Here is a 59924-nt window from a genome sequence, read left to right as displayed (position 1 = left end):
TGCTTGATATGACTAGAGACCTTTCCAACGTTCTTCAGGCGTCGAGTTAAATGACATTTGTACATCTCAGGCGTGCCCGCCTAACTTTAGCTAGCAGTCCAGATGTGGGATTGTCAGTCCCGAATAGATCTATTCACAAATCTCACACTCTCCCTCCAGGAGACTCTGGTTATACAATGATAGGATTTATCCCTGTACACCTAAGGGTACAGTAGTGAAGTAGCGCCTCACAGTATCGTACAATCTAGTTTACATGTAGTGTAGTAGCGTTCTACCATAGTGAAAATACGTATGTATACCGTATGTAGTGATAATTACCGTTATGAAAACCATGATAAAATAGTGATGTAACTGTAAACTGTTTCTGTCTTAGCACATAGGTTTAGTAGTGAAAGTTTCTGTACTTGTTATGTTTAGAAAAGCCCGAACTATACCGATTATAGTTCGCATGTATAATGTAGTGAATATCGTGTCCGGAAAAACTATGCAATTTTTAGTGAAAACGTCCCTTATGCTCAACACAGTACAAAAGGGTTAAAGTATGAGATTTGCATAAGTTTTTGAAAAAATTAATGTTTAGCTTGTATTCCCTCCCTGAAAACATTAAAAATGCGGAAAATGTAGGGGTATGAACTCCCAGTTGTTGCGTGAAAACGTTGACTGAAATGGAGATCCTCGAGTTGTTGCACGTGACACTTAACGAAATCCTATTATCAAATCAATACATATATGTATCTAAATTAGCGATTTCGTTAGATAACGTGTTAGAGGAACACTTGTATTCGGTTGAGGAATGTTACCGGGACTTGATCGAATCGATGAAAGTGGGTTTTCAGCCAAATGCACCACTTAAAAGGTGTTTACGGCCATGAACAAGAGTTTACGATCGACTGATAGTTTACGGTTTCTGAAGGCTTGGTGAGTTTACGACCGTAAACTCAAGAACAGGGTTTACGGTCTTTGAAGATGGACCGTAAACTCAAGAACAACGGTGCTGATTTCGAAGAGATAAGTGCTCCAGATGTTCCGAAGTGACTCCAAACGGTGTTTCTCGATGTTTCCTGAAGTTTGAAGGTGTTTTTAGGTGTTTACGGTCAAGGTTCTTAGAGAGAGAAGGAGAGAGTTTTCGGCCAGAAGTGTTCAAATGAAGGTGGAGGTCTCGTATTTATAGGGGTTTTGTGGTCGGTGGTGGGGTCCACTCTTTACTGGCCGTAAACGGGTTTACGGTCGTAACCCTACTTAGGCCGGAATTGTTTGGTTTTCAAGATATTCGGGTTTCCGCGCGACTTTGGTTCCGACTCATAAATAATTTAATTATATATAATCATTTTATAAACCAAGAAGTTTGACGGAAAATTTAATGAATTCAAAATTTTATTAACGAAAATCACGTAACGGAAACGGACAAAGTTTTGGGTTGTCACACTTATTGACCATCTGACTCATTGCAGGTTGAACTTTTAGGTTGGTGCATAGGCATCTTCCCATCAATTTCACAATTTATGTAGCCAAAAAATATTAAACATTGTAGAAAGATTGTGTCACAGTTGAAGCACAATGAAAATTCGTCCTAATCATTCTTCTTTATTCCTATATGTTCCTGGGCATCTTACCAACAGCTCAAATCTACTAAAGATTACAAATTTCTAAAAAAAAAGGACTCCAACACCCAAGATTAAAACAATAGCAACAACACCAAGCCAACAACCAAACGTGAGACAAGCAAACAAACCAGGGGCAAGAAAGTCAACATAACCAAAACAACCAGGGACAACAAAAACATACTCCCCAAACGTTCTAGAGGCAAAATAAAAATGCCATGAACATAACACTCAAAAACCCCAATGCATCCAGGGGTAAATTGGTCAAATAACCATAGAAGAAACATTTTTACAATAAATAGCTAGTTAGGTATAGCAGCATACATGCCTCCCACACAAGGAAATCCACCTACTTAAGAACTTGAGAGGGGGAAGAAAATGAGATCAATGATGACAACAGCCGAGCAAAAAAATATACAGTGAAAACACTCATTCCAAACACAAATTAAAGTATCCTAACCAATATAAAACTTCAAGAAAGATCAAAAGAAAAGATAAAACATCCACCCATTAGCAAATAACCAAAGAAAGCATCACCCAAGGGGGAGGAACACGCGAATATTGAGCAACGAAACAACGCCACATCAGAAGCAACCAAGCAGGGGTAAAAAGGTCTAACACATCTTCATGAACTTCCGACGTCCACAAGCTCCATTCAAACGAACTAAGAAATGGAAACAAATAGATGAATACAAAGAGTAACCAATGGAATTTAAACCTGAATGAAGGCCTTCGTGATAACCACTCTGAATCCTTTTTAAACTGAAACAGATTCCGACTGCCAAACAAATGAATAACACAATTAATTACGAGCGATTTCTAGTTCCCAACTCGATCGTTTTCGAAAGATATAAATAAGGAGAGATAACTTAGACGTACAATGTGGAAGGTGGACAAGGGCTGGAGGAGGAGGAAGCGATCAAATAAAAACTTTAGGTGAAGGAAACATACATGCGAATATCAAGGGTGTCATTTCTATGAGTGCTGATAAATCGACTTCAATTTGCAAGTGATGGTTCGTATCATTGGAATGAGAACGAAATTACATGATCATGGCATAATATATCTAAATTCATATAACATTTCCTATAATATACACTGTGGAATTTATATTAGCATATATCATATGATTTTCTGAATTCTTTTTTCACAGCGTAAAGTATGCATATATATGGTAATAGAAACTGAATTAATTTGAAATTTGAATGTAATTCATTATTATTGGTGCGTGATTACAGGTTCCAAAAATATACACATAGTTTTCCTATAATTATGAACTCAAACGTATCTTTTGGTTTATATATGGACTAAAATTTAGGAAATCAAGAAAATGCCATTATATTCTGATTTGCATATATTTAGGAAACAAACATTGTATATACATGTGTTTGTCAAGAATATGCATCTTCTTCATTATATATTGATGATTAGGTGGCATTATAACAAATTGACAAGTGGAATATTAGATAAATCAAAAAATCAAGAAAATGACATATGTCCAATTGTATAAGAATTTGACAAGTGGCAAAAAGTTCTTTATTTATTAGGGAGGATTGCTAGGTTCTTACATGTGGAAAATCTTGATAACCTTGCTCGAAAGTCGAAACTTACACCATTTCGATTGGGAAACACAATATTTATGCATCTTTGACTAGATTTGATCGGAATGATCGTTTTCAATATTTAGCATAAGTTAGGGTTGAGAGCCAAAACGATATATTTATAGTTGCTGAATTTCGCTTCCCACACAGTGGAAAATAGGCTCCATGACATGACGATCACTTAAAAACGCGTATTCTCTAAGGCATTTGTTGATTGTGAAAAACCATCTCACCACGGTGTGGCTACAGATCTCCACGTTGTGGGCTTCAGAATCCATGGAATTTTTGACTTCGGTTGACTTGGTCCAATTTTCCTGCTTCTAGCTCCGCATTTGCTTCCTTTTAATCCCGAGCATGGCTTTGCTGCTACAAACCATATTCTAAACATATTAAGTATCTTTCCCCCCCCTAAAATAAGCACAATTGTAGCTAAAATATTAAGATAATGCACAAAATATATGAATAAATATGCAAATAACAAAATACCGTACACTTGACTTTTGCCTGCCCCTAAGCAAAATTGATTTTCATTATCATGATATCATCACATCGAACCCCTAGCTACCAACATCGAACAAGACAATCCATTTTGATCTCATCCATTACATCGAGACCGCAACACATGTGTGTGTGTCTAATGATTCCTAAATACTTTCCCAATCATAAATACTCACAATCCTCATAAACACTTCCCACTTATTTTAAAAAAAATTCATTTTATGCATCCCTTTGAATATATACTCATAAATCTTTCTTAACCTCAAGGTAATTTTTGATTAAGCTCCCAAGCATACATATGGAAAAATAACCTAGAAAGAAAATTACAATAAATAACTACTTGGTAATCTGCCTTATTCTTCACTTTCTTCAACTCGAGTCTTCAATTTTTGGAACTTTTGAACTTTTCTTCTTAATTCTTGATCTTCATACTTTGTAAGCTCTTATTCACTCATACTTTGCAACTTTTTTTTTCTATTTTTTCTATTTTTTTTCTTTTTTTCATACTCATTTTTCTCTCAAAACTAAAAATCATAAAAAGAAAAATATATTCTTAAGCAAGGGAGCTTAAATTCAACCCTTATTGGTTAAAGACATTAGTCTAAGGTATAATGACTATATAAGCTTTTCTGGATACGTTTCTGGTACACGATGATAAACTTATTATGTCCCTCAAACTAAACAAGGTTATGTTTTTGTCTCATGATTTAACTAGGAAAGGAAAGCCACCAAAACACTAGAACATATGTTGGTTCAATTAAACATCGAAGCTCGCATCGGATCGCCTACACAACACTAACAACCTAAGTCTCAACATAACAATATAACAATTTTTTAACTAGATTTCAAAATTAGACCATTATTTCAACTCTTTATTCAAAACTAGAACATATGTTGGTTCAATTAAACATCGAAGCTCGCATCGGATCGCCTACACAACACTAACAACCTAAGTCTCAACATAACACTATAACAATTTTTTAACTAGATTTCAAAATTAGACCATTATTTCAACTCTTTATACTCTAAACTAGGCGAATGCCCGTGCGTTGCGCAAAAACACTTATATAGTTGAAATCTTTACAAATATTTTTTTTAAATATAAAAATAATGTTGTTGTTAAATTTGATATCATAATTCGTATACTAAATTGATATAATATATTGATTATTTTGAATTATATGATAATATATACATCTATTATAACTGCATAATCTCAACCGTTTGAATGACTTCTACCCGCGAGTTACTCATGAAAAAAATTAAATATAATATATGGTTTAATGTTATTTATAGTTGTTGTTATTGTTAATTAATTTTTAAAATTTATTTGCTTAACGTTTTAATTTCTATCATTATAATTATTTAAAACATCAAACATTGTTTTTAAATTTTAAAGGTAACAATATAATCATTTATATAAAATTATTTTTAAATACTGTTATTGTAAGTTATTTTAAGCTACTTATTTGAAACTTTTAACGATTATACAAATATCTTTAGGAAATATTTTAGTTAAATTGAGATTATAATTTAGTTTTTGCATTTAACACTACAATTTGTCACTTTTAACTATTCACAAAATATTCATTAGGTTTTTTAAGTGGAACTGAAATGTATATTTAAGTTGACACTGTAATGTTATATTTAAATTAACAATTTAAGTATTTTTTCCAAACTATTCAAAAGTTGTAGCTTTAAATTGATAATGGTTACATACAACAACATAATAAATCTAATAAATTAAGTATAATATGTTAAAAGTTAAAGACATAACTTTATAAGTAGAAGTAAATATATTATTTTAATATTGAAATTTAGTTTATTTATGATTACACTTTAGATTTGATATTTATTTAACCTTATTAACCAACTTAATCATTATTAGAAAGACACTACAATTTATCACTTTTAACTATTTACCAAATATTCTTTGGGTTGTTTAAGTTAAACCAAAATTTAGTTTAAGTTGATCATATAATTTTATATTTAAATTTATAATTTAAGTATTTTATACAAATTGTTCAAAAGTTGTAGCTTTAAAATGATAATGGTTTACATCCAACAATATATTAAAACTAATAAACTAAATATAATATGTTAAAAGTTAAAAAACATAACTTTATATGTAGAAGTAAAAATATTCTTTTAATATTGAAATTTAGTTTATATATGATTATACTTTAGGTTTGATATTTATTTAATCTTATTAACCAACTTATAATCATTATTAGAAAGAAATTGAAAAGTCATGGGAGTTTCAAATGAATGTGGTGAAAGGAAAAATACATGGGAGTTTCAAATGAATGTGGTGAAAGGAAAAATGCTTCCTTTATATTCTTTGGGTTGTTTAAGTTAAACCAAAATTTAGTTTAAGTTGATCCTATAATGTTATATTTAAATTTATAATTTAAGTATTTTATACAAATTGTTCAAAAGTTGTAGCTTTAAAATGATAATGGTTTACATCTAACAATATATTAAAACTAATAAACTAAATATAACATGTTAAAAGTTAAAAAACATAAGTTTATATGTAGAAGTAAATATATTCTTTTAATATTGAAATTTAGTTTATATATGATTATACTTTAGGTTTGATATTTATTTAATCTTATTAACCAACTTATAATCATTATTAGAAAGAAATTGAAAAGTCATGGGAGTTTCAAATGAATGTGGTGAAAGGAAAAATGCATGGGAGTTTCAAATGAATGTGGTGAAAGGAAAAATGCTTCCTTTATAAGTATACTAGGCGAATGCCCGCGCGTTGCGCAGTGGGATAATTATGTAGTTTAATATGGTTATATATGGTTTAATGTAGTGTGAATAAGTCATACATAAAACTTGTATGCGATTAAATAGCATGTATATATTTTGATTTACAGATTTTTTATCATAATAGATAATGAAATTTTTTTACTATTAGTTTAAAATTTTAAATGTAATTTTTATGTACACATTAGTATCTAATGTAATTAATTGATAATTGATTAGATATGGATTCTCATTTGTGGTCGTCTATTTATGTTGAACCTCATAAAATACATATTTAACGACTTTTGTTAGTTTTACTATTGAATAGAAAATGGTGCCGTATTTTAAGTAAATATAAAAAATCTCATTCTCAATCTATTTTAAGATAGTGACATATTTTAAGTTAATATAAAAAATCATATTCTAGAACTAATGAAAAAGAAAAAACGGAGCCAAATTTTTTAACTATAATAAAGTTGATTCCAATTATCAAGTGCTCAATCGAAGATAATATCATTCAATAAACATCATAAGATATTACGTTATATTCGAATTACATACATCATTTTTGTAAGAGTAATTCAAAATATATGAGACTATAGTGCCTAATACAACAATGTAATAACCAAATGACCTAACATATTTTAAATGAAATATAATTATAATATATTATCTATGCAACTAAATTTATGCACAACATGTGGGATTCGTCTACTATATGGTATTCTTCTAATATATTATATTATAGTATAAACATTATATTTGGAAAACCACTTTGAGTTATATTGTAGTTTATAACATTAAATTTGTGATGGGCTGTATTTGACACACATTTGTGTATTTATATCTATATTATATATTTAAAACAAATCTTATATAAACATCCAACCTAAATATTCATCTTCAAGTTTTCTTTCTTCGCCACGTAAACAAACTTTTGTTATAAAGCCAAAAATGGAATAAAAGACACACTTAATTGTATGATCATGATATATTGTATTTTGATTGGGGCTTGTACAAAACATGCATGAGCATATATTATTAATTTATCTCTTGTTTTGGGTAATTCGAATAAGATAGCTTCAAATCCAACGTATCAAACGGATTACCCATTTACTAAAGTCTAAAACCAAAAAACTCAAACATGTTCTAATACCATACAAATGCATGAGGTTTTAGCAAATTATTATCTCATATGAATTACCATTGATTATGTGTGATTAATTATTAAGAAGGTGAAAAGGTTTGGGGGTTTCAAATGCATGAGGTTTTAGCAAATTATTGTGGGGGGTTTCAAATGCATGACATTCAAGGGAAAATGCAAGCTTTATAAGTATGTAAGACTAGGTGAATCCCCGCGCGTTGCGCGAGAATAAAATTATATAGTTAAAATAAGAATTTTTACCAAATTATTATTTAATATTTCTACTTTGAAACAAAATGTTAGTAGTAAAGCAAATCAATATAGTTAACATATTAGTTTTATTAAACATCATAGTTTAATTTTTAAGTCATTGTGATATATACAATTATTTGATAATTTTATAAACCGTTTAAAATTGTGTAAATTATATATCAAATGAATGATATGTAACACCGTAATTTTTTTTAAACAATTTTTCACTTTTAAAAATATAATTTCATTCACAAATATTCTCAAATCTCAATGTATCACATCTCAAATCCATAAATACACGTCCCAAGATCAAAATGTATAAAACTCCAATAGTGTGTACTGATCATGCTGGCGCCTTCCCGTGATCCTCACTAGTACCTGTAACACATAACACAAAACACTGTAAGCATAAATGATTAGTGAGTTCCCCAAAATACCACATAAAACACATATTAGCCACTCGAGATTATAACTCTGTGGGCCCTCTGGCCCTAACTATGTGGACCCTCTGGTCCTAACTCTGTGGACCTTCCGGTCCTAACTCTGGAATACACACAGCATAAATCACATAGAAATAATGCAGTGCAACACATCACATACATAGCATACAAGATACTCTGTCACATAACTCTAATTGCCACTCAAGGTAAAGTATAGTGAGAAGACTCACCTCGGGTAACTCGGTAAATCTCGAACTCGGTAAAATCTGGTCTAGCTCCCGCCTAATCACATGGAATAAGCACTCTAATCAATACAACCCTCAAGGCTACACTAATCCCTCTCTTAGTACTCTCAGAAGGGTAAAAGACCATTTTACCCCTCTCATGGCCCAAAGACCCTAACATTGACCAAACCCTAAAAGTCAATAAAAGTCAACGGTCAACTTTGACCAGACTCGCCGAGTGTACTCGTGTGACTCGGCGAGTACATGCCTGTCCTCTTCGCCCCTGGTCCTCACTCGACTCGCTGAGTCAACCCTACACTCAACGGGTTATCACAGGTCGCGAATCGCGGGGCAACCCGACTCGACTCGTCGAGTCCCTTATGGGCTCGGCGAGTTCCTCCCATGAAAACATTCAAACGATCTTATGAGGTCAGATCTGCTTCACCAAACAGTAGATCCAACCTTCTAACACTTAAAAGTCACGTAAAGGTTCAAACTTTACTTCATGCAATGCTTATAAGACCAAAAATGGAGAAATAACCTTCTAAATGGGGTTTTACTCTCAAGGCTCACATGAAACCCCATAAAGCTGAAAGCTTGGGACCTTTTGGACCTCTCAAGGTCCAGATCTATCACCAATACCCAAAGGGACCTCATATGCCTCACAATCCATCTCAAAATTGTGCAAAGGAAACCCTAGATCATAGATCTTAACCCAAAACAGAAAAGAAATTCGATTTGATACCTCAACAGTGTAGATCTGAACTTGAAAACTCTGGATCCACAGCTCCCTTGACCTCCTCTTGCTGGAAACAACTTCTCTTTTGCTAAATCACACCAAAATCGATCAATATGACCTTATCTCTCTCTCAACTCGCTCAAGCTCTCAAAGGGAATTCTCTCTGGACAGGTAGCCGCACAAGAGGGCTATAAGGTCCTTTAAATAGGGCTCAGGCCCGGGGATTTAGGGTTTCAACCCACAGCGTGGACTCGTCGAGTCCGCTCATTAATCCAGTCAGCAAACGCGATCCTACTCGACGAGTCCAGGCGTTCAACTCGTCGAGTCCCTCTCTTAAAATTCAAGATAAATGCTTAAAATAAGATACCTGGGAATCCGGATGTTACATGATAATATAACGGGTAACAAAACGTATGAACAAAAATATGAACTGCAACTTTTAGTAACATAAAAATAGAAAAACATCTATTATAACATTTGTATTAAAAAAGATATATATACAACGAATAATAAAAAATATGAAAAATAAACACTATAACTTTTAATAACATAAAAACACTAAAATATCTATTATAACATTTATATTAACTCTTCATAATTAAATCACAAATCTCTTCAAATACATTAATGTTTTTAATGAGCAAAACTTTACAACCTTATAAAAGAAAGGAAAATAAAAAGTTATTAGTGATTACTAATTAATAATCATAAGTTAAAAACTTTTGAGTTGTAACTAATAAATATACATAAATTAGAAAACTCTTGAGTTGTAGTGTGAGTTTCAAATGAATGCGGTACTTGGAAATGTATGTTTTATATTATTATTATTATTATTATTATTATTATTATTATTATTATTATTATATTCGTCTAAATAATTGGTTTTGATGCATCATTTTAATCCCTTCAATTATTAAACATAAAGATATTTAATTATAAATTTATAACATACATAGGTGCATATACATGTTAAACAAATCACATATAATATATATATTTTCGTAAATGTCATATGTAATTTTTGTCGTAGTAATATGGATAAATTACTTTCATATGAAAAACATATCATGATAAGTCTATCATAATTACATATCAAATGTTCAAAATTATGTTATCTTTTAAATATTGTCTTTTAAATATGTTGTGTAGGATAACCCAACAAAAAAATAATAGAAAATAAACATAATCAAAATAGAAAAACTACAATCAAATAAATAAGAGCATTGAGTGGTTGAATATATAAATAAAGATGTTACATAAACATACATTTAAATCAAAAGAAAAAACTAACATTCGTCAACATTTGCTCAAACAAAAAAAACCTATATCCATTTTATGAATATTCTTTCTTCATTTAACACCATTCAACTATAGAAACTTGATGACAGTTCTTCACTAACCTGCAACCAAAATATTTTTCTTGAAAAAGAAGAATCAGAAAGATATTCCAAGCAAAACATTGATGTTTGGAGAGTCACATTCAAGATTGAGTAATACACACAAATCACATATAAAGATTAAATGAGAAACTGAATATAAAGAAAGAATAAAAAAAGCTTCATTTGTTTTGGTTGAAAGAAAAAATCATATTACAATTACCATCGATGCGACATAACCCATTTCTTCAAATCATCATATTTGGATTGTGAATGCTTCAACTATATGAAAACTTTTGAATCACAATATCTTCAAATCCTTCTTACATGTAAGATTTTATATAACATAAAAGACACAAAAGATTGGCCTTTTTATAGTAAACTTTTCACTAAATGCTAATTAAACATAATATAAGTTATAAAACTTTTAAGTGTTAAATCATAATTAAGAAAACTTTTGAGTTGCATTAGTTAAAAAAGGGGGTTTCAAATGAATGTGGTTTGAGGAAGTTAAAAAAGGGGGTTTCAAATGCATTAGATTCAAGAAAAAATGCTAGCTTTATAAGTATGTATGATAATGATGATTTTGTTTTAATACTAGTTATTTTTATTTTTCAAATCAACATGCTTGTATTCCTAAATTCGACCCCTACACCACACTTAATTCATTCAATGTCCCTATTGCATGCTTAAAACAAGTAAAACACATAAAAGCAATAAAAAGGAGAAAAAGGAACAGACTCCCCTGAAGTAGTAGTGACGAGATCGAATTTGATTGTTGTGGCAAAGCTTGAACATCTCGTATAAATTGTTGGAATTGGACTCCTACTGCTTCTCGTGAATGTGCCGGTAAAAATAAACCAAAGACTTGGACTTCGAAAAATGTGGTGCGAAAATCTTCAAAATAATGCATTGTACTTCAGTCACGACGCGGGAAAACATACGCCACGTCGTAATATCGAATCTGAGAAAGTCTGATCGCGATCATAAGGAACGCCACGATGTGAAAGTAAGGGCACCACGTCGTGGTCACTGTGATTCTTCAAAATCAACTTTGTGATGGAGTAAAACATCACGACTTGGGAAAGCATACCCCACGTTGTGAATACTCACATATTTCTTTTCTAGCCAAAATGCAATGTATGGATTTTGTAACTCTTTTCACTTCTTAATGGCTTAAGACCCATTATAGACCTCTCTTTTATGTGAAACTCTCTCTTAGACTCTCCCTTACTCGAATGACACCCCACACTTATCAAAAGTTGTGGTCTTCGATTGTAAACTTTAAATTCTCACGTTTTTTCTCGACAATCAACTAATTTATGTGATAATAAAAAATAACAAGAAATCCTAGAGGTGAAACAAGGAAACAAACACAATCATTCGGTTATAAAAACAAAAAAATAAACTAAAATATAAAAAAATAAAAAGGATAAAAATATCGGGTTGCCTCGAGATAGGCGCATCTTTTTGTGCGAGTCTTGAGTTAGACTTCCAACTTAATAAACTATCGATCTGCTCGTTATCAGTCCATCCATTTCATTGAATACTTTTTTCAGACCAACACGTAAGATTTGACTTTTTATTTCCATATTCGGCCAAACGAGCGAGTATCTATAAAATCCTAAAAAGTTGACAAGGGTTGGAACCGTTTGAACACTCATCATAAATGGATCATACGTCAGAACTCTCTCCAAAGACGAAATCGTCATCCCATGCTTCGAAACACAATATGGAAAAACAGGGGGCCACGTCGTGGTAATAGTCACACCACGTCGTGAATCCTGCAATTCAGCTTGTTCTTCTTCTTCATCCGAGCAATCTGCTAGCAATCTTTTCAGCTCATCCAAATCTCTCTCAAAATTAAATTCCTCCTCCTCTAGCTCATGTACTTCTACTTGTTCTTGGTCATCTGGTAAGATGTAGTCAAATCATCTTCCCAGCTTCTTTAGGTCTTTTTCTGAATCATATCCCTCGTCTTCAGACTCTAATTCCCGTTCCACTTCCTCAAGAAAAGCATCAAGAGCATCGAGATTTGGAAAATACATAATAAACGAAATAAAATAAAAAACCAAAATCATCAGCTCCCACATCGTGGCAAGGAGATCGCTACGTCGTGGAACCGGATTAAACAAAAAAATAACAAAAAGTAACTTTTTGCGGAATTTACCCCACACAAATGATCATTAAACTAATAGCAATTAAATTAAAACTAAAATAAGTCGTTCCTCGGCAACGACGCCAAAAACTTGATACGTAAAATTATACTAGTTTAAAAACCAACTAATCTAGACTAGGTAATACGCGATAGGTAGTGTACCTAATCGATTAATAGGACAGTTCAGGTAAGTCGAGTATCGAACACAGGGAACGATAATAACAACTAATATACCTACTAAAGTTATCTAAGTAAAGTAATCAATTAAAGGGGGGGGGGGGGTTGTTTTCTAGTTTTGTAAGTCTAGAAACTTTAAAGCAATTAACAAAAAAAGTAATTTAAACTTAAGAAGAAACAAGAAAACGGTTTTGAATCAAGATATTAAAGAGAGTTTCATTTAGATATGACTCACTTGCTCCTATGGTTGATTTCGTGGAAAGTGCAATGGATTAAAGTGTTGTTGCTTACCGATTCCTAAATTGATTAGAATTATGATCAAAAGACTAATCCTTTAGCAAAACAAGTTCACTCATTCAGTGATGCGTCTGGTCTTCAAAAGTCGACAATAGCTTCCAAAATAAGTTAGGATTGAGAGCCAAAACAATATATTTATAGTTGCCAAATTTCGCTTCCAAGCCAAATTTCGCTTCCAAACAAATAGGATCCACGGCGTGGCGATCACTTATAAACACGTATTCTCTAAGGCATCTGTTGATCAAGAAAAACCCATCTCACCATGGCATGGCTACAGATCTCAACGTTGTGGGCATCAGAATCAATGCAATTTTTGAGTTTGGTTGACCTGGTCCAATTTTCCTGCTTCCAGCTCCGCATTTGCTTTCTTTTAATCCTGAGCATGTCTTTGCCGCTACAAAACAGCTTTTTATGCATCCTTAAACATATCAAACACCTTTTTGTCATAAAATAAACACAATTATAGCTAAAAATATTAAGATAATGCACAACATATATGAATAAATATGAAAATATCAATGAGTCACTACCTCCATGCATAAAAAGTAATGACATAGTAATTAGTGACATTCTACACCCATTGACACATTTACCCACAAATCAAAACAGGAAGCCCTAAAAAGTGCCACCTATACCGGGGTAGGGTATAACCTAGCTATGATTTCCCGACCCAATTCAGGTTTGTAGCTTGTAGCGACAACCGCTTACTAATATCATCATGCTACAAAACAAAAGTTAAAATTAGTGTACTATTCCGAACTACAATGGCCTTTGTTATGGACTATTCTACATATTCCAAACAAGTTCTACGGATTCCAAATTAGATCTTCGCATTTCAAAGTGTAGAGTGTTCCAGAACATATTTTTTTTAGGGTTTTACTTGTAGTAATTGTTGCTAAGAGTAATGTTAATTATACAAAAAACCTTATACCATCAAAGTCTAGTTCACACAAATTATTTCTCATTAAAACTACTAACAACACTAACAATTTTTGAACATACCCACATATGCCACATATGTTAACCAAATAACAATCTCTAAAGGAAACGACACATACCCACATATGCTCGAGCTCTTCACTGTCAAGCGACATCCTTCAACAAAGTGTAAGTCCAAAATCCGGTTTCCTGCAACTTCGAAGCGCAGGCCGGAGAAGGTGTAGTCCGAAATGCCTGTGTTCTGACTGAGTGATTGTCCGAAATGATATATATAGGGGGACCATAGTAATAGGTAGGATTAATGATGTGGGTGACCCGATTAAAAGCAGGTCCAAAATGTATCACTACGTACTCTGGTTATTTTATGAAAATTCCAAAAAATTGGTTACGCTGTTAAAAAGTGATTTCAAAGTTGGTTAGTTTACTCGGCTTCCAATTACAAATCGCGCTTTTTGGTTCTTAAACCATAATTTTGCTAATTGCTTCTATTTGTGCTTGATCACGATGGACATTTATATTATATCATATATTTATGTTTATAAAATGAGGGTATTACATTGTACATAAATAAATACATAGCGAACAAGTATACACTACAAAGAGACATCAAAGGTAAGACGATCCAATCCATTTAAATAAATTACTAGAGGGTGCCCCATTCCTACTTTGATTGAACACACTTTAGGATTAAACGTTGAAGTAAACTGTGTAGTGTTCATCTCTCAAACTAAACAACGGCTGCAGAAGAAAATTCATTTTCAACCCTTTTGCCACGAAGCTAATCGGATGGTAATTGCTGATTCCCCCGTTCGCCTTAAAACTAGTTGCTCCCATAAAGTCGGAATCCTGTTCACCAGAATCACAGCTGAGCTTCACGGTTCCATCCGAATTATACACAAAGCAACCTTTCTGGCTATCAGACTCTAATCTAACCGTTCCATCATTTCCCTCCACTAACCGGAATAATGAATTCCGGGGTTCGGAGGAATGACTAATTCCGAGACTTTGTTCTTTTCCTTGTTGCACAATTAACATCCCGGGGAGGTTGTATGGCTCTAGCATGATAGTTTTACCAATAGCATCCTTATATGATGAAAACTGACTTGAAGTTGAGTTTGCTAAGATGATTCTAAATGTTGAGAAGACGGAATCGCTAGTTCCGGGGTTGGGGAACTTCACCATTGTGATGTCGGCGTTTGTGTGTGAAAGGGCGAGGGTTGAATTTGCGGTTTCTTGAGAAAGTGTAATGAGATGGGAATTGTATTCCGCTGGAATTGGAGTGATCCATTTGGAAAGAGAACCCGATTCCGGTTTTAGATCGGAATCACCAGTGGTCAAGCCAACCAGCAAATAGGGACCATATAATATTGCTTGAAGAGAAGCGTAATCAGATCGCTCATCTGGCATGTTATGAGACAGTCAATTAGTGATGAAAAATGCAAAAAATGATATAGCACAGGGACCAAAATTGTAATATACTAAAACTTATATTTCAAAACGTAACTATATGAAGACTCAAAATTAGTACCTCGAATAGCCTCCATTCTAAGGGTTATTGGAATTTCAAGGGTAATAACGTCAGATGAGCTCCACTTTTTCGTGACTGATAAGAAATTACCTACACCAAAAGAATTTTATATAAAGTTTTATAACATTGAATAATGAATATTTATTTTTTTATATTAAAAATTCATACCTGCAGATGTTAGAGGAATTCCATGATCATTAAGTGATGCTTTTGCATTTGATGTTGTCCAAGATGGTATTCTAATATTCATGCTAGATGATGATCCTTCCTACAAAACAAAATGGTTGGTTTATATAAACAAGCAAAAAAATAAAAATAAATAGCGTTTATAAATGAAAAAAATAACAAAGTTTTATTCTATTATACGACATTGTACTTACAATACTTTGAAAAATATACCCAATTATAACAGTGAAAATTGTTTTGTATTTGGATGATGTTTCTATACTAGGTAAATTATTAAAAAGTATGTTGATTAATAAAAATTTGACCATTTTTCTCCAATAATAAAGCTAAAATGTTTTGCATACCTTCTTTGAGGAGATTGTGATTGTTGCGCGAAGGTAAGGATCCCATGAAACAACAGGCGTTACTTTTTGATTAATAAATATTTGACCATTTTTCCAATTAAATGAGCTTGATATAAACTGAATGATATAAATCCCAGGATTGTTTCCTGCTTCTTCAAAGTATATCGAATCACCTAATTTCGAGAACGATTCGACCCCTACAAAAAGTAACCCAAACAGCTGTCAAATGGGGGTATTTTGGTCTTTTAACAAATAAGAGAAGGAATGGTATTGAATTCCTTCCAAACTTGAAAAACTTGAAAGGAACGTAAAGTCCATATATGATGAATTCAATTCCGTCCATTTGCAACCAAACAATCGTTGGAATTGAATTCCAAAAAGGTAGGAAATGAATGAACCTGTTCCATAACAGCACCAAAAATCATTAAACTTGGATCCCCATTTATGGTATCCTGTAGCTTTCGATACACCGGTGCCTAATGGTAACATATATATCATGATTCCGGGTTCTTTCCCTCTTTGAATGCTAAGAACACCATTAGTCAATGCTCGCTCATAATAATCCGCATACGCCATTTCTTTTGTCCATCTAAACAAATTACGAGACACCTATAAACACACACACACACACCATCGTAAATTTATCAATAAATTAGACATAAAGATTGTTAGATATGTGGAACTGATATAGGACCCAACTCTAATATCATGTTAGATATGTGGAGTTTTGATTTAATCTCAAAATAGTATTTGAGGAGAGAGAAGGATACTGTAATATGTATAAAGTCAGTCGGAACTGTGTCTAGCTGATGAGGGACCCACATTAGATGCATACCTTCAACATATTATAGGTGGTACATGATTCCTCATTCTCTGTCTGTAAGGTCGAAGCTAGTCTTTTAGGTTCCGACCTAAAAAAACCAACCCCCAATTTGTTACATGAAAATTAAAATGGTCATGCGTAAATAGTCACCCATAAACAAACTTAAAATAGTACAAAAATAATTTTAGTATATATTTCAATTTAGGGATATTCATGAAAATGACCTATGATGTGACATTTAACAAATTGACCATTTTTTACAAACTGACCATTTTTTACACAGCACAAAATGATGGGATTACTAAATTGGTTAGTTGCGAAATTCCAACAAATGGTGAAATTACTTTTTATTGACAAAAGACAAAAAAATAATGCAAAAAAACGTTTTCTTGGGATATTCCAAACAATTGCTAAATTGCTCATGTTTCCCCTTTTTAAACAATTTTCAGAATACAATTGCAAGATTTGGTTTCTTTTGTGGTGGGAACATTCTAAAAGCAATTTCTCAATTTGCAACCAATTGCAATATCGATGGCCATTATATGCAATTGGTAAAAAAAAATGTTCAAAACATAAAAAAAAAACTGTTAAGCACACTAAACACATACCAGAATTCACTAACCGATGTCCCTCCTGTAGCATACATGTGAGAAGAGTTCACAGCATCCATGAAAAACATTCCAATTTCCTAAAAACAAAATAATATTTGTATAAAATTTGTCCTTTTAAAAATAAAAATAAAAATAAAAATACCCGGATATAGAAAACAAGTATAAATGAAATACCTTGTAGAGAGGATCACCGGTAACTTCATATCGCATTTGTGATCCAATAACAATTGGAATATGCGTATTCGCATGAAAACCAGATAAATCATCAGCCTACAAGAAATAAATATTAACCATATTAATCCATAAAAATCTTTAAAACAACATATTATATATATATATATATATATATATATATATATATATATATATATATATATATATACAATTGAAATTGAATTTACCTTTATAGCCAAGAGTCCAAGAAAGCAGGGTTTGTCAAAAAGATGAGCCAACAATAAATGGTTGCTCTCTCCCTAACAATAACAAATTAACAACCCCATTAACATCAAATTAAATTAATATTAAAAAAATAAAAAATAGAATTACACATCATGATTCTTTAACATACTGTTATGGTGTACAGTCTGTACATAACGTCATTCATCCCACCAGTTTCTTCATTTAAAGATCGCCAGTGTCTCTCAATCGTATACTGATAAATCACATTTTGTACACGTTGGTAGAAATAGTCCGCCATTTTTGTCACCATTTTTAGAGCTTGATTGTTGCCAGCTAAAACATACTGATCGACTAAACCCGCCATTATCTGCCATTTTTACAGGAGATTATGAATTAAACTTGATAAAAATAAATCAAATTGATGAAATTGATGAAGATTTACCTTGTGAATGGTGTAATACGGAGCCCAAACTGGTTGTACAGCTTCAAATCGATCAAAAAACTCAGATGGAAAAGCAGAAAGGTAACCGGTGTTCATCTTTTCCTGACATTCACCGAGTGCAGATACGACTGCAGTCATCTTGTTTTTCAGAGTTTCATCACCAGTGCTAGCCCACATTTGAGCTGTGGCACTCATGTAATGCCCTTCAAAAATTATATCAAATTAGTGAAATGCTCATCGTAATCATGAATATATAGTTTTACAAGGAAATTAGAGAAATTGAATCGGGTTGTGGATCAGAAAAAGGGTTGGAGAAACGTTAAACGTATACAAGTATACCAACCTACGAAATGACCGCGAAGTTCTTGATTGGGGGATTCCCAACCGCCGTAGGCGGTGCCCGGAGTGGGTAAATCGGCGTTTTTTCTAAAGCTCCAAACTAGACTATCGACATCGAGCATTAACAAGTATTTCAAATTGGTTTGTTGAGCTTGACCATGGATTGAATCAGGGTCTAGTCTGACATCACCTAAGGGAACTTCATTTAAGAAATTCCCATTAAAATCAGACTTCTTACCTCCTTGATTTTGATTTTTCATCTGTCTATAAGTCATCATCCACGCGAATTCATCTTCCTGTTTCAGGACTTTCCTAGGGAGTAAACTTGCCCAAGCGGATTCATCAGTCGGGGTTAAATGGTTGTGATTGTGAGACGATAACACTTCTTGTTTCCATGTTTTGTTTTTGGAATTCAGGAATTGGTATCGGAAAGTATGGGATGAGAGCTCGGTTGGAGTGTTAGTACATTCCTTACTAAGAACAGAATCAGAAAACAAAACGAAAACGAAAAAGAAAACAGATAGCATCTTCAACAACGTGAATGATTTCATTTTGTTGAAGAAATATCAGCAGATGCGATAAGTTATCATCAGAAATCGGAAGACCCCATATATCGAATTCAATTGAAATACCTAACCTGTAACTACTTAAAAGACAATCAATAACGAATGGGACAGGCGATTAAGTCTCGTGAAAGGCAATAACTGTTAATGGAAATTCTAACAATGAGTGAATAAGCATCAACAACCGAATCATACATAGACAATCGAAAACGAAAGCGAAAGCGAAATGGAATACAGTTGTGAAAATAGTAATGATTGAAGTAGAAAAACGAGATACACAAGAATTTACAGAAGCTTGATTACTTTGTGGGAAGTAAAAGTAATGATAAAGGGAAATAATGTCGTGTAAGATAAGAAAAAAGGGAAATTCCCCAAGAAGATTGAAAGTAACTACAAGACAGAAAGAACTCACGGATTAGGTGTCGTTATCTATGGAGGATTGATCATCAAAGTGTGTGAAACTGAGTGTTAACATTATCAAATTAAGTGTGAGTGACAGATAGAGAGATGGAGACAAATGGGTTTTCGGATTTGAATTTAAAATTAGGAATTTGGGATCCGTAAAAAGGCAAACAGTTTTAGGGTTGGCCTGATAAATTTCTCGTGTTCTTGCGTTCTTGCTCCCCGCCTTTTTGTTTGGTTTGTTAGGAAATACCCACTGACTGCTCAGAAAAAGCCGCTTTTACAGTGCTCTGATTGGATACACATTCGAATTGATCTTGAATTAAATGAATTGTTGGGATTTATTTTATATTATTTTTTATAATTACTTTAAATAATGTTCTTCTAACATTTAATTTTAGAAAGTGACTTCTCTATGATATCATTTTCTAAATATGGAATATAATTAAAGTGGCTGTTTTGAAAAACCTGAATATATATATATATATATATATATATATATATATATATATATATATATATATATATATATATATATATATATATATATATATATATCATCTTGTAAACAATATTATATTGTATATAATGCTAGTTAGGTATCTGGGTTAGAGTACTTGTCCTTTAGCATGTGGGTTAGGATCCATAATCACAAGACACAAGATTCTTGTAAACTATTATGACATCACAACTTTAAATAAAATCGTTTTCTTATCGAAGATTATTGCACATACGTGATTACATAATTTTTCGCATATCTAACCCTCTTGTGATCCTTTGTTGGAAATTTATAAGGAGTAAATTGCAGGTTATCAATTTCCTTTGTACCATATTGGTGAGAAGAATAAACTTTTGTGGGTTTATAAGACTTGCATTACCCTAATCCTACAAAGGTTTTAGCGAAGTATAATGGATGAGCCAAGTCCACATGTGTGTTTAGTCGGGCCGAGTATGCGAGGTTCGTGAAATGGGCAATTTTTGAGTATTCGTTTTGAGTTTATTGGTTCTTCCATTGTTGGAATGGATGATAACTACATTAAATGATGTGGTTCTACGTTGAACAGATGATAACTACATTAAACATTGGGGTTCTATGTTGTAGCTTACATCCACTAGAGTGCGTAAAAGAATACGAGTCATTTTGTGAAGTTACCAATTAAAGATCTGCAATCTTGTAAGTTGTTTTTTATTTTATGTCTTGAATTTTAATTAAAGTTCTGGTTGTTTGTTTGTTTTTTTTTTCTGAGTATTTGCTTTGAGTTTATTGGTTCTTCTATTGCTATTGGAACACATGATAACTACATTAAATCTCGGGGTTCTATGTTGCAACTTACAACCATTGAAGTGCATAAAACCTTTAAGAATATGAGTCATTCCATGCACTTACCAATCAAGATCTGCGATTTTCTAAGTAGTTTTTCTTTTTTTAAAATTTTTGTATCGTATTTAGTTCATTTGACAACGTGTCAATCTCCTTCTATAAATTTTATAATAAAATATAACCGTGAATGATCAAACTCATTTCAGTTGTTTCAAAAAAAGGATCAAACTCAATTATATATGAAATTTAGTAACTAATTAATAATAATTTAATTTATTATTCGTAACTAATCGACATATAATTTTTAATATTATTTATTAGTTTGTTCGCTTTGGATTTCATACATATTATGAAATACAACATCATTTGGTTCGATTTAGTGATTTGGTTTCCATTTTTTTATCACATCCCTAATTGTGCTAAATCCATGGCAGATCTATCCTTATTACTTTATTAGAGTGGGGCGAACTTTTAGCAACTTGATTTCTATTAATAACAGTTGGGCTTAAACTAAAAGATAACAAATGATGCCCTCAATGGTGGCTGACCAAAGAAACTAAACAACATAAATTAGATTAGAGATCGATAGATAAAAGGTTCTAGTTTTAGGCATTAGATTAGTATACCTTTTGATGATAAGATGCGACGTAACTTTTATGATTTAAGATTATTTTAAGGCTTTACGACATTTAATTGACCTATTAATAACATAGAATCTTTCTTCTACTATAATAAATGAAGATAATTTTGCCACTAATCTCTAATGAGTTTTGACACTTGTCATTTTGTGATATTTTTTAAATAAATAATATCCACATGTCAACTTATGGTTTTTTTTCAATTTTTAAAATTAAAAAGTCATATAATCTTATACTTATAAATGTAAAGTATCAAATGTAATAAATATTATAATAAATTGCAATTAATATGTTTCATTTCTTATTTCAAAATTTTATTTTAAAAAATACTTATTATTTACATTTTAATATTTTAATTTCTTTAATCAACCCGTATAATATACGAGTTTTACATCTAGTTTGTAATAATTTTCAAGTAAGAATTTTTAGGCGTATTTTATAAAAGCTTAATTACAAATGTAAAGTTTATTTTTAATGTATCGAGTTCATGTATCATATTTATTTATAAATGTGTTATAAATATAATTTTATTTATTTAATATTACCGTAATGAAAAAAATAGATTATATATTTATTAAAAGGTAATTAATACGAATGTTTTAAAAAAATAGATTATATATTTATTAAAAGGTAAATAATACGAATGTTTTTTATAATTTATGTAAGTTGCAAAATGATATATATATATATATATATATATATATATATATATATATATATATATATATATATATATATATATATATATATATATATATATATATGGAACCATGTATTGATTTTGTTGTATATAGATTACTTGTGTAGTTTCATAAAGGACGTACCAAAAAATTCTAACCAAAATTTGCATCTAACTGAATGATATTCCTTAAAACAAACCACAAAGCCCATGAATAAATAGATTTGTTTTACCAACAAAAAGATTATACAAATACAATCTCCAACACGTTATCCTTTCACATTTCATGTAATTTTTTTCTTTGTTAGGATATGGTACCTCATGGGGCCAAGTGGCCACAGTAGGCTAGTGCCTTGTATCATGTGACGAAGTTAGGGAGTGGTTAGGTGTTGCGGTCACATCCAATTTATTTTAATAATTAATCAACTTGTTCAAAAACATTTAATAGTCTTTGGTCCCCTAAAATAAGAACATAACCCAATTGTACATTTTATCCGCCTTTTTACATAACTTTTAGTTTTGCCAATATTTCTAGTTGGAGGAAAGGAGCCTAAAACTCCAACAAGAGAAGGCTAGCTTTAAGCTTTCTATAAATCATGCACGCATAAATGTGAATGTTTGGTAAAAAAAATAGAACTTATATATTATAGAGAAATAGGGTTGCATAGAAAGAATAGGCTTCATAACAAATAAACAAAATAACATTAAACTGTATATCATAAATAGACATAAACGTAGACCATATGAATCAAATAACACCGAGGATCGAAGTACACTGACCTACAAAATGACCACGAAGCTCTTGATCCGAAGACTCCCATCCTCCGTAGGGGACACCCAGAGTTGGCAAATTGGCTGTCTTCCTAAAGCTCCAAACCAAACTATCAACTTCTAACATCATCAAGTATTTCAAATTGGTTTGTTGAGCTTGACCATGAATCGAACGAGGGTCCAATCTCACATCACCCATGGGAACTTCCTTTAAGAAGTTTCCAGACACTAGATTTTTCATATGTTTGTACATCATCATCCAAGCAACTTCATCTGCTTGTTTCAATGGTTTTCTAGGAAGCAGATTGGCCCAAACATGATCATCGGTTGGAGTCAAATGGTTATGAGATAACATCTCCTCCTTCCAAGTCATGTTATCCGAATTCAATAATTGGTAACGAAAGGTATGTGATGAGAGCTCCGTTGGAATGTTGGTACATTCCCTGCTAACAACACAATCAAAAAACAAAACCAAAAGCACAACAAATAGCATATTCAATAACGTTAAGGATTTCATATTGTAGAAGAAATATGAAAATTTGGGCATAACTTAGTATCGAAAACGAGTGAGATGAAATTCAATGTGGGAAAGGATCATAAGATATCAATTTCTTTATAGATGATTTGAGAGAAAGAGAAAACGAGTAAAGAGAATTTATAGAGGTTGTAACAAGAAATAATGTTCTAGGAAAGATACAAAGAAAATGCATGCTCATAAAGGTTATTTGTAAATGACATGGAGAATGCCGGTGGGTGCTGTGATACCATCTTTTTAGTTTTTATATTAGGAGTTACATATGATGTAAGTTTCATTTTTCAAAAACAAATCTTATAGAACTGATTCCATGATAGTAAATTCCTCCATTGATCATGCTTTCAAGTTTTTCAACGACAATCTTCAAAGTGTGACTTATTTTGCAAAGTTATTTTTTATAAAATAACTTTTTTTATCTAACAACAACTTTAAAACATATTTTGTTTTTTTTATGAAACCTAACTGTTTTCTTGTAAACATAGTTGTTAAAACATGAAATGTCTTTAATTTTAATTGTTTTTTCAATATGAGGCGGTTTGATAAATTATAACCTCTAATTGAAACCATTCGTATGACACTTCTAAACCAGTAAATATTTAACACGTTTGATATAATTTTTGAACGATATATGTGTTAATTTTGGTATGAACATGAACGTGAAATGTAGAGAGAGAAAGAAGAAATAGAGAGAAGGAATCTGTTTTATTATTCGTCTGTTACTAACTTATTACATCTTACCAGTAAAACAAAATATTAATACAAGTTAATCACTAACTAACTTGATATGGAAGCTTAACCAACTAACAGTCACGTGATAAACACGTGAAGTTATTAACAAATAGTTGTGAAGACTAACTAATATACCCCCCCCCCCCCCCTTCAAATTGGAGAGTGTTGCGCTCCCAATTTGTTTAATAGAAAATGATGTTGCTTGCTTTTGTGAATAAATCAGCAGGTTGAAGATCAATATCACCAATTGTGCTCTCTATTGAGCAAGCTTAAAGATAACAATGTTGGACAAGAATCTTCACAAGTCTCTGCAAATTTGGCTGGTAATGCTTTATTCTCCCAAGATATTTCTGATTATCCAATTAAATGTCATTGTCTTGAAACTAATACAATGACATGGATAATAGATTCAGGGCCAGTGATCATATGTGTTTCAATAAATCCGCTCTTATTAATATTCAAAAGCTCAAAAATCCTTATCGTATCACTTTACCAAATGGTCAACAAACTGATGCTCATGAGTTTGGGAGTGTTGTCTTAGCCGAATCTGTTATACTTCATCATGTTCTTTATTTCCCTTTATTCAAATTCAATCTTCTTTCCATAGCCAAATTGTGCAAACAATTAAGATCTTTAGTTGTTTTTTCAGAAAATTCTTGTTTCTTGTTATAGGGCCCTTCTCAGAAGAGGCCTCCGGTTCTTGGTAGACATCGTGTTGGGTTTTATTTTCTTCAATCAACTTCCAGTATAAATGAAGGAGTAGTACTTTTTGTTACTTCAACACCAAAATTTCATTCATTTGTTTTGTTTCCATCTTGTAATGCTGTTTCTAAAATAATTTCTGTATCTGTTTGGCATAAAAGACTTGGACATCTTCCTATGTACAAGTTAAAAACTCTTAATTTGCTTAATAAATCACATTTCATTGACACTTCTTGTGATTCTTGTGAAGTTTGTTCTAAAGCTAGACAACACAAACTCCCATTTTCCATTCGTTCTATTCATACTTCAACAATTTTTTAAATGATTCATGTTGATACATGGGGCCCCTATCACACTAAAACTTATGGTAATCATTCATACTTTTTGACCATTGTGGATGATTACTCAAGAGCTACATGGACTCATTTACTTAGTACAAAGAGCAATGCATTTAGGGTAATTAAAGGATTTATTGAAATGATTGAGACCAAATTTGGGAGAAAATTAAAGGTCTTAAGAACAGACAATGCTTATAAATTGGGGTCAAGTAATGAAGGGATTTATTTTCTACAACAAAAAGGTATCATTCTGATGGGTTTTGAGCAAAAGAATATCCTATGTGCACATGCAAAACCCTAAAGCTTTGGATCTAGGTTTCTTTATTGTACATGCAAATTTATCCAAAACTTGAAACCCTAATCTATCATACTATTAAAATTAAGATCTATAATATAACAAGTTTAGATGATACCTTTCAATAGTTGCAAGAATCTTCGATCTTCAAAAGCTTAGTATCACAAGTGTAATACCTCTAATGGCTTACAAACACCAAGACAAGAAGATAATTGAGAAGAGAGGAGGAGGAGGCACAATTTCGGCTATAGTAACTCTAGGGTTTCTTCTGGTAGCCGAAAACTGTAGCCCTGGGGTCCCTTAAATAGCTGGGCAGCTAGGGTTTCAGTCAAAACCCTAACTGGATGACTTAGGCCCTAAGTAGCTCCAATAATCTTCTGGAATAAGCCCATTGGACCAAATTAAAGGGGGCTTCCACTCTAAATTTCGTCCCCCTTATTTCCATAAGAATTCACAGCCCAAAATCAATTATCTTATAATTGACAGTTTCAGTCCCCCTTATTTAATTAATCTCTTTTAGCCACATAATTAATTCTTAATTAATTCTTGACCAATATTAATTAAACTATATGATTTCTCTTTGAATATATTATTCATATAATATATTAATAAACCATAATAACCTCTCTCTCTCTCTCTCTCCATAAATCATCCTGTCTAATTGCTTTGGTGAAGGCAACCCAAAAGGACCATGCACAACCGGGTCAAGTACATATCAAATATAGTTACAGACTTAGACACTAATCCAACAGTCTCCCACTTGGATAAGTTTAGTAACTATAAATGCAAGTACGACTTCAAGATCCGATTAGCAATCGTAGCTCTCAAAGATGTTGTCGAACTCTGATCTTATCAACAACCTGTCCTGTAGATAAGGGATCGTACAGTCCTTCGTTCTAGATACCGTGCAGACAATTACATGGAACATAGTCATACTTATTGTCCAACAATTTATTTCTCGATCTCTGATTCGTCTGACATAGAACTTAATTGAACACATCAATTCAGTCCTGACCGGGCCCGTCACATAAGTCAAACTAAATCATCGAGGGTCCCAGCTATCACTTTTACCCTCTTAGGATAAAAGGAACAGATAAACTTCGACTTATATGCATTTACTATTCACTCATCGAATCATGCACAACAATGCGTTTTATAACATCAAGTTACTAATGCGTTTACGCATTATCAATGCACAACCAACTTGCAAACAATAAACCATATATCTAGGTTTCAAGACCATATGATATTATCGTCTTGCGATCACTCGTGATAAATTCCATGAAGTGATACCAGCAAGCGTGGGTTTAATCAAATGCTCAAATCTTATTCATAAACACTCATGAATGTTGCAACAAACTTTTGCTATGTCTAATACACTTTAGACAGTCTACAAACCAATTCATGACAGGCTTCTTTCATACCTACTTCCAAAGTATAAGCAACTGTGGACTGTTCGAATAATCTTATTATTCAGGAAGTCAAGACATGCAAAATGAAACAACAGGTAAACAATTAACATAAGACAGTAACTTTACTCATAAATAATACTCCTTTATTTAATCATCAAATGTTAATTACAATTTATCTATTACACGTTTCGAAACTATCTAATCTAAACTAATATCGTCCTTCAGCCCAATGCTCCTAGCGTGCTGCAAGTGCTTAACCCTACTCAGTCCCTTCGTAAGGGGATCTACTGGGTTATCTTCTGACGATACCCTCTTCACTATGAGGAGTCCCTCTTCCACCCGATGTCTAATAAAGTGATATTTCCTGTCGATATGTCGGGATCTGCCATGATCCCGAGGTTCCTTGGTCAAGGCAACCGCACCTTCGTTATCACAGAAAATTTCCATAAGCTCCTTTAAGGCTGGAACAACTCCAAGGTCTCCGATGAAGTTTTTCAACCATATAGCCTCCTTTGATGCTTCGCTCGCTGCAATGTAATCTGATTCACATGTTGAACCAGCTATAGTCTCCTGCTTGGAACTTTTCCAAGTTATTGCTCCTCCATTTAGGGTAAAGACCCAGCCCGACTGAGATCGATAATTATCGTGGTCTGTCTGAAAACTGGCGTCACTATACCCTCGTACCCTTAAGTCATCACTCCCACCGAGGACTAGAAACCATTCCTTGGTCCTCCGAAGGTACTTAAGAATGTTCTTGACTGCGCTCCAATGTGCTCTACCAGGGTTCCCTTGATATCTGCTGACCATGCTCAAAGCGAAGGCCACATCAGGGCGAGTACAAGTTATAGCATACATGATCGAGCCAACTGCGGAAGCGTAAGGTACTCGACTCATTTCTGCTATCTCGGCCTCGGTACTCGGACTTTGAGTCTTACTCAACTTGGTATTTCTTTGGATCGGTAACTCCCCTTTCTTGGAATTCTCCATACTAAAACGCTTTAGTACCTTATCCAAATAAGTATTCTGACTAAGTCCTATTAGTCTTTTACTCCTGTTTCTCACTATCCTTATTCGCAAAATATAGCCAGCCTCTCCGAGGTCCTTCATAGCGAAACACTTCCTAAGACAGGACTTAACCTCCTGCAGGGTCGGGATGTCGGTTCCTATGAGTAGTATGTCATCGACATACAATACGAGGAAGCTAACTATACTCCCACTGGCTTTGACATATACACATGACTCATCCTCGCTTCGCAGGAAGCCAAACTCTTTGACTTTCTCGTCGAAACAAAGATTCCATCTGCGAGATGCTTGTTTCAATCCATAAATGGATTTCTCAAGCTTACACACTCTATTGGGATGCTTCGCATCGACAAAACCCTCTGGCTGACTCATGTAAACATCCTCAGCCAACTTCCCATTAAGGAAAGCGTTTTTTACATCCATTTGCCATATTTCATAGTCATGAAATGCAGCAATTTCTAGCATCACCCTAATAGACTTTATCTTCGCAACCGGGAAGAAGGTCTCATCACAGTCAACTCCGGGAGTTTAAGTAAATCCCTTCGCAACCAATCGCGCCTTATAAGTGTGTACTTTCCCATCCATGTCGGTCTTCTTCTTGAAGGTCCACTTGCACCCGACCGTCTTACGACCTGACACATTGTCAACCAAATTCCAAACTTGGTTGTCATACATGGACTGAATCTTGCTGTCCATAGCCTCTTTCCATTTCGCAGACTCCGGGCCTGCCATGGCTTCCTTATAGCTGTTAGGTTCGTCCAAATTTACTAGTGTACTATCACTAGTAAACGTATCCCCTTCAGTAGTAATATGGAAACCATAAAACTGGGGTGAAACACTAACCCTTTCGGAACGTCTAAGAGGTAATGACTCGTCAATCGGTTCAACAAGAATTTCCTCCTCAAGTTGAGTGCCAGTGTTAGAGGTTCCTTCATCGTTCGACTCTTGAAGCTCTTCAAGATCGATTTGCCTCCCACTGTCCCCTTGGCTTATGAGTTCTCACTCTTGGAAAACCCCTCTCCTCGCAACGAAGACAACATTGTCACTCGGTCTATAGAAGAGATATCCAAAGGACTTCTGCAGGTAGCCGATGAAAATACACCACTCACTAAGAGGTTCGAGCTTGTCGTGAGTCTCTCGTCTTACGAAATCCTCGCAACCCCAAACCTTGATATGTGCCAACGAGGGAGCTTTCCCCGTCCACATCTCGTGAGGTGTTTTGACAACCTTCTTTGTAGGGACTAGGTTAAGGATATGGGCGGAAGTATCTAAGGCATACCCCAGAATGACATAGGTAGCGAAGCACGACTCATCATGGAACAAACCATGTCGAGCAAGGTTCGATTAGGCCTCTCAGCCACACCATTCAACTGCGGTGTCCTAGGTGGCGTCAATTGCGAAACGATCCCGCATTCCTTGAGGTAGTTATGGAATTCAAGACTAAGGTACTCTCCACCTCGATCGGATCGAAGCATCTTGATTTTCCTGCCCAATTGATTCTCCACTTCTTGCTTAAACTCTTTGAACTTTTCAAAGGTTTCTGACTTGTGCTTGATTAAGTAGATATACCCATATCTACTATAATCATCGGTGAAAGTCACATAGAAGCGACTCACATCCCTTGTGGTGGATCTAAAGGGCCCACACACATCGGTATGTATGAGATCCAATAAACCCTCACCCCTTTCATAAGTACCAGTGAAGGGTGACTTGGTCATCTTTCCAAGTAAACAAGACTCGCACAAGCATGCTTTGTTCAAACTATTGGAAGAATCGATACACAACACATCATTTCCTAAATTGCCTACAACCATCACAGTTTCATATATTCCATTACAAGTCAATGCTTCAAAATAGAAAACATCATTAAGAAAAGCATTAATAGAACCTTTTTCATTATCAAACGAAAATCTAAATCCTTGTTTATATAAACCATGAAAAGAAATGATGTTTCTTGCCATATCTGGCGAATAGCAATAATTATTCAACTCTAGTCCTAACCCACTACTAAGCACTAAAGAGTAAACTCCAATCTTGGTGACAGGCGACGATCTTCTGTTCCCCATGATCAAGTTTATCTTCCCATGCTCCACATCCCTATTTCTTCTTAGGCCCTGCAAATCAGAACAAATGTGAAAACCACATCCTGTATCAAGTACCCAAGAAATAGCATGCGATGAGTTGTTAGATTGAATAGTGTAAATACCTGCGAAGGACGGCTTGATCTTCCCATCCTTGATATCTTACAAGTACTTCGGGCAGCTTCGTTTCCAATGCCCCTTCTCATGGCAGTAGTAGCACTCTGCATCCTTCGGGTTGGAGGTGGGTGCAGCGGGACCAACCTTGGTTCCACTAGAAGAGGAGCCATCATGGGACTTTCCCCTATGGTGGCTCTTGGAAGGAGCCTTCTTCTTCTTACCCTTCCCCTGCCCAATAGCCAAGACGGGGGTAGCAGTAGGAGTTGATGCAACAGATTTATCCTTGAGGTTGCTCTCAGCAGTCCTCAACAACCCTTGAAGCTTGCTCAACGTGACATCCTCTTTGTTCATGTGGTAGGTCATGCGGAACTGGTTGTAGCAAGGAGGTAAGGAGTGAAGAATTATGTCAATCGCCAGCTCCTCATTGAATACCACATTTAACTTCTGCAGGTGGTCAACATATCTTTGCATCTTCTGGAGATGAGCAGTGATAGACTCTCCGTCTTTCATCTTGTTCGTGATCATCGAAGTGATGATCTCGTACCTCTCCCGCCTCGCACTTTGATGGTACCTATCCATCAAATCTTGATGCATCTCGTATGTGTAGAAGTCCTTGTAGTAATTTTGGAGTTCTGCGGTCATGGTAGCGAGAATGATGCAATGGACTTTCATAGCATCTCGCTCGTGTGCCTCATAAGCAGCAATCTCCTCGGGAGTAGCAGTTTCGAGATTAACTTCCTTCAGTTCCTTATCGAGGTCATACTCCTTGTCCTCGTAGCGGGTAACCATTCGTATGTTGCGGATCCAATCATTAAAATTGTTTCCGTCGAAGATTACCCTCCTACACAAATTCATGAGTGAGAACGAGCTGGAAGAGTTCGAGCCTTGAGCATTGTTCGAGTTCGACATTTGAAAAGGAAAATAGACAAAGTTTTAATTAGATAAGAATCCCCAATTAAATACCCAAATGAGAAATTAGGGCTAGGATCCAACAACATTATTTACAACTTAAAAGTGGGATGCCGTAATTTAAATTGCAAATAAATTGAAGGTAAGTGAATGACGACTCACTAATTTCCACCATGAAAAACAAAAGTAATTAAGTTTTAAATGTATTAAAACTCCAAGATCTTTTGAGATTCATTGAACTTTTCAATGGCATGTTTAAATCTTGATATGCCCTTCAAGTTTGTGATTGGGATACCGAGGATCACAAACAAGGTGTGAATAACCATGCAAATGTACTTGGTGCCCTCGATGTTACAATCACCTAATCAGTGTGCCGGTTAGCCACACACGCTCCATTGATCTATGACAAACAACGAGTCATCCTTTGCCACCTTTGCTTAGAGCCAAATTAGTGTGCCGGTTAACCACACACGCTCCACTAACGTCTTAGCAAGGGTACAAAGTGTAATTCCATGGAATAGCATCAAATTCACATTTTTCCTAAAGTAACTAAGATTGGGAATTTTATAAAAAAACATTTAGTTGCTTTATTAATCATTATACTTTTAATGAGAAATTAGGTTGCCCTATCCTACCCGTTCGACTAACGACCCTCCACCAATCAAGGAAGGGGTGGGTGAGAGTGGACACCCATTAAACGACCATTTTATAGGCCATAACCTTATACCCCCCTTATAGATCGACTTCGTGAATGAGGCTTGCTAACGGTAAGACTAGCATTTATCTTATACATATATAATAATTATTCTTATAATATTATAATAGTATAGGGGTGAATTTTAAAGTTGTAAAATTCTAGGGTTTGGAATTTAATTATTTCAAAATTAAACTTTTAATCAAAAAATTTTAATTCCAAAACTTGAGGGCAAGTTTTGAAACATTTCAAAACTATCTAGATCAAAATTCAAATAAACAATTAAACAATTAATTTGGTGATTATCTAATTTTGACTTAGTCCAATTGCACGCAAGATAATTGATCAAATAATTCAAATAATTAATATTTATCAAATAAGGTAATAATTATCTAATTAAATGACCAAAATCTTTTATTTTGACAAAGATAATCATATAGAATCAATAAAATTCAGATTTTATTAATTAGAAACACTTATGGTAATTATCCCAAGTCAAAATAAGCAAAATCCCGAAATTCCCTCTGTCTGACTGTCCGACTCGTCGAGTCCCTTACTGGACTCGTCGAGTTCATCCGACTCGGCGAGTCCTCTTTGGGAATCGACGAGTCAGCCTGGCAGAAGGCCAAAAAATCAAATTTAAGCAAAGAATAACTACACCGTGCATCAAATACAATAGAAACCAAGCAAGGCTCTGATACCACTGATGGGTTTTGAGCAAAAGAATATCCTATGTGCACATGCAAAACCCTAAAGCTTTGGATCTAGGTTTCTCTATTGTACATGAAAATTTATCCAACGCTTGAAACCCTAATCTAGCATACTATTAAAATTAAGATCTATAATATAACAAGTTTAGATGATACCTTTCAATAGTTGCAAGAATCTTCGATCTTCAAAAGCTTAGTATCACAAGTGTAATACCTCTAGTGGCTTACAAACACCAAGGCAAGAAGATGATTGAGAATAGAGGAGGAGGAGGCACAATTTCGGCTATAGTAACTCTAGGGTTTCTTCTGGTAGCCGAAAACTGTAGCCCTGGGGTCCCTTAAATAGCTGGGCAGCTAGGGTTTCAGTCAAAACCCTAACTGGATGACTTATGCCCTAAGCAGCTCCAATAATCTTCTGGAATAAGCCCCTTGGACGAAAATAAAGTGGGCTTCCACTCTAAATTTCGTCCCCCTTATTTCCATAAGAATTCACAGCCTAAAATCAATTATCTTATAATTGACAGTTTCAGTCCCCCTTATTTAATTAATCTCTTTTAGCCACATAATTAATTCTTAATTAATTCTTGACCAATATTAATTAAACTATATGATTTCTCTTTGAATATATTATTCATATAATATATCAATAAACCATAATAACCTCTCTCTCTCCATAAATCATCCTGTCTAATTGCTTTGGTGAAGGCAACCCAAAAGGACCATGCACAACCAGGTCAAGTACATACCAAATATAGTTACGAACTTAGACACTAATCCAACACATTCATCAAACAAGTTGTAGATATACCCCTCAACAGAATGGAGTGGTTGAAAGAAAACACAAACACTTGTTAGAGACTTCTAGAGCTCTTCTTTTTCAGTCCAAATTACCCCTCAGATTTTGGGGAGATTGCGTTTTAACTGCTAGTTTTCTTATAAACAGATTCCCTTCGAAAATCCTTCATGGTAAATCTCCATTCTCACTTCTCTATGATACTCAACCTTCTTATGATCATTTGAGAACATTTGGATGTTTATGTTATGCTAGCACTTTACAGCATAACAGGGATAAACTACAACCAAGATCAATACCTTGTATTTTTATTGGTTATCCATATGGAAAGAAAGCTTACAAATTGTATGATTTGGAAACCAAGAAGATTGTTATTTCTAGGGATGTAGTATTTTATGAAGATATTTTCCCTTTTCAACTTCGCAATGACCATTCTACCCCCTGTGTTTTCACCACAACCAAGTCTATCTCATTCTGAAGATAGTATCAGTTCATCATCTAATCCATCCTCTTCTCCTTTACCAGTTCAAACTTTAACCAACAACTTTGTTCCTAGAAGATCTGAACGTGTTCCTATTACCCCTGCCCATTTAAAGGACTACATTTGTAACAATGCATTTGTTACAAATTCAGATGATTTTTGTCCTCACTTTGCATCATGTATACACACTATCACACACACTCATCAGCCAAAACATGTGTGTTTCGGTTCTTTATCTGAACAGAGTCAACAATCTTTTCACAACATGTCTAAGATCATAGAACCATCTTCTTATGATGAAGCTGCCTCCATCCCTGAATGGTGTCCAACTAGCAGATTAGGGTTATGATTTCTATCTTTGTACAAGATAACTTCTTCGTGTAACCTTGTAACCCTACGTTTAGTATAAATCAAACTTAAATGTTATTTAAGTTGTTCATCCAAAAATTGCAATTCAAGGCGAAACCACTTTGTGTAAACCCAAAACTCGACTCAATGAGCCAAAATTCATCATTTTGGGGCTTAGCCCAAGCTTTCTCGGCCCTAGCCCCTATTTGGGCCAAGACTTTCCTATTGGGCCCTAATGGGCTGATAACCTCTCAACTTGGTCCTTTTGGGCCGAAAACTCACTTTTTGGCCCTAATGGGCCGAAAACTGGTATTTAACAATCGTTTTGGGCCGTAAGACCCTTATTGGGCTGCAAGAATTTATTCTTAGACGCTAATGGGCCAAATACCTCTATTAGGTATTATTTTGGGCCAGAAAATTCTCTAATGGGCCTTCCAAGGCCGAAAACCGCTATTGGGCCTTTTTTGGGCCAAAAGCCCTAGTAGACCTTTATATGGGCCGAGAACCCATATTTAGGCCATTGTTGGGCCGAAAATCATTATTTTGGGCTCATCGAACCGAAAATCAATATTGTGCCTCCTATTGGGCCGAAAACTCTTCCATTTAATCTCTTTGGGCCGAAAAACCGGATATGGGCCTTAATGGGTCGAAAATTTCTATTGGGCTACTTCCATTCCTTTTGGGCCTCATTTTGGACCGAAATCTTCCTTGGGCTTAAATCAAGCCCAAAAACCCTCCACACACTCTCTCCACAAACCGAAGTCCTTATTGGGACCAATGTGTTCTCGGTCACACTTGAAAATCCGAAGCCCATTTCCCTTTCCTCCTTAGCCGATCGGTTTTTGGGTAAAAAAAAAGAAGAAAAGAATTAAAAAAAAAAGGGGGAGAGGTTGCCACCTCAATAATGTACAACAAATAACCATGCTAATTGCATATCATACTTCCATGCATGAGATTATTGACCAACATGTATCTATGCCCTAATCTCTCTTCTCTCTCCCTCATAATCAGCCGAACACCAACACCATACCCTCTTCATTTTCATTTCCAACTTTCACTCTATCTCATTTCCTCTCTACAATCAACATCTTCACATCCTTTCTCTCTATAATTTTCATGTGAGTGTGTGTGTATTCAAAGAAGACTTTATCCAAACTCCACAAACTTGGTAAGTTTTTGACAAACTCCTTAGTTTTGTTCCAAGTTACACTAAAAATGCTTCTTACACTCCATTTTCGTGTCCATGCTTCCTAGAACCACCTTGACTTCAAAAGTTCCTTCAAGAAAGCAAGCTAGAACCGAAAACCTTCTCCATCTTCCTCTACTCTTCGAAAAGCTCCAAGGTGAGCTTCATACCCCCTGTATTCGAGTTTTTCTTTCTTTGGGGGAGGATACAAGTCAAAGTCTTGTGTAAATCCTTGGATATTTTCTTGCATGTGTATGTGTTATATGTTATGTGTGTGAAATGTTGTGTTCTCATGCTAAAGGTCCATAAACTCGAGATTTTGTACAAGTCTCAAGTTGTTGGAAAACAAATTTATCTTGTGTAGCTTATATGTTTTGTTGTTATGCTTGAAAGGTTATCTTTGATGTGTGATAAAATCACCATAAAGTCAAGGAAAATGTTAACACATATTTGGATACAAAAAGTTTGAAAGTTGGCAAAATATGAGAAGTTACACTAAAAATGGTAACATTTTGGATATATAAAAATTGTACCACTAAAACTTGTAAAATGGACTATTTTTGACACTCATGGTAAAAATGGGCTATTTTTGACACTTATGGTAAAAATGGGCTATTTTTGACACTTATGGTAAAAATGGGCTATTTTTGACATTTATGGTAAAAATGGGCTATTTTTGACACTTATGGTAAAAATGGGCTATTTTTGACATTTATGGTAAAAATGGGCTATTTTATATTAGTTCCAACCTTAGATATTTATAAAAAGAATTTTATAAATAAATCTACCAAATTGGTGAACTAAACTTATTTCAGGACACGAAAGTTGCGTGTCATAAACGACAATCGTAAGTATACACTTGTAACATTATTTATAACGTTAAATAACGGAATTTAATAATTGAGTAAATTCTATTAAGGCTCTTGTGAGACACTCCTTCACTCGTACCTACCTAGTGTACATCGTAAGTCCTGTAGTTATAATCAGAGTCTCCTCGAGGGTGTAACACCCATAAAAAAATAAGACCGAATTTAAACTTTTCAAAACATTAAAGATCCATTAATGATTACAAATTCGTTCTCTAAAATAGTTTATATCAGAGTTTTTTCCCCAGAACCATAAACAGAACAGGAGGAGCTGTACGATCATGCCTTCGCCTTGCCGCGATTCCCTGATGTACCTGAAACAATAAACTGAAACTGTAAGCCCAAAAGCTTAGTGAGCTCCCCCAAAATACCGATACACTGCACATAACACTTAAATAAGCAACAACATGTACTGGGTCCACAACTTTGCAGACTGGATCACCCCTGAGCCCACAGTGTGAGTCTGGATTGCCTTACTGGCCCACAACTCACATCTGGATTGTCATCGAGCCCACAGTACGAGTCTCCCTTAGCCCGTAACTGGAATGCTCCCGGGTTTGTTGGTTACCGCACGCAACAGTATCACCTCAACCCATCCCACATAACATATCAACATATAACATAACCACTGAGCATGCAGATAATCATATAACAACACAGGTAGTCCTACAGATCTACCTAACTTGCATAACGACTGAGCATGCAGATAATCATATAACAACACAGGTAGTCCTACAGATCTACCTAACTGGCATAACCACTAGCATGCAACATTAACTTTATACTCAATATACTAACACTGCTAGGATAACATATTCAATGGGCCGACCTTGGTGCCTTAGACCCCTTAGTATAGTGAGGTAACTCACCTTGCGACTGCCGACTGGAAATAGAAAGCTCAACCCTCGAATCACCGCCATGAACCCCACCACCTATACCCAACACATCATAAGGTTTATAAATTCCTGACTACCCCAGAAGTCAACTGGTCAACCCTTGGTCAAAGTCAAAGTCAATTGTCAAGGTCAACAGTCCATGTTGACCTCAACTCGTCGAGTACCCTCAGCTACTCGTCGAGTTTCTTGCGATACTTGTCCGCTCGCCGAGTCACCAGAATGACTCGTCGAGTTCCTAAGGCTCGTGGTCGAAGCTCCACGGCTACTCGTCGGGTTTTCCTTCTTGCAACTCGACAAGTCTACACGCATCCATTAATTGGGAAACCTTAACTGACTCGCCGAGTTGTTCATCCAACTCATCGAGTCTACGACGATCTTCATCGGACTCACCGAGTTGTTCATCCAACTCGTCGGGTCCATTCCCATCTTCATATGACTCGCCGAGTCGACCATGCGACTCGCCGAGTCCCTTCTGTCCTGTAACCATACAGACACTTTTTAAGCCATGCCAAGGCTCCAAATTGCAGATCCAACTTCCTTGGGCATGCTTATCACGTAAAGTTACAAACTTTACGTGCATGCAAGGCTTTTAAGACCCTAAAATGACAAAACTAAGCTTGCAATGAAGTTACGCACTTGAGGGAAGGCTTATACTAGGCAAAGCTGATGACTTTATGAATATAGAGGCCAAGGGGAGTCCAAATCTGAAGTTACAACTTCAGATCTTGGCTTAAGCACAAGAAACCTTTCTTAAAACTCATGCAAAAGAGGGTTTAGGTGAAAATGAGCCAAGGAGAATGGTCTAGTACCTTCAAGAGAGTGCTTACAAATGCAGATCTTGAATCCCACGAGCTCTTGCTTCAACTAGCTTGTTTCCCCAAGTGTTTCCTTCACCAAAATCCTTCCTCCAAGCTTAAACTCTCCAAAAGAACACACACACACACGACTTAGGGTTAAAGAGGGACAAGACGCAGTAAAGGGGAGGATGGGGGAGGCCAATGATCCTTTAAATATGGTGAAATGCCCCAAAATTTAGGGTTTCATCTGCCAGCTCCTGCTCGTCGAGTCCCTTCTTGGACTCGGCGAGTAGGTCACTAAAACGCGTGGAACATCCCGCTACTACTCGACGAGTAGGGCGACCAACTCGTCGAGTAGACCCAAAGACCAAGAAGGATTCATACATAAATCAATACCTGAGAATCAGGGCGTTACAATTCTCCCCCACTTGAACTAGACTTCGCCCTCGAAGTCTGCTGAGGTAAACAACGTCGGGTAATTCTCTCGTATCTCCGCCTCCGGCTCCCATGTCCACTTGGATCCCCTCCGATGTTCCCACTGCACCTTCACCAAAGGTATCTCCTTGTTCCGCAAAATTTTCTTCTTCCTTTCCAAAATGGCCACATGCCTCTCATCGTAATTCAGGCGCTCGTCGACCTGAATATCATCCAACGATACTACTGCCTCCTGGTCCATAATGCACTTTCGCAGCTGCGAAACATGGAATGTGCTGTGAATCCGGCTAAGCTCCTCTGGTAGCTCTAGCCTGTAAGCCACCTTGCCAATCCTAGCAATGATCTTGAACGGCCCAATGTAACGGGGACCCAATTTCCCCCTCTTTCTGAAGCGGATCACACCCTTCCAGGGTGAGACCTTCAGAAGTACCATATCACCCACCTGGAATTCTAACTCAGATCGGCGCCTATCGGCATAGCTCTTCTGCCGACTCTGAGCGGTCTGCAATTGCTGCCTAATTTGCCGAATCTTTTCGGTAGTCTGCAGAACTACCTCCGTCTGTCCCATCACTCGGTGTCTAACCTCACCCCAACAAACCGGGGTGCGACATCTTCGCCCATACAATAACTCAAAAGGCGGGGCGCCAATGCTGGAATGGTAGCTGTTGTTGTAGGCGAACTCTGCAAGCGGTAGGTGGGAATCCCAACTCCCACCGAAGTCAATGACACACGCCCTCAGCATATCCTCGAGGTTCTGAATGGTCCGCTCGCTCTGACCGTCAGTCTGCGGATGGAATGTTGTGCTAAAGTGCAACCGCGTGCCCAGTTCCTCATGGAACTTCTGCCAGAAACGGGAGGTAAACCTAACATCTCGGTCAGAGACAATGGAGATGGGAACCCCATGGCGAGATACGACCTCGCGAACATACATGTTGGCCAACTTCTCGGCCGACGAACTCTCCCGAATAGCCAAGAAATGGGCACTCTTGGTCAATCGATCTACGATGACCCATATGGCATCAAATCCCTTCGCCGTCCTCGGCAACTTGGTAATGAAATCCATCGTGATCTGTTCCCATTTCCACATGGGAATCTCTAGAGGCTGCAACTTACCATGCGGCCTCTGATTCTCGGCCTTGACCATGCTACAGGTCAAGCACCTCTCAACATACCAAGCGATTTCTCGCTTCATACATGGCCACCGGTAACTCAAACTCAGGTCTCGGTACATCTTGGTGGCCCCCGGGTGTATGGAAAAATGAGACTTATGAGCCTCCTCCATCACTGTCTGTCTGACTCCACCAGTCATCGGAACCCAAACTTGACCACATCGGGTTAATAACCCCCAGCCATCCTGAACAAACCGAGCGCTTTCGCCCTTGATCCTTTCCAACTTCCAATTCTCTGGCCGCATGCCCTCGACCTGAGCATCTCTGATCAAACTCACAAGCGGGGAATCCACTGCTATCCTCATATATATCGCTAGGGTGGAAGTCCCAGCTGCCGTGCGACTCAGAGCGTCCGCCACCACATTCGCTTTACCGGGGTGGTAAAGGATCTCGCAATCGTAGTCCTTGACTACATCCAGCCACCTGCGCTGCCTCATATTCAGGTTCGCCTGATCCATGATATGTCTCAAGCTCTTGTGATCCGTGTAAATGGTACAACAGACCCCATAAAGGTAATGTATCCATATATTGAGAGGGAACACTACTGCTCCTAGCTCCAAATCGTGCGTAGGGTATCTCGTCTCATGCGGCTTCAGCTGCCGCGATGCATAGGCTATCACTCGTCCTCTCTGCATGAGGACCTCCCCCAAACCTGTGATGGATGCATCACAGAACACCACAAAATCCTCAACTCCCTCCGGAAGTGTCAAGACTGGGGCCTCGCATAACCGCTGTCGAAGGGTCTCAAACGCCCTCTGCTGCTCAGGGCCCCACCGGAATTCCACCCCCTTCCTCTTCAGACGAGTGAGGGGTACTGCAATCTTGGAGAAATCCTGAATGAATCTCCGGTAGTACCCTGCTAATCCCAAAAAGCTCCTGATTTCTGAGGGAGATTTTGGAACCTCCCACTGCATGACCGCCTCGATTTTGGCCGGATCGACCAAAATCCCCTCCTGGTTAACGATATGCCCCAAGAACTGGACCTCTCGTAACCAAAACTCGCACTTCGAGAACTTGGCATAAAGCCGTTCTCGCCTCAAGACTCCCACTAACTCCCGTAGATGCTCCTCATGCTGCTCTAGGGTCTTGGAATACACCAAGATATCATCTATGAATACAATGACCGAACGATCGAGCATCGGTCTGCAGAACTGATTCATCAGGTCCATAAATACTGCTGGTGCGTTGGTGAGCCCAAATGACATCACCACGAACTCGTAATGTCCATAACGAGTCCGAAACGCGGTCTTCTCCACGTCCTCCTCTCTGACACGGACCTGATGATATCCCGACCTCAAATCTATCTTGGAGAACCAAGATGCCCCCTGCAACTGATCAAAGAGATCATCTATCCTAGGGAGAGGATAACGGTTCTTTACCGTCAACCTGTTCAGCTCCCTATAAGCAATGCACATCCGGTGCGAGCCGTCCTTCTTCCTGACGAAGAGGATCGGTGCTCCCCATGGAGAACTGCTAGGTCGGATGAACTGCTTTCCCAGCAGCTCCTGAAGCTGTGATGACAACTCCTGCATCTCAGGTGGTGCCAACCGGTACGACGCATTGGCGATAGGGGCCGGCACTAGGTCGATCCTGAACTCTACCTGCCTCTCCGGAGGCACTCTGGGTAATTCCTCCGGAAACACATCAGCAAACTCTCTGACTACCGGAACCTCTGATACTGAAATCTGATCCCTGACCAGCGTATCCACCACATACGCTAGATAACCCACACACCCGTGTTGAATGTCCTGTCGAGCCCTGGCGGCTGAACAGAACCCTGACCCCACTCTGGTGCCCTCACCATATACGATTAGTTCTCCCCCACTTGGGGTTCGAACCACCACCCGCTGACCCTCGCAATCAATCATGGCACCGAATCGACTGAGCCAATCCATCCCCACAATCACGCATACATCCCTCATGGGAATCAAGATCATTTCTATCGGAAAAGGTATCCCGAAGATCTCCATCTCATATCCTCGGTAGACCGAAGAAGCAGAAACCCCGTGTTCGTTAGCGATAGAGACTTGCAACGGACACTCTAGTTCGCCTACTGGCACTCTGAATTCCCTACTAAATGTCTGAGATACAAAAGACCGACTCGCCCCCGAGTCAAATAAAACCAATGCATGTAAGGAGTTCACAAGAAACGTACCTAATCACAGGTACAACAGATAAGCATACTACGGATATAGTAAATGATATAAAAGACAGAAACATACCAGCAACCTCATCCGGTGCTGCCTTGGCCTCCTCGGCCGTAAGCTGGAAGGCACGCCCCTGAGCCTTCAGAGGCTCTGCCTTAACTGGCCTCCCATCAGAAATCCTCAATGTAGATGGCACGGAAACCTGCGTCGGCTTAGCGGAAGGCAACGGACAGTTGGCCTTCACGTGGCCAACCTGATCACAGTGATAACATAACCTCATACCCTGAACCGGGACTGCCTGGCGACAGTCCTTCGCGTAATGCCCCACCTTGCCACACCTGTGGCACCCACTACCAGCTCGACACATACCAGGATGACCCTTGCCACATTTTCCACAAGTGCGGCTCTGCTGACCCCCGGTCCTAGAATCAGTGGTCTTAGACCGCTTCGGCGCCGGCTGCGACTATTCCGGGGCCTGCCGCTGCTCCCTCGACTGCAGCTCAATCTCCAACTCACGCCGCCTAGCGGCCTCCTGCAACTCCAAAAGAGTATCACATCGTTGGGTAGACACAAACTGACGGATGTTAGCCTTGAGCATGCTCAGATAACGAGTCATCTGAGCCTGCTCGGAAGCGAACTCTGGGCAGAACATCGCCCTCTCTGTAAACATGCGGGTGATCTCCGTCACCAACTCAAACTCAAAAACTCCTGTGACAACCGTTCCCGCTCAACCCTTGGAATGAATCGGGCACGAAACATATCCCTGAACTGCTCCCAAGTAACAACAGCTCTCTGATCATCAGTGTACGACCCAGTCGCCAATCACCACCAGTCCTTGGCCCTGGACCTTAGCAGGTTCAGAGCACACCTGACCTTCTGGTCAGTAGGGAACGAGCAGGTAAAGAAACATCCCTCCACATCTGAGATCCACCTCATAGCCTTGATGGGGTCCTGCGTCCCATCAAAAGTGGGGGGCTTCGTGTTATCGAAGTCCCTGTACTGGAAGCCCCGAGTGGCCCCTCCTCCTCCCCCTGCCGCTGTTAAAGCCGATGCAGCTGCAGCGGCAGCCGTCTCCGCAAGGTCTGCGTATCGCTCGTCGAAGTACTCGACCATGGCGGTCTTAATAGACCCAAACATCTCCGGTAGCTGTGCCCGGAAAGTAGCAGCAACCTCATCATGCAGGATCTCCCGAATCCTGGCGTCCAACTCCTCTGTACCCATCTGCACCACGGGCTCAGGTGCTGTTGGCCCCTCCTAGCCCCCATCTCTTGATCCTGATCCTGAACCAGATCCAGTCACAAAGCGTCTCGTCATCACCATTCTGAAACATACCACAAGATATCAGATAATCCACATAAACAACTAGGAGCCAACTCCCGACTAAACCCTGGGGTTGTGACTTCTTGATACGCGTATGGGTCCTGTGCTTTCAGTAGTACGGGACCATACTACCTTCCACACCTACCCATATTTGTCTAAAGTATCACCACAACGCCCTACTAATACATAAACATAGCGAGCGCTCAATCCTCAATCCTAGAGGAATGCTAGATATCTCATAACCCATTCATCCATGAAATTTCCACCAACCCTGCAGCACTAGTGTATGCTAGCCATACATAACACTGGACACTATAGAATTTCGAATATTCGATCCTACCCTAAGCCCTAATCAATGAGAACAGAACATAAGGTCGAACCCAACATTCTCAGGCTATAAGATCTTACTTATGTATAACCGTGATGCATACACTAAGCAACTACAGTAATGATGTCAATCTCATATAAGGAAAACCCTAGGCTAGCAGGCATCATATAATCATGCAATTCTATCATGCAATTCCTGAAGATCCCTAGCCTATCTCTAGCATGCTGTTCTAACATTTCACATAATCAAATAACTGTATGGTATTTTGGGGTCTACTTACTGGCTCCGGCTGATCGTACACCCTGCATCATCCTTTACTTATTTGAAAACCATTTTAGAAATCATTTTGAAAACCTTTCCTTGATTTGAGACTGGATTCACACTCATGTTCCTCCAATTCACTCAAACCAAGGCTCTGATACCAACTTGTAACACCCATAAAAAATGAGACAAAATTTAAACTTTTCAAAACATTAAAGATCCATTAATGATTACAAAGTCGTTCTCAAAAATAGTTTATATCAGAGTTTTTTCCCCAGAACCATAAACAGAACAGGAGGAGCTGTACGATCATGCCTTCGCCTTTCCGCGATCCCCTGATGTACCTGAAACAACAAACTGAAACTGTAAGCCCGAAAGCTTAGTGAGCTCCCCCAAAATACCGATACACTGTACATAACACATAAATAAGCAACAACATGTACTGGGTCCACAGATTTGCAGACCGGATCACCCCTGAGCCCACAGTGTGAGTCTGGATTGCCTTATTGGCCCACAGCTCACATCTGGATTGCCATCGAGCCCACAGTACGAGTCTCCCTTAGCCCGTAACTGGAATGCTCCTGGGTTTGTTGGTTACCGCACGGAGCAATATCACCTCAACCCATCCCACATAACATATCAACATATAACATAACCACTGAGAATGCAGATAATCATATAACAACACAGGTAGTCCTACAGATCTACCTAACTGGCATTACCACTGAGCATGCAGATAATCATATAACAACACAGGTAGTCCTACAGATCTACTTAACTGGCATAACCACTAGCATGCAACATTAACTTCATACTCAACATACTAACACTGTTAGGATAACATATTCAATGGGTCGGCCTTGGTGCCTTAGACCCCTTAGTATAGTGAGGTAACTCACCTTGCGACTGCCGACTGTAAATAGAAAGCTCAACCCTCGAATCACCGCCACAGACCCCACCACCTATACCCAACACATCATAAGGTTTATAAATTCCTGACTACCCCAGAAGTCAACTGGTCAACCCTTGGTCAAAGTCAAAGTCAATTGTCAAGGTCAACAGTCCATGTTGTCCTCAACTCGTCGAGTACCCTCACCTACTCGCCGAGTTTCTTGCGATACTTGTCCGCTCGTCGAGTCACCAGAATGACTCGTCGAGTTCCTAAGGCTCGTGGTCGAAGCTCCACGGCTACTCGTCGGGTTTTCCTTCTTGCAACTCGACAAGTCTACACGCATCCATTAATTGGGAAACCTTAACTGACTCGCCGAGTTGTTCATCCAACTCATCGAGTCTACGGCGATCTTTATCGGACTCGCCGAGTTGTTCATCCAACTCGTCGGGTCCATGTCCATCTTCATATGACTCGCCGAGTCGACCATGCGACTCGCCTAGTCCCTTCTATCCTTTAACCATACAGACACTTTTTAAGCCATGCCAAGGCTCCAAATTGCAGATCCAACTTCCTTAGGCATGCTTATCGCGTAAAGTTGCAAACTTTACGTGCATGCAAGGCTTTTAAGACCCTAAAATGACAAAACTAAGCTTGCAATGAAGTTACACACTTGAGGGAAGGCTCATACTAGGCAAAGCTGATGACTTTATGAATCTAGAGGCCAAGGGGAGTCCAGATCTGAAGTTACAACTTCTGATCTTGGCTTAAGCACAAGAAACCTTTCTTAAAACTCATGCAAAAGAGGGTTTAGGTGAAAATGAGCCAAGGAGAACGGTCTAGTACCTTCAAGAGAGTGCTTACTGATGCAAATCTTGAATCCCATGAGCTCTTGCTTCAACTAGCTTGTTTCCGCAAGTGTTTCCTTCACCAAAATCCTTCCTCCAAGCTTAAACTCTCCAAAAGAACACACACACACATGACTTAGGGTGAAAGAGGGACAAGAAGCAGTAAAGGGGAGGCTGGGGGAGGCCAATGATCCTTTAAATAAGGTGAAATTCCCGGGAATTTAGGGTTTCATTTGACAGCTCCTGCTCGTCGAGTCCCTTCTTGGACTCGGCGAGTAGGTCACTAAAACGCATGGACCATCCCGCTACTACTCGACGAGTAGGGCGACCAACTCGTCGAGTAGACCCAAAGACCAAGAAGGATTCATACATAAATCAATACCTGAGAATCGGGGCATTACAATTCTCCCCCACTTGAACTAGACTTCGCCCTCGAAGTCTGCTGAGGTAAACAACGTCGGGATGAAGATACTTTACCATTGACAAATCCTAATTTGTTCTTTGCTGATACTTTACCATTGACAAATCCTAATTTGTTATGTTAAAATTGATGTGATTAACGGAAGGTTTAGTTACTTTACCATTGACAAATCCTAATTTGTTCTTTGCTGATAGTGCAATTGTAATCGCCTTCTTCCACGATCCAAAATTGGATCCATCAAATTGTTTGGTAACTAATTACATGCCTCTGAGGGATGAAGATAGAGTGGATCTAAAGAAGTAATTTGAGTTCTAGCGGAATTAGAACTTTTAGGTACTGTTACAGTCAGCGCCATTGAAGCAACAAATGAAGAAGACGAATTAAACAGATCTTGATGAAAAAGATGAATCAAACTTTGAGCATGAATCAAATTCAGCTCTGATACCATGTTACTTTTGGTATGAACATGAAAGTGAAATGTAGAGAGAAAGAAGAAGTAGAGAAAAGGAATTTGTTTTATTATTCCTCTGTTAGTAACTGATTACATCTTATCAGTAAAACAGAATATTAATACAAGTTAATCACTAACTAACTTGATATGGAAGCTTAACCAACTAACAGTCACATGATAAACACGTGAAGTTATTAACAAATAGCTGTTAAGGCTAACTGATATACCAACAATCTGAAAGAATAAAAAATCTTTGAACGATTAAGAAACCCTAACTTCATCATCCATTAAGATATTTAAGTTATCTAATATTAATTTAGTTTTATCAAAGAACGACTTCATTTCAAAAGATTTATATTTGGTCTTTAATTTTTATTGCAATATATATTAGTTGTACTATGTGCATCATTCCATGAAAAACTTTAGAGCATTACTTCTTTTTATGTATGTTATTTTTAAATGCAACTATTCTTCATTGCAACAAATCATATAATTTTAAACTTTTAAAATGAAAATAGTGTTTTATTGTGATTTTTTTTAACGGCAATCAAATAAATTAGCACAAAAAAAAAACATAAGCGAGAAGTTCAAGTCAAATACAAGAAAAGTTCGATAAAGGTGACATACACCATAAAGACCAATAATTATTACAAAATTTGGACATGTTCTTAATCCAATTGAAAGTGTTAATGTTAATATCATCCGCCAAAAGTATAACTAGCCTTTCAAAAGACAATTCCATTGCGCGCATTCCAAATCATCCATAAAGTAAAGTAAACAAGGGACAAAATCATTTTACGAATATGCTTGTCACCTGTATGCGAATTAACCATATCCATAAGACTTGTGCAAGAAAAAGGTTGATGCATGAAGATACCCGACCACTCCACTAACCACTTCCAAAGAGAAGCATCAAAGGAACATGAGAAAAAAGTATGATCGATACTTTCCTCACAGAAACGACAAAAGGCACAAAGACTTGAAGAAATGCCAATATCATGCTTTATTAAATTACAGAATGTCGGAATTCGATTTTTAAACAATCTCCAAATAAAACAATTGATCTTGAGCGGAATCCAATTCACCCACCTCATCAAGTTGTCATGTGACTCACTGGACCTGTCAATTAATTGCCTCAATGCTTTGACAGAAAAAATGTTTTTGGAATCCCCTGTCCACTGCCATCTGTCACAACCATGGTTGCAGAAATCGGGATTAATCGTTTGACGTTCTCCAACCGACTAGGATTAGTGTGTTTGACGGAAATTAGGGATTAACCGGGTTTGACGGGATTAACCGGTCTTGGCGGGATTAATCGGTCAACAAAAGTAAAAAAAAAATAAAAAAAAGTCAAAAAAAAAATTCAAAAAAATCATTTTTTTATTACTTCAAAATTTTCAAATTTTCAAAATTTCAAATATTATACCAAATTATTCATATTTTAGTATTTTTAAACTTTCAAATTACAAATCCTCTTATTTTCTAATTTTAAAGTACTTATTTTTCTTGAAATATATTAATTTTTGATTAATTTTAATATTTTATTAATAATCTATGGTCCCTGATTAATCCCCGCCAAGACCGATTAATCCCTTAACACCAGTCGACCGTCGAGCGATTTTTACAACCTTGGTCACAACATATATTAAAATGAACAGTACCCACCAAATCAACCATAGCCGAAAATTACATGGATTCCCTACCTCTGCTCACATGCCGAGACCATTCCCAACACCATACTGGCACCAGATCATCTCCTAGATTCATCATGTCCTTCAATAAGCAATATTTATTTGTTTTCCAAAGCATACAAATTAGGATAAATATCTTTCAAAGCATAGTCGCCACACCACACGTCTTTCGAAAAGTATGTCTTATCACCAATGCCAACCATTCTTTTGAATAAGTTGGACATAAAAATGCCCTTTTCCTCTAACCCAATAGCAATATGAGAAATGCAATACCACACACCCTTTAAAGAGTATTTATCAAGAGACTTACCATCAACGAGATTAAGATTATGAATAGATCATATACAAGTAAACCAAAAGGAATCGATCTCTTCTTTTAATCTCCACCACCACTTGGCAAGTAAAGCCAAGTTGGTGGAATAAGGACAACCCACTCCAAGACCCTCGTTATCCTTGGGTTTAGTGACCACGTCCCACGCCACCTAATTTATTTTCTTCTTGTCATTATCACCACCCCAAAGGAAGCGCCTTCTAATACTATCAAGTAAATGATAATATTTTGAGGAGCCCAAAACAAGGAGAAATAATAAAGAGGGAGACTATTAAGTGCCAAATTCACAAGCGTGAGACGACCTCCAAAAGATAAGGACTTTGCTTTCCATTTCGAAAGCTTAGTCATTAGCCCCCACCGGTAAGCCAAGATAAGTGAATGGAAACTAGGCGGGTTCACACTTGAGGATACTAGCCATCTATCAATCTCTAAGTTATTAACACCCACTCAAAAAACTCTACATTTTTGTAAATTCACCCTTAACCCCAAAGCAAGGTAAAAACATCAAAGCAATCTATTAAGATTAATAAAATTTATCTCCGACCACTCACCAATGAAAGTAACATCATCGGCATACATAAGATGGGAAATAGTAATATCGCTATTAGGGAGAGAAAGACCTCAAAAATGGTGAAGATCACAAGCTGCCTCCATGAAAATATGAAGACCATCCATAGAAATTATAAAAAGGAAAGGACCTAACATATCTCCTTGCCTAACACCCATCTTAATATCAAATTCCTTAGTAGGAGAACATTAACTAAACGGAAGCTCTACTAGAGGAAAGACATCCCATTATCCATATTCTCCACTTCCATCCGAACTCCATTTGCTCCATCACCGAGTCCAAGAATTCCCAACTCAAAGAATCAAAAGTTTTGTCAAAATCCACCTTAAAGATAATCATTTTTTTCTTCATCTTCTTGGACCAAAAAAATATCTCGTTAAGTAAAAGTGGCCCATCCAAAATGATTTTACCATTAACATACGCCGTTTTCTTGGGACTAATAATCTTGCACAAAATTTTCTTTAAGACGGTTTGCAAGAACTTTTGAAAGAATCTTGTAAAGGCAACCAACAAGATTTACCGGGCAATAGTCTTTCAAATAAAGTGGATCACAAGTTTTTGGAATTATGGAAATAAAAGAGGAATTACACCATTTAGCAAGAGACCCATAGGATTCAAAATCTTTGACAAACATTATGACATCCGACTTAATCAAATCACAATAATGCTTCAAGAACATAAAAGTGAAGCCATCCGGTCCTGGTGCTTTGTCATTTCCATAATGGTACTATGAATAAAACGTAACATAATATACCTATATACAGTGTCATTTATATTATTGTTTGTCTGTGTTCAAAACAGTTCCCACATCAAAAAAAACTTCATAACATTTACTATTTGTTTTTATTTAGAGAAATCTAAAGAGATGTGAAAAAGACCACCAAAGTTTGGTATGCAAAATACTTCATTTCCACATGTTTTTATTCACCTTAACCGGTTAAATTGGTTTAGTTTAACCGATTCAAGCGGGTTTTTGTAAGTATGTATATCCCAAGTAAGATCAATATCTTTATTTGGAGGGCTATTTTAAATCGGCTGCCAACTAGGATGGATATTTACCAAAAACATTGATATTAGTCTTGAGGGAGTGGTGCATGGCATGCCATGCTGCCACATCGGTTTTTTAGCAATTAATAATAACCCTAAGTGTACATTTACACTCACACTCTCTATCCTCTCTCATCGTCATTCAAATGCCGTTTAATGTTGAAGAGCTCGACATCCCACCATGGGGGGTGTATGCCAAGTTTGCCACCCTTATACAACCCTCATTGACAAGCCACTCCTTGAGACTTTTATCATGCGGCACTTGTTTTGTTAGAGTAAGTTATAAGTTGTGAATAAGTAATAGTATGAAATATTGTATGTGATTGTGTTAAAAGTGAGTAACCTTGTAATAGAAGTGTTTAGGCCAAAAGGGTATTTCGGTCATTTTGAGTAAATAATGAAATTGAGAATATTAGTGAAATCTATGTTATTATAAGTAGATATTTTCTTTGTAATGAAGTAATGGTGTAAAATATATAGGTATATGTATTGAAAGTTAGACAAAATGCTAATAAAAGTAATTAGACCAAAAAGGGTATTTTGGTCATTACATGTAAATTGTGAACTTGGGTGAATTCTAAAGTCTATGGTAGACGAGTGATATGATTTTGAGGTATAAATAAGTTCTTGATAAAAAGGACTTAATGAAATAAGAGTGGGATATGATAGTTAAGGGTAAAATAGGAAAAATTCTAAAGAATTGTTGAATTCCAGTATCCACGACGTGGCAAAAGTGGTACCACAATGTGGTACCAAAGCGGCAATCTGGTTGACGTAAGGTGAATAGTGAGAACAATATACTTTGTAATTACCACGACGTGGTGAAAATAGACCACTACATGGGAAAGTACAGTGCTATGTTCTTTCGTAACAAAACTTTTAGTGACGGGACAAAAGTGTCATGAATAATAGGAAAACGATGACGTGCAGAGTTAATGATGCCACGACATGGCAACACAATGAATTCAAATCAGATAAAAAGGACGAGAGTTCCTTTCAGCTCTTATTCTTCTTATTTCGTTCCATAGATGTAAATCACGAAAGAGGGGCGATTTTGGCTATGTTCTAAGGGAATAACAAGAAGAGATTAAGAAAGGGTTAAAAAGGTATAATCTATCACTTCTAGAATCAAAATAAGTTCTATGTGTTAATCAATCTATGATTTAGGGCAGAAACAAGTTTGGGATAGACGAAAAATACTAAAATAACTTATCATATTCAAACGCTTGATGGGTATAGACGAAAATACTAAAATAACTTACAATAAATCATTGACCTTTACATACATATATTTGAAAATAAATACGTTACGAATGTTTGGTTGGCCAAATTATTTCCAATAATCAAGATTTTACATTTTAGAAATCTTGCACTGTAACATTAATTAATATAATATCATTATCCATATATTTTAAACTTATGTTGATATCTATAAAAGGAATTAAGGTGAAAATGTTATCTGATCTGAGTTAAATCTCGTATTCCGGGTACGGCCAGGACTAAACCCGAAACCCGATTATTGGTAAAAACAAAACTCGAAAACTGGCCCACAAATATGAATATCTGGTTCGGTACAGCTCCAGTCCCGGATTTTTTCCAGTCTGGTCCGGTCCAATGGGTCGTATGTTCATCCCTAGTTTTGATTCATGTGAGATAACCCTTCAGCTATCAAAAGTTTGGAATTCCCCAAAATCCTAAGATTTCCCGAAGTGCAGTTCTCATGTCGTGGCATATTATTTACCACGTCATGGTCAACCACAAGATCGAGATTTCGGTTCTGTTTGAAGCTCATATTATAAGGATTGCTTAGATCTGCTTCTATCTTGTGTCTTGGGTGTGATTTCAGAAGAAGAACTCCACATTGGGTTCTCTAGTCCACTCATCTGGCTCGTCAAAAGAAGAAACCTACGAAGAAAGCAAAGGTATGATTCTATTCTATTATGTTCTATAAGTTGCATGGGTAGTTGACTTAGGTCTATAAGTCTCGAGTCTTAGATCAAAGTTGCTTGTTGTTTCTGTTGTCCAATGGTTGATCTTAGATGTAACGCCCGTAGATCCGGGCTAGTCAATTTAGAGATAATAGGGGTCGAAAACGACTTTCCGACAAAAGATTATTTAGAATAAATAATCTTAGCCAAGTTGTATAATATGTCTCAAGGTTTTCGTACATATAAAGAACGCCGAAATCCGAGTTATAACGAAGAAGTTATGACCCGTCGAAGTTTTACGGCAAAACCGACACGGCACCGGGAAGCGTAAATAGTGAATTTACGATAGAACGAGTTTTAGCCTTAGCGATCTAAACAAAAGTTGTAGAGTATGTTCCCGCCTACGCGTGGATATAAAGAACGTCGAAAACAGAGCTCGTATACAAAAGTTATGATTTTTAGAAGTTAAGTGTGCAATTTGTGAAACTGTGATGACGTGACAAGATCCTAGCCGTTGCTTGCTCCCCCCACGGCCTCGCACCAGATGAAGACATGTCGCCTCGCTTCACTCTATGCCCCGCGTCCGAGGTTGGGTACGCCCAGTGTACCTCGATCTTATCCGGGTCCGATGCAAGTGCGAGACAGCTGGATCCGAGTTGGGCCTTATCCGAAGACTACGCCCCGCGTAGCCAAGGACTACGCCCAGCGTACGTCCGAGGCTCGCGGCTATAAATACCTGCGAGGGCTGCCGAGCAAATCACACCAATTCTCTTTCTCTCTCTAGTTTCTTTCTCTCTCTAAGATCCCAAACCACCCCTAAGCCCTAGGAAAAATCCCTAGCACCTAAAGGAAGCCCCGAGGCTCCCGGAGTTCCGAGAAAAAGGGTCTTTCGGTTCGGAAACGCCGCTCCGAGCAAAGCCCGGTTTTCTTTAAAATCCGCTGTAAGTGAGCTACGCCTACGCAATTTTTAATTTAACTTTTAAATAATTATAGTAATGTTATTAGGTCCTTAAAATAATTATTTGGGCTATTATTATGAGTTATATTGAGTGTTATTAAATGCTTATATAATAATAATAATAGCTAGACTATTAATTAGTCACGGTTAACGTTAAAACTAAACGCTAGTGGTATTGATACTAGGTTTTGGTCAAGGAAAAATTGTTTTGAGATAACGAAGCGTTGTTCAAGTACCGAGTCACCACCTAATCAGGTGAGTGCATAGTTACTTTCATCTTACACATAGATATGAAGTATTTTATATAAATTATGTGCTATGTGTGCATATTATCTGTATACTTGCTATCTATGCTGGAGGAATGATTTTATACATGTTTTAAATGATTTAAACTATATATATATATATATATATATATATATATATATATATATATATATATATATCTACGATAATATGTTGGGTAAAACATGGGTAGATATGGAATATGAGTTGGATGATGAGTTGAGAGGTGTTATAGACCACGAGGTGAGTGTGAGAGGTGGACGATGTGAGAAGCCTTTCCCAAATGATGACCCCGTCATCTAGCAGAGTATGGATGACAACCACAGACTATTCTAGACAGTCCAGTGGAACACTAGCAGGCTCGCAGCCTGTAGGTGTTGTGAACGATGTGTTCACCCGGTGTACTCTAAACCCTGGCGATCATGCAGACTTGGTGCCTAAACCTTGGCGATCATGCAGACTTGGTGCCAAAACCCTGGCGACTATGCGAACTTAGTGCCTGTTGTATAAACCCTGGTGACTATGCAGACTTAGTGCCTAGATGTTTGGATGATAGATAAGGGATTATAGGCCCGTAAATACGAAATAATGTAGTAAGGCTTATGTTGTACTGTTTATGCTTTTGATCTGTATCGAACATGACATCCCGAGTCTTTTAATGAAATACATTTCTTTGGAAATGCTTTTGATAAATCTTTATCATATTTTGTTTTGGGACAAATTCCGCAACACTTTTATTTAAAATGTTACTCTGATTTTCAAGACTTAAACTTAGAATGCTAAGCGATGATTGTGAGATGTGAGCACTAGCTTATTTTAGGAATTATGCCTAAAATGCTTTTAGGAGCTAAATGCTTTATGCCTTATGTGCTGTTAATTGTTCGGATCTATGGTCTGTTGCCGACCGGATCTAGAAACCTTATGTGTTTAGGATTCTAAACGTATGACTACGATATTAGAACTAGCATATAAACGTTTCGGAGAGATAAGGATGATTTAAACGTCTATCCTGAATAAAGATCTAAATTCACCTTATTCGGTGTATAGATCAAAATGGCAAGAACCCGCAGTGGAGCTGGGAATGCAAATGGGAATAGGAATCAACCCCCAGTGATTCAGCAAATACCTGTTGTAGCAGATGTTCCTGAGCCAATCACGATGGCCAGAGTGCAAGCGATGATCCAGATGATGCTGGATCGTCAAATGGAGGAAACCAGGCGTTTGCTCCAACAAAATCGCGAGGAAGCTACCATACCAATCGTAGAGCCCAAGCTCAATAATGGGCCGTCTGAAGGAGGAAACTACAGTGGGACTGTTGGTCAAGCCAACCCACCGATAGTTAGGCAAAACCACCAGGATGGAGGAAATGACGGACGTGGATGCAATTACAAGGATTTCATGGCATCTAAACCACCGTGTCTATCTGGAAGCCCGACGCCGGTGGAAGTCATGAACTGGATCTCTGAGATGGAAACGATGTTTGAGAGTTGCGAGTGTAGCAACAGGAAGAAGACCGCTCTCGCGGTTCCTCTGTTGAAATCTAGAGTACTAAGCTGGTGGAAGCTACTAGCTGATTCAATGCCCAAAGGAGAAGCAAGCAAGATGTCGTGGGAGAATTAAAAGAGATGTAGATCACTAGTGTAAATAATGTAAGTTCTGTTTATGCTTATGTTTCTGTATTGACAATGACATCCCAATGTTTTGAAAATGAATGAACATATATTTCCTCGGAAATGCTTTGATAACCTATTTATCATGTTTTTCTGGGAACAAATTCCGCAAGATTTTTGTTAAAAGAAGTACTCTGATTTTTATAAAGCATAAACAAAATCGGTCTTTTCTGGCCGTGAAAATGGGGATGTCACATTAGATAAGCTCGAAACCCATTATCTATTTAGGTATGCAATGCACTTTGTTCAATCTCCATGAAACTCCTAGATCTTTTGAGATTCATTAAAAACTATTCAATAGCATGCTAATCTCATATTTGCACATCTTGTATTTGTACATGGGCTACAAAGGTATCACAAATAAGATGGGGGGTTTTTGGTTTCTTTTGTAAGCATCTAACTAGTTCATGGGTTTTTGGATTGTGATGGAATGGGGATTTTTGGTTTCATTTTGTTGTATGAAGTGTAACACAATAAGTCAATGGAAGTTTAATGTAATGTACTTTGTTATAAATCAGTAGTTTTGATGTGCATTTTCGTAAATACATTGTTCTAACTGCATCTTGCAAATGGTTGGTATTTCAAATGTACATTGTTATATATGCATCTTTTTGAGAAATTTTTGGAGATGGTAATTCATAAGTAAATTGTAAATTCCATAAAATTCATGAAATTTAAAACTTTTTCAAGCATCCAAAAACCATTATTTATTACAAAATGTTTTCAAAATAGTTTCATATCAGAGTATCCCATAAATCCAAATCATAAAATGCGAGGAGGTGCATGATCAAGCCTTTGCCTTCCCGCGATCATCCGAAGTACCTGAAACAAAATCCAAAAACTGTAAGCCCAAAGCTTAGTGAGTTCCCCCAAAATACCCGCACCACAAATAACACACACATAATAACAGCATACAATGGGCCCAATCAACCATAAGGTTGGAATGCCCCAGGCCCTCAACCATCAGGTTGGAATGCCAACATACTATGGGTCCAATCATCCTCGGGATGGTATACCCTCGGCCCACAACCATCCGGTTCGATTGCCCACATACTATGAGTCCAATCATCCTCGAGATGGAATACTCTCGGCCCACAACCATCAGGTTGGAATGCCCTGGCCTGTTGGCTCTCGCACAAAGCAAATAATCCTCAACCACCAATCATTCATGTGCACATATATCAGATAATCACATAACAGTCTACAGACAGTCAAACCGATATACAAATCACTAAGCATAGTAACATCCTATCTACAAAGATTCCGATCTAACCGATCATAACCACATAGAAACATCCTATCTACCAGGATACCGATCTACATATCACACTAATAATAAAGCAGGATAACAATCCAAAGGGCCGGCCTTGGTGCCTTCGACCCTTGAGTATAGTGAAGAAAACTCACCTCACAAGTAGCACTGGATGATAATGTCAAACTCCCAAACACAGCTCCAAACTAAACCACCTACAATCATCATAGGACCAATTCTATCAAGACCTAATTTACCAAAGTACCCTCAGAAGTCAAACTTGGTCAACCCTTGGTCAAATTCAAAGTCAACGGTCAAGGTCAACAGTCCTGTTGGCCCAACTCATCGAGTTCCTTTAGAACTCAGAAAATCGCAAAAACCTGAGTCAACTCGCCGAGTTATCAAATAACTCATCGAGTCCTTGCGGTGTCCAGAAGATCGGGAAAACCCTAACCAACTCGTCGAGATATCTCACTAACTCGCCGAGTTCACGCAGAATCCAGAAAGTAGGAAACCCTCATCCAACTCGTCGAGTTGACTATGCAACTCGTCAAGCTCCTTCAATCCTTTTCTCATTCAGACTCTTTTAAGCGAAACCAAGGCTCCAAACTATAGAACTAGCCTCCTAGGGTGTAGTTACCACGTAAAGTTGCTAACTTTATGTGCATGCAAGGCCTCAAGAGGTTAAAACACCCAAAACTAGCCTTAGGAAGAGGTTTAGGGCATGGAGAAAGGCCATAGCTTGCTAAAGTCGAGAACTTTATGTCCATGAGGGCCTAGAGGAATCCAGATCTGAACTCATCACTTAAAAACGTGCTCAATACTAGAAATGCCTCAAGAATAAGCTAGAAATGACCCTAAAATATTGAATGAAGAGATCTAACAAGAGAATGATCAAGGTAATGACTTTTTACCTTCAAATGAATGCCAAAACAAAGTAGATGCTGGATCTACAAGATCCTTCTCGTTCCAAGCTTCTCAATCTCAAGTCTCTTTAAGAAATGCACCAAACACACACTTTTAGCCTCACACACTCAAAACAGGAGGTTAGCTCGATTAGGGTTTGTTTCTAGACGTGAAAGGTGGTAAGGAGGCTGGAGGGAGGAATTAAGGTCCTTTAAATAGGGTGAAAACCCTAAAAATTAGGGTTTTCATGTCTAGCTTCAACTCGTCGAGTTGGGTCCTCCAACTCATCAAGTAGGTTCTAGAATCCACGCTGATTTATCAGTTCCTACACGACGATTTGGGGCAGCCAACTCGTCGAGTAGGTCAAAAACATGAATATAAAGCTTTAAATTTTATATCTGGGAGTCGGAATGTTACATAAATTGTTGATAAAACCATTACATAACAAAGTTTAAACATGAAACTTAGTTTCAACTTACTTAATGATGGAAGGTGTTAACCCATACAAATATTACAAAAGACCTAATTACCATAATTTAAACAACCAAACCATAATTTAAGTTTCAAAAGACCTAATTACCCAAACATCCAACTAACTACTTAACAGAATTTCCAGCCCCCTTTCCCTTTCCCTGTGTCTTCCCCTTTGCCCGTGTCTTCCCCTTTCCATGTGTCTTCCCCTTTGATCCAAATTCACCAATGCCTCCCTGCCCTTTACATGTTCTGGAATTGTGCCCCTTGTTATGACACTTTGAACATGTGACTGCAAGAAATTTCCTACTCAATTTAGTGGTTTTGCTGTTGGGCTCATCAACACCTCTCCTTTTTTTTTCTGGCCTCCCAACCTACACATATGCATATATTATAGTTAAAACATAAACATACATGTTGGCATTCAAAGTACATATTTAGCCTAGTTGGCATAACAATCTGTGTGTGACGTTTTAGTGGAGTTAAAGTGAATGGACAATCACTTTTTGGCCACATTGAACGGCCATTTATTGGATCAATTTTGTTCAGATACATGGCTCTCCATGTTGATAACTTATATCAAGGATGGACCCAATCCTTAACATCAGTGGCATCTTCTCCATTTTCAAATTTGTTCCATATAGTAGAAACGGCATGCCTACATGGAAAACCTGTAATCTCCCAAAACCTACAAGTGCAACTTAATTCATTTAGGTTCACCACATACTGATCCTGCCATGTGCTTGCAACTTGGTACTTTCCTGCACCATTATACTTAGCTACATACTTTGCTGCATCAGTCTTAATCTCCTCTAAAATTATAATTTCAATAGTACTTAGTTCCCCTGGACACTTATCTATTTCCTTTTTCACAATACACAATCTCTTCATGAGATACTCTCTAATATACTCTAAGCAGGTGATGATTGGTTTATCCCTACCTTCATCTATCTTAGCATTGAATACCTCACAAAGATTATTCAACAAACAATCAGTGTGTGCCCTACCTGTGTAAAACATATTCAAAAAGAAAATTACCCATTTTATATAAAAAACTTAAAAATCAACAACTTGTTAGTGACATACCACTAAAGTGAGATTTAGACAATGTCTCTGTGGGAATCTTACACAACCAAGAATGATCTTCATCGTTAATTTTCTTCAAATCATCCATTGCATATTTAAAGTGATTTAATGTTGTTGCTCTACCACATTCTCAAACCTTGTCACTCAACTCTTTTCCTTTCCACTTTTTCTTCATATTCTCCTAAATATGCCTCAAACAAAACCTATGTTCTCCATTGGGGAATACCTTTGTAACTGCGGGTATTATCCCCTTAACAAATACAAATATAGTCAGTTTTGCTTATAAAAATAGAAAGTAATCTACACTAACATGAGAAATAATGAGGTGAAACATACATTTTGTCTATAAGAAATTAAGGTAAAATTTGAATTTTCTCCCAATTCCAAGTCTTCTCCTAACAGTTCCATGAACCAGATCCAAGAACTAGTTGTTTCTGCCTCTACCACTGCATATGCTACAGGGTATATTCCATTATTTGAGTCTAGACCCACAGCAGTTAGTACTTGCCCAGGATATGGGCCTTTCAAGAATGTACCATCCACTTCCAGGAAATCCCTTAACCCAACTTTGAATCTCAACTTCAATGCACCTAGACATACATATATCCTTCTAAAAGTTCTTGTAGTAGTCAACAAGCATGGTTCAGGATACACATATATCCTAACAGTTGTACCAGGATTAGTGCTTTGCAGTTCCAAAGCATAATCCCTCAGATACCCATATTGTAGCTGGTAGTCCCCACCGATGATACGTTCAACCATTTTCTTTGCCCTAGCAACCTTTTGAACTGACATACCAAGCTCCAACTTCTTACACAACTCCTCGTGTAAAGCTTTGATTGGAATTTTAGGGTTACTCTGAATTTGTGGAACAATTAAGTTTGCTAAATATTTAGAAGTACAAGCTAAATATTTGGTTTTCTTGTTTAAAATTCCATGTTCATATACATCTACAACACTATGTAATTCACTCATGTCTACATTCACATCAAATTGCAAGTTAGACTCATGTACAATGTATTCACTATCATCAGAATCATCTCCACTATAATTAGAACCATCTCCATTCTGACTATAGAAAGCATCTCCACTAGGGGTGTTCACGGTCCGGTTTTTTCGGTTTTTAGGTCAAACCGAAGCCAAACCGTTAGTAACGGTTTTTCTCAAGCAAAAATCGAAGCCGAACCGTTGAAAATTTAAAACCGAACCAAACCAAACCGTTACTAACGGTTTGGCTCCGGTTTGGTTTCACGGTTTGGGCTTTTTAGGCCCATTTTAATCGAGTCCATTAAACTAATTTA

General features: G+C 37.0%; 2 protein-coding genes across 3 annotated transcripts; both read right to left on the bottom strand.

Moving 5' to 3' along the window:
• Positions 1–14708: 14708 nt before the first annotated feature.
• On the bottom strand, positions 14709–23840 carry LOC145157587 (proline-tRNA ligase (DUF1680)). Of its 2 annotated transcripts, none has more exons than XM_079076618.1 (12): positions 23259–23840; positions 18537–18739; positions 18264–18461; positions 18097–18168; positions 17870–17965; positions 17693–17772; positions 17097–17172; positions 16660–16870; positions 16262–16458; positions 15900–15999; positions 15732–15821; positions 14709–15603 (listed from the first exon to the last, which is right to left on the bottom strand). In XM_079076618.1, exons 1-12 carry the CDS (start codon positions 23794–23796, stop codon positions 14891–14893), a joined length of 2574 nt encoding a protein of 857 aa, XP_078932744.1. In that variant the 5' UTR covers positions 23797–23840; the 3' UTR covers positions 14709–14890. The 2 variants fall into 2 exon arrangements, with proteins under 2 accessions (XP_078932744.1, XP_078932741.1); XM_079076615.1 differs by lacking the exon at positions 23259–23840 and adding an exon at positions 18880–20108.
• A 33822-nt stretch (positions 23841–57662) lies between these two features.
• Positions 57663–59598, bottom strand: LOC145119925 (uncharacterized). The gene is made up of 5 exons (XM_079055696.1): positions 58960–59598; positions 58850–58873; positions 58624–58696; positions 58129–58544; positions 57663–57911 (listed from the first exon to the last, which is right to left on the bottom strand). The coding sequence occupies exons 1-5, from the start codon at positions 59596–59598 to the stop codon at positions 57663–57665; spliced, it is 1401 nt and encodes a 466-aa protein (XP_078911822.1).
• Positions 59599–59924: the final 326 nt, after the last annotated feature.

This window comes from Lactuca virosa, chromosome 1 (assembly GCF_052849685.1).
Source record: "Lactuca virosa cultivar CGN04683 chromosome 1, Lactuca_virosa_CGN04683_v6, whole genome shotgun sequence".
NCBI classification, from domain to species: domain Eukaryota; kingdom Viridiplantae; phylum Streptophyta; class Magnoliopsida; order Asterales; family Asteraceae; genus Lactuca; species Lactuca virosa.
This window is presented reverse-complemented; position numbering and strand designations above follow the sequence as displayed.

What these genes read in the sequence shown, in the direction of transcription:
- LOC145157587 (XM_079076615.1), bottom strand. Translation starts at nt 19,426, where the DNA reads ATGAAATCATTCACGTTGTTGAAGATGCTATCTGTTTTCTTTTTCGTT. An exon ending in ACATCGGTTAGTGAATTCTG is followed by an intron (nt 17,173 to 17,692) that starts GTATGTGTTTAG and finishes TGGTTTTTTTAG; the next exon opens with GTCGGAACCTAAAAGACTAG. An exon ending in TCACAATCTCCTCAAAGAAG is followed by an intron (nt 16,000 to 16,261) that starts GTATGCAAAACA and finishes TTTGTTTTGTAG; the next exon opens with GAAGGATCATCATCTAGCAT.
- LOC145119925 (XM_079055696.1), bottom strand. Translation starts at nt 59,598, where the DNA reads ATGAGTGAATTACATAGTGTTGTAGATGTATATGAACATGGAATTTTA. An exon ending in TAATACCCGCAGTTACAAAG is followed by an intron (nt 58,697 to 58,849) that starts GTATTCCCCAAT and finishes GATGATTTGAAG; the next exon opens with AAAATTAACGATGAAGATCA. An exon ending in GTCTAAATCTCACTTTAGTG is followed by an intron (nt 58,545 to 58,623) that starts GTATGTCACTAA and finishes TGTTTTACACAG; the next exon opens with GTAGGGCACACACTGATTGT.